Below are 72,089 nucleotides of genomic sequence, written 5' to 3' on the forward strand. Positions count from 1 at the left end.
AAGCAGTTGCATACTCAAAAAACATTACGCTGAAGACTAGGTTTTCAACCTATTACAAAGCCATCATGCCATCCGGATCAAGCTACTTTGTTAAGAGGATTAATTGGAGTGATAAGATATTCCAATTCGGCAACCACGATAAATTCTGGCGAGAGTTGGAGGTTTTGGGGAAACTGAGCAATTCAAATGTGATGACTCCTTTAGCCTATGTTTTGTCTGTTGACAATGCTTATCTGTTTTATGAATTTTCTCCAAAGGGAACCCTTTTTGACGTTCTTCATGGTAGCCTGGAAAATGCTTTGGATTGGGCGAGCAGATACAGCATAGCAGTTGGGGTCGCTCAGGGTCTTTCTTTTCTGCAAGGTTGCACCCCCGGCCCGATACTGCTACTTGATCTATCAAGCAGAAACATCATGCTGAAGTCCCTCAAGGAACCTCAAATTGGAGATATTGAGCTATGCAAGGTGATCGATCCCTCAAAGAGCACTGGAAGCCTTTCTATGGTTGCTGGTTCTGTTGGCTATATTCCTCCAGGTCAGGAACTCTTTTCCTCATATTTGAGGTTTCCAAAATCACCTAATAGTCACGAGCCTGTTATTTTTTGCATGTTTCAATCCTTTGTGAAGTCATCTCAACTGTATAATATATTGGTTTGTTTCTGTTTAGCGACATCATCTTCTTCTCCTTGGCCATGCATGCCTTCCTTCAATTGAATTCCTTTCTGAATTTGATTAATGCCGTCAACTGTTAGTGTCTAAACATCTCATGTTATTTGTTGGTGGTTGGCAGAGTATGCTTACACGATGAGAGTAACAATGGCCGGGAACGTTTACAGTTTTGGGGTCATTCTCCTGGAACTGCTGACCGGAAAACCAGCTGTTAGTGAGGGAACTGAGTTGGCCAAGTGGGCCTTAAGCAACTCAGTCAGGCAAGACAAGTGGGATCACATCCTTGACCCTAATATCAGCAGAACATCACTTGCCATCAGAAGTCAGATGCTTCAAGTCCTGAAGGTTGCTCTTGGTTGTGTAAATGTATCACCTGAAGCAAGGCCAAAGATGAAGAATGTGCTAAGGATGCTCCTAAACGCAAGATAAAAGCATACCCTCATGAGATAAAATCATCTTGGAAATTGAGGTTCTATACTTTCTTAGTAGAGAATTGGTAAAAGGGAAAATCTTCTTTCTCCATGGAAGAACTGGAAGCATTCTTTTGATCAATCCGAATGTAGTAGTTACAAATTTTATTTATCTACTTCTTCCCCCTCCCTCCCTCCCTCTGGCAGCATTATGATATCTTTATCATGTATAATAGAGATAGATATATACAAAGTTGGCTCTGAGTGACTAATCTGTCTACTTACTTCTGTTCGTCTTACAACCCTGCATTAATGAGGCCTGAAGCAAAGCTCCTGCTTAAGTTTTAACCATATCTTTCACAACTGCATCCAAATATACATCTGGATTTAAGGAACTTTTAAGGATTCGTTAGTTTTCACAATCATTTTTATCGTATCTCATCTAATCATTACAACTTTTTTAAATTTTCACACAAAATAAAATAAACAATTCAATTTTTTCAAATCTTAAAACAAAAATAAATATTAAAAAAATATATTCTAACAATATTTTATTGAATTTTTAACTTTTATCTTAGCTCATTTCATCTCATCTGAGAAAACAAACGATTTCATTCTAAGATGAATTTTGTCTGTTCCTTGGAATGACACGGTTTCTCTCCGGTTACTGGTTTGAGAAATGGTAATTTCATAACAAAATTTACATGTGCTTTTATAAGAAATCTAGAGGCTGATATCTATCTTTTACAATGTATACTTTTGAAGTATAGTGATTTGCTCTTATGAACCACCTCATTTACTTCTTCATTAAACCACCAAATTAGCATTTAATAACATATCTTGTTTAGTTTTTAAACTCATATATTTTGACTACTATAATCAATGAATTTCTAATTTTTTTTTTAAATTTTAAAGGAAGTTAAAGATTCAAGAAGTTATGACTCTTAAAATATGTTAACTCAAGCAAAATATGTGAAGTATATCATCGCCAACATAGAACAGGAATAAGAAGGATAAAAATCATGATAGTCAACCAAACTATAGAGATCAAGTTGTTAATATTGATATATATATTTGTTTTAAAGATTCCACTTATTATGACTTGAATTATGCGCCCGCTATAAGAAAACTGCTTAATTGTGGCCAACTATTTCTTGCCAAAATGAGTTTATTTTCGTCGTGAATAATCATTTTTGTTGCAAATAATCCATCACAAATACTCATTTTTTTTTTAGCATGCTAACTTAATTACATATGGTATTTTTTTTATTTAAAATATTTTACCATTCTTACTAAATTTTTAAACAAGACAAATTTGAGTAAGCAATTCATAATGAAGCTTGCTTTGTTTAGTTTTTTTTTTTTTTTTTTTAAACACAAGTCAATCTTAGCATATCGCCAAATTACATTTTTATACTCATTTATTTGTCAAATGAATTCGAGCTTATCCATGAACAACTTAACTTGGACAAAATAGATTATTTCTATTGTAACTTCATTTTAAAGTTTTTATGCATAAATTTTAAAATCTTGTAACGTCTTTATACAAGTTTTATATACATATATTAATGATTATATTCATAAAACATTCAAATATGTATCATATTAAAAAGATGATTTCCTAGTATTTTCCCAAATTTTTAACATATTCTCATTGTAAAGTTAAAAAATAATATTATTGAAAAACTAAATAGAAGATTATTCAAGTTTATATAAATCTATGCATACACAGGCAAGTTTTATACTAATTGTTTCGTATAAATGAATTGAACTAAAGTCGAGTTTTGCTGAGTTGATATGAGTTCATGTCTACCACATGACTACATGAACAGTGATGGTACACCCACAAACAAAAGTCACCGAAATTCTTCATGGATTGTGCAAGAATTTTTTAAAATCTCTTAAATATTTTTAAAAAATAAATAAAAATTATAAACTCATTAAAAAATACTTCTTTAACTAAAAAATTAGGAGTATCAAAAGATTTTGTTGGTTTAGTTTCCCGTCAAGATACAAAAAGACACTATTGGGAAAGCAGTCTACCATGGCTACTAAAGACCGTGCCGGGATAGTTCTCCCTGGGGGCTCCTAAAACCATGTCAGGCAACTACCCGTTATTGCTTACAAAGACCTTGTTTTAGGCACCTAAAGATCCTAATGAACTACTAACTTGCATGAGAACTTGAAGAAAGGCACTTGTAAACTAGTACCTCGTCAAGGCACTAAAAGACCCTATTGGGCTAGATTCGCTAGGGTCTTTAGCAGCCTTGGTGGGACTCTAGCCTGGTAGGGTGTTTTAAGCGCCTTGGCAGGGGTACTTACCATTGTTTTTAGTAACGTTCCATTTAATCTTGTTGATATGGATAAAAACAATAGGTGTTGTAATATAATTTTGACTGTTAGATTAATCTAAGGCAATGAGTTTTGTGTTATAAAATAAAATAGGGTGGTGAGATGTCCTGAATAAATAAATAAAAACTCGTTATAATGAATTATAACAATATTAAAAATGAAAAAAAAAAAAAACTGGGTTTGAAAACAGAATAAACAAGATTAAGAAGACGAAAGTCTGTCAACTGTGTGAGCATCCCAGGCGGTCAAGATGGAATGGGTGGAAATGATCCTCTTGCAGGCAGCCTACACTCGAAATGGCATTGTGATGGGATAACCGAGGCAGTTGATGTGAGGAGAATAGTAATGACACACACATAATATATTATATAACAACGTTATAAAATGATAATATTTTTGTAAAATAATATTATTTTTATAAAATGTTTTATAAAAATATTTACTATTTAAAATATAATTATATAAAGTGTTATAAAAATTATTATATGTAAGTCATTTTCTGTGAAGAGAAACAAGCAGCTGCTGACAGAGAATGGCATAAAATACGGAATGCACACAAACGAGTGGAACAATCATTCCTCAAAGAGTGCAGCTAGGGTTCTGTCAGATCGCTGGGTGTGCGCAATTTTTTAAAAATTTTTAATTCATATTTTATTAATATTTTTAAATATTTTAATATATATATATCATACCAAAATATTAATAGTCATTTTTTTAATCAATAAATAAAAGAAAAAAAATATAAAAAAAAATTAAATATATGAACAATTAAAATGAAGATAAAATGAGAGGCAGAGTAGCATTTTTCTTCCACGCACATAGGGAATTGGGATAGCTAAATGGGCCAATACAAGCTGCATTGACCTAATGCTCAACGATTGTAGTTGTCCCAGTATCGTCTGAGAATTATGTGAATAGAAGTGAACTAATTTAAATTATAATATTTTATTAAATTTTAAAAAAAAAGTTGAATAAAAATATTATAAAGTTAAAATATTGTTAAAATATTATATTATTTTTATTTCAAAATTTGAAAAAGTAGTATCATTTTTTATATTTTATTTGGAAGTTAGAAAAAATTGTAATGATTAAGTAATGATTAGATTTAAAATTTAAAACTGCTGTTTGAGTGATGTTTGAAAAGAAAATTTGAGATGAGATGAGATTTTCTCACTTTCCAAACATATTAAGGAAGATTGTAACAATCAAGCTCAAGACAGAAGTTCATAATTCTAGCCTCAAATCAAGCTGCGTGAATAATTCTCTGTTATGTTAAAAATCAGAACTGATTGTACAGCTATCAGCCGAGATTCTTGCCTTGTAGTTTTTGTGATTATTTCCTAAAATAGTTCTGTAATGATCTTGTATATATACGCATACTAATCAGTTAATAAAATTAAGGTGGAATATTTTCATTCATATTGTGCAATGTATTCTCTTATATGGTATTAGTAGAGCCAGCCTCAAATGAGATAAAATCCTTTCCAACTCTCCAATGTCTTCCTCCTCAAAACAACCCCAAATTCATCTCAATAATCACCCAATTTCATCCACCGAAAACATCCTTGTTGCTCTCAATATCACTGCTCAAATCAATGATAAATTGACTCCTTCTACTTTTCCTCAATGGCGTGCTCAATTTGAAGCCTTACTCATAGGCTATGATCTGCTCAATTATGTCACTGGCATTTCCCAATGCCCCTCTTCGAGTGACCTGTCTATCTCTGCCTTGCACAAAACCCATTGGGTTAGGCAAGATAAACTCATACTTAGTGCAATCCTTGCCTCCACATCTTCCACCATCACCCCACTCATCGCCACCGTAAAAACGTCCCATGAGGCATGGAAAAAATTGAATACTCTATATGCTAGCAAATCATGAACACACGCTATGCAATTAAAAAAGAAACTCACCTTAATCCAGCGTGGAAATGGTTCCATCTCCGATTATTTGCATGCTGTGAAGGCTTTGGCAGATGAGATTGCCATTATAGATCACCCCATTTCTGATGATGACCTAACATTTTATGTCTTGAATGGTTTAGGTTTTGAGTTTCGAGAGATTGCAGTGCCGATTCGAGCGCGAGAAAGGTCTCTTGCTTTTGAGGAGCTTCACAATCTCCTCATTGGCCATGAAAGCTACTTGCACTGTCTTGAAGCAACAACTCAGCAGCTGGTTGCCGTTGCAAACTACACAACCAGAAAGTCTGGTTCTTCGAGAGGCCAACAGAGGAACTTTCACAATCATTTTGGGCAGCAACACCAGTCTAGGCAAAGCCAAGCCTGAAATGGAACTCGTGATGGACGCCGCTCGAATAGGTCTAGTCGCAATAATAATCAATGACCACACAAGCCCAAATGCCAATTCTATGATGAGTTGAGTCATACAGATAAAAATTACCCTCAATTGTAGCCCAATCAAATCACAGCAAACAATGCAACCACTTCAACAACAAAAGAGCAAAAATGGCTTCTCAATTCTGTTGCCTCACATAATATTATTGGTGATCTACAAAATCTATCTATTCATTCCGAATATGACGGCACTGATGAAGTGGTTCTGGGTGATGGTTCAGGTTTAGATGTTTCACTTGTTGGTTCTTTAGCTATACACTCACCCAAACGGAAATTTATTTTGCGTGATACTCTTTGTGTTCCAACTCTTAAAAAAAATTTGATTTCGGTTCACCATTTTACAACTCAAAATAATGTCTATGTTGAATTTCATCCCTTCTATTTTCTTGTGAAGGAACCGACCACGGGGGTGATCCTACTAAAAGGCTCATGCGAGAACTGTGTCTACATCTTTCCGGAATCATTGGTGGAAAATAATTCAAAAATGGTTGCTAATGTGCATGAACGGACATCGCTTGATGGGTGACACAAGCGTCTTGGACATCCCTCCTACAAAGTTGTTCAAAAGTTACCACCTTCTCTCTTCCTACCACAACAAATAAAATGTCCATGTTATGTAGCTCTTCTTCTATTAATAAAGCCCATAAACAACCGTTTCGTACCATTAGTATTCCAAGTAATGGTCCACTTGAAATTATTTATACGGATGTTTGGGAACCCGCACATTCTACCAGTCTTGATGGTTCCCGTTATTATCTTATCTTTGTGGATCACTACACGAAATAAATGTGGTTTTACCCCATGGCTACAAAATCGTGTTTGTCAACTATTTCTCCCCAATTCAAACAATTTGTTGAAAACTGTTTTCAAGCCAAAATAAAAATACTTTACTCTAACAATGGAGGCGAATTCATCACTCTCAAACCTTTTTTGACTCTTCATGGCATTAGTCACTATACAACTGCCCCTCACACACCACAACAAAATGGTGTTTCCGAACGTCGTCATCGCCATCTTGTTGAAACCGGTCCTACCTTAGTTTTTGATGCCTCACTACCTCTCTCCTATTGGGCCCACGCTTTTCGAATAGCCACGTATCTTATCAATCACCAATCAACTCCTCTTCTCAACAATAAATCTCCATTTGAGACCATTTTTGGACAAAAACCAAATTATCTAAAACTTAAAAAGTTTGGGTCTCTCTATTATCCACTAACAAGGCCTTACAACACCCACAAGATGTAGCCCAAATCCACTCCTTGTCTCATTATTGGCTATTCACAAACTCAAAATGCTTATCTTTGTTTGGACCTCAAGACACAAAAAACATATACATCTCAGCATGTGTTGTTTGACGAAGCCCAAAATCCACTTCAGCCCGTGACAGCCTAAATATCAAACCAGCCTGAAACTCATACTCATGCCTTGCATCTGTGCGCTAATAGTTTCACCTCTTTCCTTTCTCAACATGTGTGTGCGCCCCTGCAAGCACCTCCAACTCTGCAACCTCATGATTCGGCACCATCACCTGGGCTTCTGGAAGATGTTCACGCTTATCTCGCAGCGCCTCCAGGTAATCCCTTTGTCTCTTCTCTTCCTTTATGTTCATCTGATGGCTTAAATGATTCTCTTCCACATTCAGATGCATTATTGTCTCGTTACCATGCTTTACTTCCAAATCATTCTTCATCAATCACTCAGAATCAACCACACACAATCATCACTTCCACTCAAGGCCAGCCCCAACCACCACTCACTTCAGGTGTTGAAACTAAAAACCCTCGCATTCACAAAATGGTCACCTGGTCCATGAATAATATATTCAAGCCCAAACAACTCCATTCGGTTTCCAAACATCCCACTCCTCAAGCAATTGAACCAACTTGTGTGAGTCAAGTAGTGAATCACCCTCAGTGGCATGATGCTATGTCTAATAAGCTTACTGCTCTGATGAGACATGAAACTTGGAAATTAGTTCCTACCCCCAGACTGCAAACCCGTGGGCTGTAAATGGGTGTTTAGAGTGAAAATAAATTTTGATGGTTCGGTGGATAAATTTAAAGCCAAACTTGCGGCAAAAGGCTACAATCAAAGACCTGGACTCGATTACAAAGAAACTTTTAGTCCAGTCGTTAAACCAACCACCATTAGATGTGTTTTGACTATAGTTGTGATGAATGGGTGGGAATTGAGGCAAATGGACATTAACAATGTTTTTTTGCATAACACTCTCATTGGAACAGTGTATATGATGCAACTTCCAGGGTTCAAAGATCTGAATAAGCCCAATCATGTGTGTCGGTTGCAAAAAGCAATTTATGGGCTTCGACAAGCTTCTCGGGCTTGGTACACAACCTTGAGAAATGCTCTTTTACAACTTGGATTTCAAAATTCTAAGGCTAATTCTTCTTTGTTTCTTTATAAATATGGCTCTATCACATGCTATTTTCTAGTCTACGTGGATGATCTTGTGATTACTGGTAGTGACATTCAGTTTGTGGAATCCATTATTCAGCAATTGGGTGAGAAGTTCTCACTAAAAGACATGGGCACTCTAAGCTTTTTTTGGGAGTGGAAGTCATTCCCACTCGAGCTGGGCTCTTTTTATCCCAACATCAATACATTCAGGACCTGCTGTCGACCACGAATATGCTTGGAGCCAAGGATGTGTCCACCCCTTTATCCATAACTAATTCTTTGAAGTTGAATGAGGGTACATCATCAGTTGACAGCACTGAATTTTGACGTGTCATAGGCAGCCTTCAATATCTCTCCCTTACACGTCCAGGCATCTCGTTTACTGTTAATAAGCTCTCTCAATTCATGCATAAGCCTACCACAACCCATTGGACAACCACCAAGAGGCTCATTCGCTACTTGAAACATACAATCTTTCATGGTATTCAGCTCAATAAAAATGCGAATTCAATTTTAACAACTTTTTCTGATGCAGATTGGGCAGGAAATATTGACGATCGGACCTCTATCTCGGATTACTTCAGTTTCATTGGCTCAAATCCCATTTCTTGGAGCTCAAAGAAACAACGAGCTGTCGCACGATCCTTAACGGAAGTTGAATATCGTGCTCTTACCAATGCAGCCTCTAAAACAATGTGGCTGAATTCCTTACTCCATGAACTTGGATTTCCACTAAAGGTGCCACCATTGCTACTATGTGACAACCTTGGAGCCACACACTTAAGTTTTAATCCGGTCAATCATTCCAGAATGAAACATATTCAAATTGATCTGCACTTTGTAAGGGAACTTGTTCAAAGTGAGACCCTTCATGTTCGGCATGTTCATACTCAAGATCAACTTGCTAATCTGTTGACTAAGCCTTTGTCGAGACAATGGACAAAACTGTTACGCAACAAGATTGGTCTTACCGATGGAAGCTCAATCTTGCAGGGGGCGTATTAAGGAAGATTGCCACAATCAAGCTCAAGACAGAAGTTCATAATTCTAGCCTCAAATTAAGCCGTGTGAATAATTCTCTATTATGTTAAAAATTAGAACTGATTGTACAGCTATCAACCGAGATTCTTGCCTTGTAGTTTTTGAGATTATTTCCTAAAATAGTTTTGTAACGATCTTGTATATATACACATACTGATAAGTTAATAAAATTAAGGTGGAATATTTTCATTGATATTGTGCAGTGTATTCTCTTATAAAACAAACCCTAATTGCCTTAATTTGTATTTTAATTGCACTTTGAATCAAATTTTTGAATTGAGTAATCCTATATAAAATTTTAAGGTATACAAATTACGTGTATTTCTTTTGAACAAAAGTATGGCCCACTATTAAAAATTAGATTTTTTTTCGTGTGAATTTGAGTTTCGCTCACTTTTTTCAAAGAAAGTATATAAAACCTATACACTCTAAGATAGTACAAATTGTTTTCTTTTAAATTTTTATGAGTTTTTTTAGCAAGATGTCCGTATATATTATAGTTTTATTGTGATATTTACCTTTTGTTTTTTTAGTTAGAAATAAAACCTTGCTTTTAAATTTTTTAAACATATTTAAATCCTCTCTCTAAATACAAAAATCTATACTTACGATAAAACAACGAGTTTTGCATTTTTCTCATAGGAGTGTTGACGAAATTGTGCATCTTTTCAAATTTTTATGGAGTTATTTGATTATGTTAAAAACTTATTCCTTGAACATGTTCATCAATTTATATATCTGATGTGACATTCACTGACCTCGAACCTTAAAATTCGTTCAAATACCTAACTGGACATGTAGAATTGCACTTGTTACTAACACTGGCCCTATAAAACTGATGAACATACTCAAATGTCAGTCTATTTTTTAGTGCAATTCTGTGTGTCGATATTGGCCCATGGATAGATCCATAGTATCACTTGGGTGGCGAGCACCTTACTTCTAGTGGTGCCGGCCTGGGTACAAAGATTTTGGAGTGGTTTTGATTTAGATATGAGTTAAGAAGGTTTGTAAATAATAGAATAAAAGTTAAACGATTTATTATATTTTATGTAAGAATTTAGAAAAACTGTTTTGGAATTTGAAAAAGTCGAATTATTTATTATATTTTGTATGAGAATTTGAAAAAATTATAATAATGAGATGAATTGAGATGAGTTGAGCTGTGTTTTAAATTCAAACAAAGCTACCTCATGTTGTGCTTGCTTGAGTGGCAAGCACTTTTGCTTCTAGTTGTGATCGCTCGGAGGACAAACTTATTCTCTCTCTATGTTACTCGCAAATGTGACAAGCATCATGCTCTTTCGTGATGCTTGTTAAGGTGATTAGCACTTTGTCTCTCATGATGCTTGTTGAGATGGCGAGCACTTTAACTTCCGTTGTGCTCGTTTGAGTCTCAAGTACTTTGCTTCCCTTAAAAAATCAAGCACGCGTGATTCTAAGCTAATTCTAAATAAATAAACACTTTTTTTAAGATAAACAACAATAAGATAAAATAATTAACAAGATAAATACTTGGACAGAATGCACCAAATCCTTGAATGGAGAGCTGCCTATAGAAATAATTTACACGACTGCTTATGAGTACAATTTGTCTTACATATAATCGGGATATCCATACGCGGGAAGATACACTAACCTCTTTTTTTGATCTCCTTTTGGCACATGTGTGCCTTTGCAATTGAGTTGAACCAAAGAGCTATGGAAACTTACCACTAACTTAAATATTCAAGAAAACGTGAGTGGAGGGATTACCAACATATTTTTTTTTTGAGCTTTTGAGTAACCATAATCAAACAAGAAAGAAAGAAAGAAAGAAAAAAAAAAGAATAAAAGGGTATCTTGCAACAACATGAATGACAATAGTTACGAAAGGAGACATCCATGCCCACTAGGTCTTTCTTTTCATTTTTTTTTTTCCTCTTATGTCATCACGTTTCTTCCTTTTCGTGGAGGTCAAAAAAAATGGAGGCTCTTTTTATCACCATCCTCAAATCGTCAGTGCATATGTCATTGAAGTGAAATCAACAAGTGTCAGTCATGTACCCTTCTCAATTATAAATCGATATAAATAGTGTTGAAGTTGGCGATGCTGAGAGCCGCCTGTTTTTAATCCTTTAGCACTCGGCTGGTTTCTTATTTTAAAACAATCCTTCAATGAAAAACGTTTATAGAGATTTAAAATTTAAATAAAAGAGTAATTTTATATATAGTCGTAGAGAGGTAAATACTATATAATTGTTTTGAAAAAGAGTGAGGTCTACTATTAAAAAATTATTATTTTTATGTAGATCCCATATTTACTCATTTTTTAGAAGGAATTACACAGCGCTTAAAAAATAAAAAATCTTGGAATCTAATGTATGAATAGATCTTTTTTTTTCCCCTTAAATTTCAAAGTCCTTCAATTTTTTTTCTTCTTAAAGTTAAGAAGTGTGCTTTTTAAACACTAAGACCCTATTTGGTTACACATATGAGAGGAGATAAGATAAAAAATCTGTAGATAATAGTGAGATAATTTATGAATAATAATAAAATAGTTTGAATTATGATTTTTATCGGAGTTTTGGAAAATGAGAGAAAATTTTGAATAAAAAAATTATAGAATTAAAAGAATGTTAGAATATAATTTTTTAATATAATTTTTGTTTTGATATTTGAAAAGTTGAATTATTTTTTGTATTTTGTATAGAAGTTTGATAAAATTATAATAATTAGATGAAAAAGTTGAAAAGTTGAAATTAAAAAATATTTGTATTGGAATGATTTTTGAATTTTAAGATGAGATGAGATGATTTTAAAAGTTTGTGAAACCAAACCAGACCTAAATATTTATTATTTTTATATCCCTCATCATCTCTTTAATCTATTTTTTTCTCTATAGAAAATGAAAAAAAATATATTGCAATTTTTATTTGACCAATATTTAAGTTTGCTAAAGTTATTTGTTATACACTGACTTGTAAAATTTGAATTTTTAAATTTATATACCAAATCAAATGATGCCACATGCATATATAGTATGTGGTATAAAGTCTTTCAAATTGAATTATATATATTTATATATATATATATATATATATATAAAGGCAAATTCCTCTCCTGGAAATGGGAGATGAGATGAGATGGTTTTAAAAGTTTGTGAAACCAAACAAGACTTAAATATTTATTATTTTTATATCCCCTCATCATCTCTTTAATCTATTTTTTTCTCTACAGAGAATGAAAAAAATATATTGCAATTTTTTATTTGACCAATTATTTAAGTTTGCTAAAGTTATTTGTTATACACTGACTTGTAAAATTTGAATTTTTAAATTTATATACCAAATCAAATGATGCCACATGCATATATAGTGTGTGGTATAAAGTCTTTCAAATTGAATTATTCATATATATATATATATATATATAGGCAAATATCCTCTCCTGAAAAATGGGCTGAACCCCCAAACATATAAGCCCATGAACCCAAGATCACCGACCCATCTAGCAAAGAACCATGGTTATAACCAGTAGACATGTTGGCATAGAACTCCAATCCAATCATCGTTAATAACAAGTTGATAAGATTATTGCAAACAATTCTCGGCGAGATAAGGGCTCAAATTGCTCGCCTACGATAATACTCCAGTATGGCACAACAGTTGGTTCAAAGTGCTACAACCCATGACTTAATCTGGATTGGAGGGATTAAGTCGTTAAGCAAGCCATATCACTTAAATGCTCTCTCTATATATACAAGAGGGAAGCACACACCCGAGGTAACTTCTAAATTATTCCTTTCCTAAAGATAAAATACAATATGTGCGTTATCCTGACTTAGGTATTGAAGGTGTCCCACATCACCCTGAGCCATTCTTTGGTTTTCCTGGTGCAAGTCCTTGGACGCTGTTGGCAGGAGTGTGAAACATGTTTATAATAGTTGGTGCCGCTATGGGATCGATTGAAGAAAATTCAACGTACTTTTCGTATGCCTGCAACAACATGCTCCCAAGCAACTCGAGATCAGGAGGTCACCTAAGCAAATATGGAAGGGAGGTTCGTGGAAATGGAGGAAAGATTGAGAAAGATGACCCTGGAGATGGAGGCTTTCCAATGTGAGAACGAAGTCCTAAAATGAATAATGCTGGTTTGGAAGAAGACGCTGCTCCAAGCCATAACGAACGGGCCGAATCGGAGTTGTAGAGCACATGCAGACCCCCCTTCAACGAAGATGCAACATGACTTAAGTCATTAAGCAAGACATATCACGATGAGAAGAAGAAGATGCACCACGACTTACGCAATCTTCTGGAAAAGTACAAGGAGTTGGCCAGGAGAATAGGTGCATCGTCGTCTGTCGACCAGCTGCTCACCAGCATAGACTTGTCTTATAGCGTAGAAATAATGGCGATGTTATTCCCATTGAAGTTTAAAATGTCATAGGTCAAACTATACAACGGATCTAAGAACCCAGTCCAACACTTGGAGAAGTTTAAGACCCACTTGACACTCCACGACTTTCCTAGGAAGATCGCATGCCGGCCCTTTCCTTTGTCAAAAGAGCAATGAGGGGGCGGTTTGGAGTGCTATAGTTGAGCTCCATAAACAGTTTCGAGGAACTGGGTAGATAATTCATGACGCAATTCCCGCTACACATCTCCTCACATTAAATGAAGAGAAGATGAAAGCCTGAAAGTGCACCTCACCAAGTTCAACAAAGAGTGCACAACAACGGATGACCGAGATGATAAAATCACGTTAGTAGCACTATTGGGAGGAATCTGGCCCAAAATTTGTTCATGACAGAGTTGGCGAGGAGACCCAAACCACATTATGAAAGTTTATGGAACATGTTGATGACTTCGTCAACATTGAAGATACCCTTCAGACTCTAGTTGCCCTAAGGAAATTAGAGGTAGAGTAGGTCGAAGGTTGATTGAAGGAAATCAATGACAGGAAAGGCCGAGAAAAGAAGAAAAAGGCAAGAAAGGGTCAATACAACAGAAGGAGAGAGGGAAACGCACCTGCAAGAAATCTGAGCACTAAGGTGACGTATTTCGACATGAACGTGCAAATTAGAGATGAAGAACTGACCAAAGGCGACAATAGTCATGCCCAAAGGACCTATTAGTATTGCATGTACCACAACATTGAAGGACACGGACAAAGGACTCTCACTTCTTGAAGTAAAGGATTGAGGAAATGTAAGACAATGGGAAACGAGAGCAATTGGTCGCCCATAATTCCTCACCGCCAAGGCGAGTTGACGAAAGGAGGCAAGAAATAGAGAAAAGGCTCCATAGGAGTGAGAGTCCTAAACGAAGAAGGACCATGCGAGAGATCCCCACAAGAGCCCCCCACCAAAGCCCGAACAAGAACAACGCCCCCTTGGTGAACTCTGCATGATGCAGGGGGATTCACTAAAGGTGGTTTGACATCCTTCGAGAGGAAGGCATATATATAGAGGGCAAGGTATGAAGAATCTTTAGCATCGGGAGATCGGCTTAATAGGCAAGAGCCCAACAAACAGTCACCATCTCTTTTAACAATGACGACAGCGAATGATTAATCTACCCGCACGATGACGCGCTAGTAGTGACAATGTTGGTAGCCAACTTCATCACCCGAACAATATTGATTGACAACAGAAATGTAGCCGATGTCCTTTTTGGGACGCCTTTGCGAAGATGTGAGTCAACCAAGGCCAGTTACGCCTATCCCACTCCGTTGAAAGGGTTTGCAGAAGAAACAATGCAACTAGTAGGCTCCATCACCCGATCAGTGTCTGCAAGGCAAGCCCACACATGGTTACCACCATGACCAATCTCTTGGTGGTCAAGACCCGATCCTCCTATAATGCCAACATTGAGCGACCAACCTTGAACACCTTGAAGGCTATTACCTCATCATACTATTTGAAGATGAAGTTCCCTATAGAGGTAGGCGTTGGAGAAGTGCGCGGGGGATAAGTGTTAGCAAGAGAATGCTACGTGTAGGAACTCAGGAAAGAGGAAAAGGATGTGAAGGTAACCGAATCATCCAAGCTTGGCAAACGGCCACCATCCCCGCCACCCGAGCTTATCGAGTGTGTGGTTGAGATCTGAGATGAGTGAAATCTGAAGTAGGGCGAGGTTGATGAACCTCTTGAACTAGTCGCCTTGGACAAAGCCTGCCCAGAAGCAACAATGAGAATTTGCACCAAAATGAAATCCAAAGTAAGACAAAAGTTGAAGGAGTTGCTTGCCAGGCATAAGGACATATTTGCTTGGAGCCACAAGGACATGCTCGGAATTGACATGAAGGTAATCGAAAATTGTCTATGTATGGACTCGGAGGTGAAAAAAGTTCGACAAAAAAAGAAGTTTTAGTACTAAAAAGTACGTCACAATAGCGGAGGAGGTCAAGCGCCTCTTGGCCGCAGGGTTCAGCCGGGAAGACCACTACCATGAATGGCTCTCCAGAGTTGTCCAAGTCAAGAAGACGAACAACAAATGGAGGATGTGTGTTGACTTCACGGACCTATGCAGAGCATGCCCAAAGGATAGCTTCCCCTCCCCCGTATCAATCTAGTTGTAGATTCGATATCAAGCCACCAGATGTTGAGTTTCATGAACGCCTACTCCGAGTGCAACCAAATCTGGATGAGCCAAGGCGACCAAGAAAATATTGCCTTCATAACAGATCGAGGGTTGTATTGATACCAAGTAATGCACTTCGGATTAAAAAATATCAGAGGTTGGTGAACCGATGTTCAAGGAACAAATTGGTTGAAGTATGGAAGTAGATGTTGATGATCTGCTGGTTAAAAGTAAGGAACCCGAACAACACATACCAGACTTCCGAAATGCCTTTGATGTACTGCAATGATATAAAATGAAGCTCAACCCAACAAAGTATGCCTTCAAACTGGAATCGGGCAAGTTCTTAGGCTTTATGGTGCTAGAGAGAGGAATTGAAGCTAACTTAGAGAAGATCCAAGTGATCATGGACATGAAGTCACCCAAGATCCTGAACGTGGTGTAGAAGTTGACGAGGAGAATAGTGGCGCTCAACAGATTCGTGTCTAGGTCTACGGACAAGTGTCTATCATTCTTCCGAGTTATGCAGAAGATCCATGACTGGGATGATGATTGCGAAAGGGCATTCGTCCAACTAAGGAGTATATCAAATCCTCCACTCCTAAGCCAAACTAGACAAGGGGAAATCATGTACTTAAACCTGTCAGTTATGCAGAAAGTTGTGTCGGCCGCCTTGGCTCGAGAAGAGGAAAAGGTGAAGAGACCAATCTACTACATGAGTCGAGCCTTGAGGGGAGCTAAAACTAGGTTCCCTAGAATGGAGATGTTGGCATTTGAACTAGTGGTAAGCACCGCTCAAAAAGATACTATAGCAGCCAAACACGTCTGGCCGCCTAGTGCATTGGTTGATCGAGTTAACTAAGTTTGATATCAATTATCTTCTCCAGGCCACAGTAAGGGGAAAAATATTAGCAGACTTCATAGCTGAGTTCACCAACTTACACAAAGAAGTACAAAGAGCCCCTGTTGGGGAGCCTTAACAAGTCTACGTCGAAGGCTCTTCTTGTCGCACTGGCAGGGGAGTAGGCGTATACATAGTAGCAAGCGACAACTAAGAAACTTATTATGGATGGGCCTCGAGTTTAGAACTACCAATAACGAACCAGAATACTAGACCGTGTTGGTAGAACTCTCCATGGTAAAGGCCATGGGCACGAAAGAGGTCAATATAAAGGCAGACTTTAAGTGGTGGTCAACCAAGTAATAAGGGAATACTTGGCTGAGGGGGAAAACTTAAGAAGTATTTGTAGCAAATGTGGGAAAGGTGCAATAACTTCCTGTATTTTTGTATTAGCTGAATCTTCTGAAAAAACAATTGGAAGGCCGAAAAATTGGCACGGGCCGCATCGGCCATGGACAACATAGCTCTACCTTGGAAAGTGACCACTAGGACAATAGGAACCCCAACTGTCAGGCTTAAGGTCTTGGAGGTAAGATCAAGAATCTCAGAATGGTCACTCGACGTGATCAAATTCCTATCCACCTAGGAGCTTCTCAAAGAGAAAAGGGAGGCGAGAAAGATGAAAAATAGAGCGGCCCAATTCACCTTGATAAATGGGGTGTTGTATAAGTGAGGCTTCTCCATGCCTCTTATGAGGTGCATCTCACCTGAAAAATTACAATAAGTCATGGCAAAAATACATGAAGGAGTGTGCGAGAATTACTTAGGCAGAAGAGCCTTAGGGGAAAAATTCAAGAGAGAAAGATATTGTTGGCCACGCGCCCTTAAGGATGGAATTTGTCAACTACACATGCTTGCGCAACATTTACCGCCTGAAGAATTAACGTTGATAACGTCACCATGGCCTTTCACACAATGGAGGGTCGATCTCGTCAAACTCATGCCGTTGAGCAAGGCACGAGTAAAATTCTTCGTCTTCACCGTGGATTATTTCACAAAGTGAGTGGAAATAGAGGCCCTAGCGACCATCACGAAAAATAGCATCACCAGATTCCTATGGAAGGCTATCATATGCCAATTCGGGATACCGCGAAGCATCATCTCAGACAAAGGCTAGTAGTTCCATTCAAACCACTATCAAAATTGGTGCACCGAACTAGGAAACAAGTTCAAGTGTTCTTCTCTGGGACACCCTCAAGTCAACAAGCAAGTTGACGCAACCAAGAAGACGTTAATGAGTATCCTAAATAAGAAATAGGCAGTCAAAAGGGGAGCTTGGGCTGAGGAACTCCTAGGAGTTTTATGGGATATAGAACAACCTCCAAAACCCCAACCGGAGAAATGCCCTTTGCCCTGACTTATGGAAGAGAGGCAGTGATACCAATAGAAGTGGAGATGCCAAGCTATAGGGTCCAACACTTCGATGAAGGGTAGAACAACCAAGGGTTAGAAGAGAACCTTGACCTATTAGACAAAATGAGAGATGAGGCAGAAGTCAGGATGACAGCTAGTAAGAGAAAGGCAGATCAATACTTTAACAGAAAAGTGAGGCCCAAATCATTTAAGGTAGGAGACTTTGTTCTAAAAGAAATAGGAACAACCACACCAGAATAAGGAAAGCTTGGCCTGTGATGGGAAAGGCCATACATGGTAACAACCTGCCACAGGTCGAGATTGTACCGCCTTAAATACCCTGACGGGAAATAGTTGCCTCATCCATGGAATGCTGAACACCTTAGGAAATATTTAGTATAAAACACCTATATAATCGTACCAGTGAAATAAAGAGACCACTTTCCCAAACATTATATTTCGCATTCCTACCAACGGTGTCCTAGTACCTGCACCAGGAAAACTAAAAAAAGGCTCGAGGTGATGTGGGACACCTCTGATACTTAAGTTAGGATAACGCACATATGATATTTTATCTCTATAAAAATAATAACTTAGAAGTTACTCCGGGTGTGTGCTTCCCTCTTGTATATATAGAGCAAGCATTTAAATGATATGGCTTGCTTAACGGCTTAATCCCTTTAATCCAGGTTAGGTTGTGAATTGTTAGCACTTTGAACTTGCTGCCATGCTAGGCCAGAGTATTATCCTAGGCAAGCAATCCAAGCATTTATCTCGTTGAGAATGGTTTGCAATAATCTTATCAACTTGTTATTAATGATTGTTGGACTGGAGTTCTAAGCCAACATGTCTACTGGTATATAACCTTGATTCTTTGCTAAATGAGTCAGTGATCTTGAGTTCATGGGATTTTATAGCGTGGGGCCCCATTCCCAGAAGAGTATATTTTAGGGATGGGTAGTAGGTCCCCACACCCCGCTGCCCCGCCCCCGTCCGCCTTGCCTCCCCATGGTGGGGCAGGCAACCCCACTCCGCTCATGTGGGGGTGGGCCCCTGCATCTAGGGCCCCTAGAGGGGGTGGGTGGCGGGGAGGGCCCAACCCCGCCCCACCCCCACTTACATATATATATATATATTATATAAACATAAATATATATTTATATTTTAAAAATTGTGTATATATAAATATATGTTACAATTTGTTAGACTTGTTCACAAAATATGCATTGTCAAATTTAAAAACTATATAGTTTAAAAGTTAATACACTATAATTTACAAAAAATATGCATTAGCAAATTTAAAAATTGCATAGTTTTTAAATTATAATCATATTTATAAAATTTAAATTTATAATTTGGGTCTAAAAATGTATTTTTACTTACTTTTCTACTTAGAAATAATTTTTAAACCAAGTAAAATGTAGTGTTTTTTTAAGTAGATGGAGGCGGAGCTAATTGGGATTCGCCTTGCACCCCGCCCCAGCATCCCAGGGGCGAGGGATGGGGGACGAGGCTGAAAACCCCACCCCCCCGCCCCCGCCCCATGCAAGGCGAGGTGCGGAGAAGGAGTGGCCCTACCTCGTCGAGGACAGCTAGGGGATGGGTAGCACCCCTAGTATATTTGCCTTCTAGTTGCCTTGCAAATTCCCATCACATGTCTTCGAAAATTGTTCATACATTACTTAGGTCGTGGTCGCTCCATTTCTTGTGTTGATAGGCGATCTCTATCATAAGTTATTATATTTTAAAGTCAGTATGTAGAACACACCATCTAGATCATTTAAATGGTAAAATTTGACTCGTAAGGTTCAAATTTTAAAATTTATCTTCAAAATCAAATTATATCATATAAGCACTTTACCCGTTGTGCTTTACTCACTAGCTTGAAAATATAATTTTTACTTTATCATATATGTCACACGGATGCTAACAACACTTATTACACTTAACTTTACACTTAACTATAAGGTAGCTACAATATTTATATAGTTTGGTTTTGTCATTGGAATTTTGGTCATAATTCCCGCTTTCTTGAGGTCTCTTAAAGCAATCCCAATGGCTCTTGTAAAATATATTTTTCTTTAAAATTTAAAGAAAGACGGCCAAAAGTCCATTCCATTGGATCATCTATTCTATTTCTATTTTACATTTAGTTACAGTAAATCCTGTACATGTAGAGGTTACTGTTCATTCCTCTAAACAATTTTTTATTATTTCTCTCTCGAGTTCCTCTTTGGAACGGTCAGTTCGTTCCTGGGGTTTTAACAGCCCCTAATAAAAATCGTCCATGTCAGTAATCCAATACTCCATATCACAAGACTCATCACATCAAATAAAAATCCAAAATCACGAATAAAAGCAGTCTTGTCTCCATGTGACTTCTGTAAATATTTTGAACAACAATAGCAGTAGCAACAATAGAAGAAGATGACGTTGAAGAACAGAATCCCTTTTATTCGTACTTTCCCTCCTCTTGCTTTTCACAGCGCTGGCCGGCATCTCCGTGCTAGCCTTCATAGCTTTTACAGCTCGTAGGTAAAGTAATGCCCTATTCAAATAGAGAAATTTCTCTCTTTTTCTCCCAATCCAGTCCAGAAAAAATAGAAAGATCATAAATACTCGTAAAAAATTCCTTGAACCAGAATATTGGATGAATCACATTCATTCACTTGGAGAATAAAAGAAAACCCCATTAGTGTACGAATCTCCCAACAATCCCAAACCCATCTTCACTATTGACTTCTCCATATATTATCACTATTTCTTCTAATTTAACAAATTAAAAATAAAACTAACCCAGAAAAAGAAAGCCTAATGAAAATTCCAAAAAAAATTATAGATTTCACACATCGCTTTGAAGCTCATTTCTCTCACAAAAATCAAGCACGATCTCCAAAATATTAAAAAAAATAACAATAGAAAACCAAAGGTTTTGGCACCGTAAAATCGCACTACGTCATGAAATTGCCATCACCTTCTTTGTCTCTCTCGACTCTGGCATTTTTCTTATTTCTTCCTCTCTCTCTAGCATCACATTTTCTACATTCATAAACACTCAGGAACGGTCTGTTGGTGGTTTAAATGGGTGAGAAGAGAGAGGTGAGGGATATGGGCGAACGGGGATCATCTGGATTGTTTTTTTTTTTTCCCTTCCATGGGTCTTTGTGATTGTGTGCTGCGAGGTCTCATTGTTAGTCTCATGGGTGGGATATGTGGCAAAAAATCATTGAAGGTTGTTTTTAGCCTCTTAACAATGTGACCGGTTAGAAGATTTTGCCTTTTCTCTCATTTCATCATCTTTCCTTTTTACCTTATTTTCATTTTAATCATATTATCACTTTGGCACAAGCTGCACTACCTTATCTCTAATCTACTCTCTAGCACTCCGTTTATAGTCCCTTTGACTCTTGTGGATGCAAAAATTTTGATATTGTTAATAATAAAGGCAGGTATTTTTTTTTCATCATTTTTTTAAGTAATTTAAAATATTACATTATACATAAAGAAATATTGCAAATATCAAAATATATGATGTATAAAGAAATATTTGAAATATATGATGTGTAGAGAATATAATATTTGAAATAAATAAAAAATATTAAGAAATATAATATTTAAATGATATAAAAATAAATAGGCTGATATATGACATATTATAAAAGTTATTATGTAAAATAGAAAAAGTAAATTTTGGTAATATATTTTAAATGATAAGATAAAAAAGCCATTGGGAGTGCTCTTACATTCAAAGTTTACAATGCCATACTAGACGGGAGGGAAGTCAAAGTCTTAGTGATATGGGTCTAGTTGTCGGGCCCTGATGGAGGGAAGAATTTATTCTACTATTAGTAGTAAAAAAGTATTGTTAAATACAGTTTTTAAGTATAGAAGTCATGCACACTTCTTTTGAAAAAAAGTAAAGTTCTTCATTAAAAAAATATTTTTTTATGTGGATCCTAGATTTACTTACTTTTTTCAAAAAGAGTGTACGAAACTTGCATACTCTATAATTATAAATATAATTTCTCTTGGTAAAAACTTAACCTGCCAAAAAAGACATGGTATGATCTCTAAATTAGGATTGTATAAATAAATTATAGAAGTATATTTTTGTTTTTCACAAACATTTCAATATATAATTTCTCACTTCGTAAAGATTTGTTTTTTTTTTCCTAATATTGTCGTTGAAGAATGTGATTGTTTGATAATTCCTAGACTTCAAAATATCTTGTTTTGCACGCCAAGGACTCTCTATATGTAGATTAATCCTACGTAAATTTTCAATTGCGTAGAAAAATAAAAATATATAACTTCCTGTGTGTCTCTCTCTCTCTATATTCATTTATAAAGTAATCATCTTAGACTTTTTAATTAGAAGCATGAAATCACTATGGCGACTTTAACAACCTCTTAGCATGACAAAAAAAACAACAAATTGGATATGGATGTGACTTACAATCCAATAAATTTTAAAATCGGCATATTTTATAGAATAATGCTACTCAGCCCTATGCATCTTACGCGATCGAGCCCATATTTTATTGCTTAACGTGAGATGAACGGATGAATAGGGCTAGCTCCCATGATTTGTTTCTCTACGAACTAGGGCTGATCAGTTCGATTGCATATTTTACCTTGAAGATTCTCAATGTCGTTTTTGTAACAAATTGTCCTTAAAAATCGCAGGTAACTGTGAAGAGGTAAAATACATGAGATTCAAAATGGTTCTCAAGGCCTAGCCTATTAAAGGGCCATCACTAGGAGACAAAAGAAGAGAGAGGGAGAGAGGGGGTGAGGTGTCAAGATAAAGTAGGAAAGTGAGAGATGGTCAAACATGCAAAGCATATATCCCTTATCACTACCGAGGCGCATGCATGAAGAGAGTTAGATACAAGCAAGCAACCAGATGACTTGAAAGGGGGGGGGGGGCTTCTTGGACTTCTTCTTCAACCTCTGGATAGAGAGCTCCAGAGAGAGCATCTTCTTGAGCAAGTAGATCTCCAGCTTCTATTGTACAGTGAGAAATGAAAGGCTATGAGAAATTGTAAACAAGCATATTATAGTAGAATCTCCCCTCCCTAAAATCTCGTAAACGTAGGCATAATGCCAAACCACATAAATATGTTTATCCATCTCTTCTTATTTTCTCTGAATTTAAATACTATTCACCGTTATAGACGTACGCACGGGCACCGTACACTCCCACCGAAACACCTTCGGGGGCTCCACACCTCACCGATCAAGGCCCAACCCACTTTAGCGCATTCATAAATGAATCTTTCTCCCCTGCTAGGCTGCGCCATTTTCGAGCATTAACAATGTATGTCACATGGATGCTAACATCACTTACTACACTTAAGGTATAAGGTAGCTACAATATTTACGTAGTTTGGTTTTGTCTTTGGAATTTTGGTCATAATTCCCGTTTTCTTGAGGTCTCTTATATTCAAAGTTTACAATGCCATACTAGTCGGGAGGGAAGTCAAAGTATTAGTGATATGGGCCTAGTTACTGGTAGGGGGTAAATTGGTTCTGTCTGGGGGGTGATGGATCGAAATTTTTGGTCCATCATTTTTTACGGACCGGACCGGGCCGTTCAGTCCTGTCCCGAACATCCCTAGGGACAGGACTGAACGACCCAATTATGTTTTTATTCTTTATTCTTATTTTTTTTAAAATAAATCAATAAAAAATTATTTAAAATACTAAATTAAAATTTAGTGAATTATTAATATGGATTATGTAACTAACTCAATAAAAAATTATTTTATATGATCTATGATAATAAATTAGATGAAAATTACATTCCTAACTTATATAATTACTATATATTAGTTAATTGATATTATACATTAATTAATTGATAGAATATTAATTAATTAATAACATGTTAAAATTTTATATTTTTAATGGTGATAAGTTAGATGAAAGTAACATAATTAATTATACAATTATTATATAAATAATATATATAATATATACATATTTTAAATTTGGTCGATCTGGTCCAGTCCGAGGTGAGAAACCTTTAGACTGAAAAGTCTTAGTTCTCTATTTCAGGGATCGAGACCGACCGGTCTTTGTCCCGAGTCAGTCCGGTCCAGTTGGTTTCTCTGATTCGGACTGATCAACTTTCACCCCTAGTTACTGGACCCTTATGGAGAGAAGGATTTATTCTATTATTAGTAGTAAAAGAGTAATGTTAAATATAGTTTTAGAGTGTAGAAGTCCTGCACACTTTTTTTGAAAAAAAGTGAGGTTCACTATAAAAAAAAAAAAGAAAAATCATATGGATCACATATTTACATACTTTTTAAAAAAGAATGCACGAGACTGGCATACTCTATAATTATACATATCATTTCTTTTGATAAAAACTTAACGTGTCAAAATAAGACATGTTATGATCTCTAAATTAGGATTTTATAAATAAATTATAGAAGTATATTTTTTTTTCACAAAACATTTCAATATATGATTTTTCACTTCGTAAAGATTTGTTTTTTTCCTAATATTGTAGTTGGAGAATGTTATTGGATATGGATGTGACTTACAATCCAATAAAATTTTAAAACGGCATATTATATAGAATAATGTTATTTTGTTATCTCATTTTGTTCTATTATTTTCACTGTTTATATATTTATTTTTATTTTTTATTTTTTATTTTTTATTTTTTATTTTTTATTTTTTATTTATTGATTAAGAAAGTGACCATCAGTGTATTAATATTTTATTTATTTTTTAAAAATACTTAAATATGTTAGAAAAATATTAAAAAAATAGAAAAAATAAAATACATAAATTTTACTTAAACGGCACACCAGCTGTCCCTATTGAGCGGCTGCTTAACATTACTCTATTTTCGTTCACTCTAGATTTTAGAGTCGATAAAAATTTGAAAAAAAAAACTCCACTTGAGTACAATAATTTAGATCTCGAACAAGAATTTCTTCCCCCCCCCCCCCCCCCCCCCCCCCCCCCCCCCCAAAACACTGTAAGCAGATCAAACATGACGTTGCACAAAGAAATTGAAACAGAAATTTCAGCATAGGACAGAAAAAAGGGAAAGCAAGCGAGTTCTAGCATAGGACAGAAAAAAGGGAAAGCAAGCGAGTTCTGTCAACTAGCTTGCAGCAAAGTACGACCGACACAACTATGGTATTAATAACAAGTGCAAAATTTTCAATGTTGTTTTGCTGGAGACCCCACGAACAGGTGTAGCATAAATCTTGATCTATTCTGTTTAAAAAGTAAAAGCTTCATAATTCACATAACACAGAGCTTCAGAACTTGAGCAGTAGTCTGGTTGGACAGCCCTGGCGGTGGCGTGGCTTCCCGGTATCTCTCTCCCCTACCCTTTCACTTTCCCCATATATGTCATTGCAGAGAACTGGGTTTCTTATAAAATATTAAAAAGCCAAGTCAAATTTGCATATGCATCTCTGGATTAGACAGACTAGAAAAAGAGGTTTTAAATAACAAAAACTGCTGGAACTCAGATGTGACCAACCAACCGTGGTGATTTCTGGGGACAAGGAGTGGGCGAAAAATAACGGCTCTGATTGATGGGTTTAGTGGACTGGTCGACCTAGACCCCAACAAAGGAACGGTGAGGATTGATTTCTGGGTTTGACCAAAATGTGGTCCCACTTTGTTAGAAGGCGAGAAGGTTGCTGATATATTGACTAGCTGAGCTTCATTGTCCCTTTTCATTCCTTTCTCCTATTTCTTTCTTTCTCGCTCTCTCTCAGAATCATGGAGCAGCCAATTCACAGGACGTGAAGAGCATCCAGACAATCTTGAATTAGGTGTGTGTTTCACTCTATCTATTTCTTTTCCTTTTGAGTTACTTCTCTTTCTAGGGTTCATTGAAGAAGCATAACTTTTTTATACATGGTAAAATCTTGAGGTTCCAAATTTAGCTGACTCTTTGTTTGTAATTACGAGTATTTACTACATATTGAGATCTTTGATTTCCCTTCACTTCAACGTATTCTAAAAGTTTTTTTTTTTTATATGAATTTTTTTTCTTTGTTTTCCCTTTGGAATTTTGATAACATATTAGAAAAGAGATTTGGAAGGTAGTTTGGCTCAACTGATTTCAGCTTTCGCCATTTGGGAATTAGGTTTTGGATCTTAATCAGCCTATAGATGGAAGAAAGAGGAAAGCTTCCTTCGTTTAAAGTCTACTAAAAAGATGTACTTTGATCTATTCAAGGAGATTTCGGATGTAAGTTATAATTATCAGAATGGAAAAACGTTAGATGCATCGAGAAACATTAAATTTTGTGATGAGGTTGACTTTCAGTGGGAAAAGGGGAACTTGTATTTGTTTGGGATTCTGGGTCAATAATGATGATTTCATCACTGAATTTGTGCATGAAGGTTAGATCCTTGTTATCCTATCATTAATACGGAGGAAGCATAAATATTTTGAAACAAAGGGGTAGTTAGGGAAATTCTTATCTAAAGTAATTGAGATTTGGGGTCTTAACAGCATGATTCCTGTGTTGTTATAGTGTCTTGTTTGAACGATATGATAGCAGCAAGCAACAGTGCTTCTCTTTTGAATTTGATCACTGCAATATTCATAAAAAAAAAAAAAAAAAAAAGAGAAAATGATCACTACAGTTAAGCTCTTTTGTACATTTCCAGTTTTGATTGGCGTTGGATCTTGATACGTGCAATTAGAATCGGGCATGGATCACAAAGAAAACACGTGGACGAAGTCTTTTTCCTCTGGAAATGAATTACTGAAGAATATCTCCACAGGTCAACCATCTTTTCCCAACTTCGATTCCCAGCAATCTCAGGAGAAATGGGAGGATCCCTCCATGTTAGATTACAGCACCAGGATTGAACCACCTATCAAAGAGTTCAAGCAACATTCTGAAACCCAATCTTCACTTCCTTGCAACCCCAATAATCAAGTTAAGCTTCCAGTCCAAGAAGATGGTCAGATGAATGGATCACTCCAATCAAGTAAAATCCAAGACTGGGACCCAAGAGCAATGCTAAACAATCTCTCCTTCCTGGAACAAAAGATCCATCAGCTTCAGGATTTAGTGCACTTGATTGTTGGTAGAAGAGGCCAAGTATTTGAGCGGCCAGATGAACTTGCTGCTCAGCAACAGCAGCTCATCACTGCTGATCTTACTTCAATTATTGTTCAATTGATCTCTACTGCAGGAAGCCTTCTCCCATCTGTGAAGCATAATACCCTTTCCAGTACCACTACTGTCGGACAGCTAGGTGGGGTTTACTTGCCTTCCATGGTGGACCTGAATGGTGGCTTTCAGGTGCAGGACAATGGTGAAAGCAAAGTTTCTGATCAGTCAAACCCGATTGATTTAGCTGGTAATATTGGGAATGAACAAATTTATCATATTGAAGAACATGAATCAAAAGATGAAGAAGATGCCGATGAAGGAGAGAACCTTCCACCTGGTTCCTATGAGATCTTACAGTTAGAAAAAGAAGAAATCCTTGCACCTCACACCCACTTCTGTACGATATGTGGGAAGGGATTCAAGCGGGATGCAAATCTACGAATGCACATGAGAGGTCACGGGGATGAGTACAAAACCCCAGCAGCCCTTGCAAAACCTAACAAGGAGTCTAGCTCTGAACCAATTCTTCTCAAGAGGTATTCCTGCCCATATGCCGGCTGCAAGCGGAACAAGGATCACAAAAAGTTTCAACCTCTCAAGACTATTTTATGTGTCAAAAACCATTATAAACGAACACATTGTGACAAAAGCTATACTTGCAGCAGATGCAATGCCAAGAAATTTTCAGTTATTGCAGATCTCAAGACTCATGAAAAGCATTGCGGTAAGGATAAGTGGCTTTGCTCCTGTGGTACAACATTTTCAAGAAAAGATAAGCTTTTTGGACACATTGCTCTTTTCCAAGGCCACACTCCTGCCATTTCCATTGATGAAATTAAAGGCCAATCTGGACCCCCTGATCGAGGGGAAGGCAATGAATCAATAAATAAGGTCAGAAGTATAAATTTCAATTTCAGTTCGGGTGCTCCTAGTGGGAGTGAAGTACAAAACGCTGTGGATGTGAAGGCAGGTATTGAGGATCCGGCCAGTTATTTCTCGCCATTGAACTTTGACACATGTAATTTTGGTGGGTTTCATGAGTTCCCTCGACCCCCATTTGAAGATTCAGAGAGTTCATTCTCCTTTTTTACACCCGGGTCTTCTTCTAATTACACTGTACCTGGGTCTTGTAATTACACTAAAAAAACTGGGGGGGAGTCAAGTTCTAATAATCTTGAGTGATGATGATGAAGAAGTTTTAACCTGTAATATTTGTAAGGTGAAGTGTGACCCCATGAACCGTTTAATTTCTTTAGATTAATATATCCATTTTCTTTAACAGCTTGTGTCTTTTGTATATATGGAGGCCATTGCTTTTTACAGGTTGCAACTACTTCGTGTATTCTGAGGCTATTGGCTTGTTAGGAATTCTCAAACTAATACAAGTCTGGCTGTGTTAGAAGATGGAAAAATGAGATTGAGGTTCTGCACTCCTTAAAGACAAATGGCCACAGAGAGCGATGAACTCATCAAGACAGCTGCCAGCCATTCCTTAGAGGTGGTCTTCTTGTTGGCTGTTTTTCCTACTTAAGTGTAGTGGTTAACTGCATATATGCATGCGTGTGCGTGTCGTGTTTGTCCTTACCCAATCATATGCCCAAGCGCACACCTAACTAAGAACACGCTTTGAAGTAAGAGCTCTGCTACAGTCACCGAAAAAGTGATCTCAAGATGTGTCCCGAATGTGTATTTTATTTTTTCATGTTTTTTTCCTTTTTTTTTTTTATATATTTTTTTAATCATTATAAACATTTAAAAAAATAAAAAATTTATAACATTATTAAAAAATACTTCTTTAATCATTAAGTAAAAAAAAAAAAGGAAATTCGGACACAATTTCGGGATTCAAAGCATTTCTCTTGAAGTAATAGCACATGGAATATAAACATTAATAAATGCTCGCTCCTCTCCAAGTCTCTTACACACCAAGGACCAATTTTCCAAAATATAAGACATAGTTGTACCCATTTTTGAGTCACAAACCTGCAGAAGTTATAATTTCATCACTCTCCAATGGAATATTATTCTTCAGACAGCTTTTGTTTATCCGTTTACTTTTGTTTTTGAGAAATGTTTTAATTACAGAAGATTTTATAAAAGTAACTTCATAAATTAAGATGGTTTGATGTGGTGTAAAGCTTCTTTTATTATAAATAAGATCTAACGTATCATATGAAATTATGTTCATTTGAGAGTTTACTTTTAAGATATCTCTTTGTGGCTGTAGCACTTCTCTTTGTTTTTCCACCCGCTTTGGTAGTGCTTGACACATTTTAAGACTCTTTCAAACCTTCACATTTAAAGACTCTTTCAAACCTTCAAATTTTCAGCAATCAACCGTAAGTGCATGTTTAGGATTGTGATGAGTAATTTAGCTTTTAGCTTAAGGCTTATAGTTGTAGAGCTAAGTAATAAGTGTTACTGTTAAAAAGTTATTTTACTGATCGGGAACATATGTCTAAAGCAATTTCAAATGTATTACATTTGTTTAGAAATAAATTTAAAAAGTTTTTTTTTAAGTAGAAATGACATAAAATTTGATCTTTTAAAGATCATGACCATATTTTTAGTACAAATCAAATTTTATAATAAAAAACAACAAAATTAATTCTAATAGAATTTTCAGTAAATATAATAAATAAAAAAAAATCATTTCAACGATGCATAGTGAAATAGCAATACAATTATGCATAAGATAATGATAAAGTTGTAATTATTTAAAAGTTATATGAATATTTTTACTAATTGACAGTATTTTAAAAAAGTGTAACTATGTTCCGTAATATCCAGAAAAGTACGTGCTTATAATTTTCTTGATATTAAAAAGCATTCCCTAAATCTTATTGCCTTTCATCTCACAGGGAAGATTAAACTCCTAAAGCTTTATAAGACGTGGATAGCTAAGCTAGATGCCATATGCTTGAAGAATATCCACTACAAGACAGACGCATGACTGTTAGGCAATCGAAGCAGAGACTCACTGGAAAGGTCGTGGACCAAGACCCTCTAGAGTAGGTCTAAACAAGGGAAAGAACTTTTAAAACATGTCGTCCATGAGCTCTTACTTTGGTTATCCAATATCTGTATATGTCCAAAATCCATATGCAACCAAGCTTCTAGCCTTATACTGACTATAATAACACCATATCTCCTGGAAATAGGACAAGAGGAGCCTAGACGGCGGGAAGCCACAGATTTCCCCTCAAGTCGGGTTGAGCCATAGTTCCGAACCAAATCGAAAGAATCCAATAATTTCTTAGACAACTAATACTAATAGTCTAAGTCGAATCTATGTTCAGATTTTAATCTATGATCTAATACATGTCAAACCATATGAGAGTAACCCAAAAGCCATTCAGCCATCACTCTTGATGGTTTTCCTCCCCTTAATAAGTCGACCTAACACGCGGAATATTTGATTGAGTTGAAGTAAAATGAGAAGTATGGATTCAAACCTAAAGCTTTTACTTTGAGACTATGTTATGTCATCACTTACTCGAAAAGTTTAAGCTTGATGGAAAAATATAAATTTAATCAGTTAATTACATTTAAAACAAAAATAAACTCTTTCATCACATAGTTCACATGCCTGAAAGAAAAATATTTATCTATTAACAGTTATCTCAGTACGTGCGAATCAAATTAACAAAAATCTTTGTAAAGACTGGCATAAATGCAATAAAACCATTTATGATCTCTAAAAAAACATATCATGATTGGTATTAGGTATTGTAGTACAGTCCAATTTGTTAATGTAATCATGGGGTACCGTAATGTTTAAGGAAAGTCACATCTAAACCTACACTTCAAAATAATTTAATCAATAATATAATTGAAGCCTTATTAAAATTATTATAAAGAGTAATAACTTCTCTTCAAAATAATATAGGATCTCATATACTGCCTACACTCATTACTTGGTATCGGGTACCACAATCTCCTCATTAAATTTCTAATGTCGTTGTTGGCCATTTCCATCATAGATCACACGACTTAAGTTTCATACTTTTGGTTGGAGTGGGCTTTGATATCATTTGTAACGCTCTTAGAAAGACCTAAGCTGCATTTATATTTATATTTCAAAAAGACTAGTCAACAATATAATTAGAATTCCATTAAAATTATTATAAAGAACAAGAATTCATCTCTTCCAAATAATGTGGGATTACACCACCTATATTGACCACTCAGTATGGGGTATCTTAGGTCATCTCGTGATGGCTAAGCCATGGACTCCAACGTGACAGTGGATGAGTGGTTGGAAGCAACCATGTAGTCCTGCGATAACAACGGAATCGAAGAAGAAGAGCATCAAATTCCTTAAAGCACAATCTTCAAGCTTAAAATAAACTTAATACCAGCTAGGCCACAATAATAATAATAATAATAATAATAATCAAGAAAAAAACATTGAAAAATAAATACCCTTTCATTTATTTACCAAAAAAGTGAAAAAAAAAACAACAAACAAAAAATTTAAAAAAGGAAAATTCTATACACCACACTATCATCCCACATTCATCCCACTATGTAAGATATGTCACATTTATTACTATTGGATAATTTCAATTTTTTAGATGATTCTTTATGATCATTTAATAGGGATAAACGTATCACATCATACATAGTGGAATGAAAGTGTGATGAGAATAATGAGGCACCGATAGAAGTGGTCAGGGGTGACATACGCTGACTTGTCAGTCGCCTTGAATCATCACCAACACATGGATGTTAGGAAGTGTGCGGGGGAGGCTACAACCACCAATTACCTGGGAAAAGGAAGGTGGGCGCCACCAAGACAGGCTGAGGGGACACTAACTCCTCAAGTTCCTACAAAAGGGCTACAAGGAAGCGTGCAGAAGAGGTAACGATGACTCATACATTGAGGAAAGAAAGGCGGGCGCCGCTATAGCAGGCTGAGAAGCAACCAAAGTGACGGTTGTGGGAATGCGTGCCAAAAGAGCAACCATGACTCTTCCTGCAAAGGGAGAGAGAGGGACTCGTCGACCCTGACTGAGAAGGCGCCGAAACATGAGTCAGAGCTCAACAATGCATTCATTATTTCCCTTAGGGTATCATGCCTCTTGATGGATTGACTTGCATGAGGCATGATGGGACAACTTCTTGGGATGAAAGCAATAGAACTTTAAACTACCTAGTATAAAAGCTTAATCAATGTATGATCAAACTCACAGATTTTTAAGGCAAAGTAAACACTTCCTAAAAAAGAAAACTGACTTAAGCATCGGAGGGTCCCTTGACCACCCTCGAGCTCCCTTCTTTATTTGTATGTTTGCATGTCCCTCGGTCAATGTTATGCTGAAAATATTTGCAAGTGTACAAAATCGTAACAAGTAGTAAAGTGTTTTAACGAAAATGGATGTCGAACCCACATAGATTAATTTTTGTTATTGAGTATTGAAATTTACTAAATTAATTACTATTTAGAAAACCGAAAAAATGGAAAAATTCTACTTTCTAAATTAAATTGAAATACTTAACAAAATTAAATTTAAGAATAAAAGAGCATAAAAATCTAAGATTGTAAATATAATAAGAACAGATTTAAAGCGTTTGATTTCATCTATCAAATCCCACACAATGTATTCTTCATTGTTATAGAATTTCAATTATCTCAAGTTGATGATAAAAATCCCTTAACTATTCAATATCTTCTCTCGAATAATATTAAAAATATCTCCAACTAATAACCCATCATATCTCTGTATGAATCTAACTGATTGAAGACTCATTAAGTTATTTGAATTTTTCTTCAAAATCACATTAGATAAAATATCTCTACTTTTGCTCAACTAACGGTGTTTAATCCTAGAGCTCTTAATCACAAATCACCTCTCGGTCTCATTGGGATTCAATAGATCGAACAACAATTAGTTAGAAAATTGCAAGCATTACGAACAAGGCATAAATACTTAATCATGGAAATATTGAAAATAAAATAACTTAGAATATAAATTGTGTGTTCAAGGCTAGACTACATCAAAACTCTAGAAAATAAAATTAGTTCATAATGAAACTGAAAAGAGAAAGAATAGAACTAGTGTTCTTCATTGGAGTCGATTGATGAAGCATGCGGCTTTTGCTTCTGCTCTCCAGATCCGCCTCCTTGAAAGAAACTTAAAGAATAAAAACCACAACTAAGAAACTGGACTTTGAACTTTTGGATTCTAAAACTCAGACTCTCTCCTCAATTTCGTGCCAATGATATGCTTATATGCAGAAAAGAAACCCTAACATTTTCATGATTCCCACCTAAAAAATGGCATAACTTTGAGAACTTATATTGATAGCCTCTTACGCGCTTCAGGATTTAGAATTTAGAAATCTTAATTAGAGACAAATTTATATAAGATAGTTTTCCAACCCATCAAGAATCACATCAATCGTATATGTGAGTAGAAAGTTATGATCGAAACACTAAAGTATGTCCAGACTGTCTCCTAGCGCATTTCGAACTTGGACTTGTTGTTGATTCATTATGTGATTTCTTTCTCTTTTTCTTGATCCAAATTACTCTCAAACCCTTTTCTAGTTGTTGCCCACGATATCGTTTAGGTTAGTCTTTTAAGTTGGTCGTTTAAACTAGTCGCCCAATCTAATTGCTCGGAGTCTTGTCGCCAAGTCTGGTCGTCATTGGGTCTCCTCGCCTAAATCTCCTTGGCTCTCTTAAGATCTTGTCGGTCTGGATCCATAGTCTCTCATTTTGTACCAAAATGCTCTCCTTTCACACTAAATCTTCTCATTCCTTCAAAGCCAAGAAAATAAAGAAAATATATAGAAATAAAATAAAATCAATAGAATTGAAGGATAACTGACACTTTTTATAAATAAAAGAGTAATAAGAATTATATAAAAATCACACTAATCAGTCAACCTCCCAACTGTTCGAGGAGTCCTCCTAGTACGTACGAAACACGCCCAAAAGTGTGCTTTGTACACTGGAGACACTTTAGGGCAGCTTGGGTCTTGTGAGCTCATCAGTTACCTTGGACACACCACATATGGAGAAAGAAGAGTTGGTGAAAAGGTTGATGGCACAAGTAGAAGCACTGCAGAAAGAACATGAGGCTTTACGAGAAGGCCCCCATAGACCAACGGAAGAATCGGAGCCAAGTCGCAACCAGGAAGAAGAGTCGCATAAAGTCATAATGGAGGATGACGAGGGAGATAAAAAAGAATGTAGCAGGAACTCCAAGAGCTCCAAGATAAGTGTGATACCTCGTATTTTAGTGTATTTTTTTATTGAATGATTTTTTTAATTAATTTAAATATTGATTCTCTTGTTTTAAATTTACTAGATTTCTCGTTGGATTTATTTTATAATTTTTAAGTTGTGAAATTTACTTTGATGTGCTTTCTTGGTATTAATTATTGTTTTGCATTTAAATTGCTCGTTACTTTAAATTAGTTTAATGTTGGACTTTAAAATTATTGTATTGTTAAATTTTTATTATTATTTTATTTTAACTAGTCAGTACGTTTAAATTATTTTATTTAACTCGTTGTTTTGAAATTATTTTCGTTAGATCACTTTTGTGACCCAAGATATAAGGATTGAACCTCATTTCTTTCACTCACTTTTTCTTTTTCCTTTTTTCTTTTCCTCTTTTTCTTTTCCTCTTTTTTTCTTTTTCCCCTCATTTTCTTTTCTCCTCTCTCTCTCTCTTCTCTCCCCCGCGCGAGCCTCTCCTTCTCCCGTCCGTGCGTCGTCCACCGTGCGCCGCCCTTGTGCATCACCGCCCCTCCCGTTTGCTTCCCCTCTGGCCGGCGACCTCACCCTCTGATTTCCAGCCCCTTTCGTGCTGCCGTGAACCCCCACACACCGCATCAAGCCACGACACCTCTTGTGTTTGTGCGCCGCCATCGCACGACCACCGACCACCATCTTTTCACCATATCACCTCGACCTCCCAACAACCTAAATCACCCATCCTCAGCTCCAATCCACCACCGGTGAAGTCTATCCAACCCCATTTCCGTTTTGAGCTTTTTGCACTCCAACCACCGCCTATGCCGCCACCCACAGCCAACCACCACCACCATTAGCTTCACTGACATCCCTAAGCCCTTCCCTAGTAATCTCGAGTCTTAGTTTGTCCATGTTCAAAAGTGAGTTTTTGAGACCCACGGCCTAGTGCATTTTGCACTGTTCCATTGCTGTGTCACCACTTATAGCACCTCCGTGATCCTTCAAAAATTATATTATAGCATTGTAAGTATTTTCTCAAAGAATTTTTGAGATTTAAATGTATTTTTGCGCTAACTCATATTTACTGTGAATTGGTTGATTGTGCCGGACTGAGTCCGAGGAGTAAGGGGGTCGGTTGCATTGGATGATGGAGTTGTTTGTGTGATTGGTTTATGCTGTGAGATATGTTAGTTGTTTCGGGTTTAAATATGGGTGTTTTGAGTTTGACATTGGTTATGGTGGATATTGAAAATTTTAGAAAGTGATGATATAATTTGAGATTATGAGAGTTTTAAATTTTGAGGAATTAAAATAGGTTATTTTAGAAGTTTAGGCTTAAATATTGAAATACGTGATTGATTGAAAACTTACGGAAATTACGTGATTATTCTTATAGGTAACGATTAATATTTGTTCGGCATTGTTGAGGAAATTCTGAAAAACTAAGAAGTCCAGGTAAACGGGGTGCCTATGCTAGATTTGCATAAAAATAAAATGGGCTGAGATTAATTTTTGAAAATATGCATGTTTTGTTATGAAAAGAGATTTGAACTACCTCAGTTATTTGCTCTGCATTACTTATGAGATTCTGTTTAAGAATAAAGTATTTTCTGGCATGACTGGTGTAGACATGAGCTATTTTGCATTTTGCTTCTGAAATGTGCAAAAGAGAGCGAATATGAAAGTTTGTGCATAAAATTATGTTTTGTGATCTGATTTTGTTTTGTTCTGAAGATGTTCTGTACTTTGATATGATGTGATTTCTGAAAACTTTTGGCATGACATTCTGAATCGGGATGTGGTTTGTGGATGGTGTTCTATTTGACCTACCACGAGTGCTAATAGTGGCTTCTGTTTGGGTTGGTACCAACTGTTCTGTTTCTGGTGCACCCACTTTGGAAACAAAGTGATTTTTCTAGTGGTCTTTCCTGTGTGCACACTAGGGGCTCCGAGAATAAATAAGGGGAAGATTCACATTCTGTTTCTGCTCGATTAGCTACCGGGGTTTGTACAACCCTACCACGGGGGTTAAACATGGCCTCTGATGTGATGTGATGTTATGGTATTGTAACAACTCAATGGAAGGCCCAAACCACATGACCTATACTCCAAAAGGACTAGTCAATGATGCAATTGGAGTCACATTGGAATCTTATAAAGAGCAAGAACTTCTCATTCTCAAGCAATGTGAGATCTCATATACCACCTACCCTTATCCATATCATATGAGGTATCACAATCTACCCCCCTTAAATTTCCGACATCCTCATCGGGCCTGTCCATTGTAGGTGGCACTGCTCAAGTCCCATATTTCTAGTTGGGATAGGCTCTGATACTATTTGTAACGCCCCAATGGAAGGTCCAAACCACATGACCTATACTCTAAAAGGACTAGTCAATGATGTAATTGGAGTCACATTGGAACCTTATAAAGAGCAATAACTTCTCATTCCCAAGCAATGTGGGATCCCATACACCACCTACCCTTATCCATATCATATGGGGTATCACAATAAGTATCAAGAAATGGCAAGAAGAGTAGGAACATCATCCTTGATGGACCAAATGCTCGCCAACACTGGCCTACCTTACAGTGCGAGTGTGATGGCAATGCCACTACCGCCAAAGTTCAGGGTCCCCAGATTGACCTGTATAATGAAACTAAAGATCTGTTGGAGCATTTGGACACCTTTAGGGCACACATGACCCTGCACGGGTGCCCAGGAAAAGTCGCACATTGAACCTTCCCTTTGACCTTGAAAGAGGCAGCACGTGCCTGGTTTGCATCGTTGGCACCAAACTCGGTTCCCCATTTCGAGGACTTTTCGCTGCTCTTCCTCATACAATTCCTGGCCAGTCGTAAGAGGTGACGACCAGCAGCTTATCTCCTGATAGTTAAGCAGCGAGAGAATGAGAGCCTAAAGTCTTATTTGTACCGATTCAACAAGGAGTGTATGACAACAGATGAGCTGGATGAGAAGATCACACTTGCGGTCCTTTAGGGAGGAATTTGGCCTCGAAGTCCGTTCATGGCATAGTTGGCACGTAGAACACCTAATACGATGAGACAGTTTAAGGTCTAGATCGATGGGTTCATTAATGCGGAAGATACTTTTTGAGCCTTAACTGCCCCAAGAAGAACAGAGCTGGAACGGGCTGACAAGAAGGCCAAGGCTCCGACGCAAGCCAAGATAGTAGAGAAAGGCAGACGAAGTAGGCAAGAAAGTGGGTGTGAGAGGCCCTTACCAACAAAATGTGTTGGCCCTCACCACAGCCGCTCGACGCTGACAATAGAGGATGCCAAGGACCTCCCAACCCGAGAGGTAAGAGTGCGAGATGGAGAATGTAAACAGGCAGGACTACTACCCATAACACCGTAGAATGTAAGACTTTAGGAGGAAGAAGGGATGAACCCCGGTGGGCAAACAAGCAGGACCGACGAGGCAATTAAGAGTGTGGTCGAAGCCGAAGTGACCGGAGAAGAAGGAATAGCGAGAGCCTGAGAAGGTAGGAGAGGCGGGAAGTTCGGCAAGACCAATCTATAACACCCCTAAGTCAAGGACCTCCATTAGGAGAAATTTGAACCATTGTAGGAGGGTTCGCTGGAGGAGGGCCGACATCTTCTGGAAGAAAAGCGCATGCGAGGAAAGCACGCTTTTAGGAGATATATGTAGAAGAGCATCAACTCGGGAGAGAGAGTGGCAAGACCCCAGTCATCTCCTTTGGAAAGGCCGATGAGGAAGGGATCCTTCAACCACATGATGATGCACTGATTGTGTCACATTGTTGGTCACCAACTTTACCCTCTTGAGGATCCTCGTCGATAATGGCAGTTCTGCAAACATCCTCTTTTGGGATGCCTTTTGCCTCATGGGTGTTGATCCTGCTCGCCTGCGGCCAACACTTGTTCCATTGAAGGGATTCACAGGAGATGTTGTCTAGCCTATGGGGGTCATCACCTTGCCAGTATTGGTGAGAGAATACCCCCACATTTCTTCAATCATGGCGGATTTTATAGTGGTGAAGTCGCCTTCATCTTACAACTTCATCCTGGGGCACCCTGTACTGAACAGATTAAGGGTTGTAACGTCGACCTACCATTTAAAGATGAAATTCCCAATAGCCACAGGCATTGGAGAGGTCAGAGGAGAACATGTGATGGCTAGGAGTGCTACATGCAGAAGTTGAAGCCCACTCAGATGGGCATTCATGTAATAGAGCCAACGGTCGAAGGAGAGGTCGCCATCCCAAGTCCCCCCATATCACTCCAGCAGGAAGAGGACCAGGAACGAGTAGGTATTGATGCAAGCAGAACCAGGTGAGCTACTCAAACTAATCAACTTGTTCGACAATCGGTAAGGAACCACAGTCAGGATAGGGGGAAACCTGGGATTGAAAATGTGATAAGCTATGAGACAACTGCTGACAGAACATCGAGACGTGTTTGCATGGAGCCATGAAGATATGCCTGGAATAGATCCTAACATCATCCAACACAGTTTATGTGTGGATCTTGAGGAGAGGGCAGTCAGGCAAAGGCGTCGGAGTTTCAACATCGAAAAATGCGATGCCATCGCTGATGAGATAGATCGGCTCCTGTCCGAGTGTTTATCCAGGGAGTACATTACCCAGAGTGACTGTCTAATGTAGTACTTGTGAGTAAGGGAAGCAGGAAATGGAGGATGTGTGTCAATTTCACCAATTTAAACAAAGCTTGCCCCAAGGACAGCTTCCCCCTGCTGCGAATAGATCTTATAGTTGACTCCACGACAAGGCACCAGATGCTTAGTTTTATGGACGCTTATTCCAGGTATAATCAAATTTGACTGAACCTGAATGACAAGGAGAAGACGTCATTCATTACTGATAAGGGCCTGTATTGCTACAAAGTTATGCCATTCAGCTTTAAAAACCGCAAGGGTGACCTACCAACTACTGGTGAATCGGATGTTCAAGGAGTGGATTGGTCGCAATATGGAGGTATATGTGGATGACTCGCTTGTCAAAAGTAAGACCCCCTCGCAGCATCTGACCGACCTATGGGAGGCCTTTGCAGTATTGCGACAGTAAAAAATGAAGCTCAACCCAGACAAGTGTGCCTTTGGCGTTAGCTCGGGAAAACTCCTCAGCTTCCTGGTGTCGGAAAGAGGGATCGAGGTGAACCCCGCAAAGGTGGAAGCTATCCTGACTATGGCCACGCCACGAAGTATTCATGATGGACAGGGGTTGGCCGATAGAATAACCGCACTAAACAGATTTGTGTCCAGGTTGATGGACAAGTGCCTTCCTTTTTTTAATTGAAGAGTTGAAAGATCTATGGGAAAATGGCATCCAAACATTTGATGCATACATGTTCACGTCTTTTCAGATGCATACTGTAGTATTATGGACGATAAATGATTTTCTAGCATATGGTAATCTTTCGTGTTAGAGTACTAAAGGAAAGTTGGCGTGTCCCATGTGTAACAAGGAGACTACAAGTGAGTGGCTAAAATATTCGCAGAAGATGTGTTTTATGGGTCATCGATAGTATTTATTAGCAAATCTTGAATGGCGAAGGGAAGGCGCTAAATTTGATGGGAGAGTGGAGTACAAAATTGCACCAAAGGAGTTTTCTGTGGATGATATAGTGGAACAATTGATGGAACTTGGCGCGAACAATTTTTTCAAAGGTCGAGGAAAGAAGAAAAGGAAACGAGGCACAACGGAATTGAATTGGATAATGCAGAGTATTTTTTTTTTTTTACTTGCTATATTGGTTGTCATGCATATTGCGACATAGTTTAGATATAATGCATATAGAGAAGAATATTTGTGATAATATATTGGTGACATTGATGAGCATTAGCAAAAAGATGAAGGATACGATTAAGACGAGGAAAGATCTTGGGAGAATGAGAATTAAACAGAATCTTCATTTGTGGGTGGAAGGCAATAGGGTGGTTATGCCGCATGCTTGTTTTACGATGACAATGGATGAGATGATGGACTTTTGCAAATGGTCGCAAGGTGTGAAGTTTCCAGGCGGTTATGCTTCAAATCTTAGTAGATGTGTGAGCCCTAATGAATGAAAAATAAGTGGATTGAAAAGTCATGATTGTCACGTATTCTTGCAAAAATATTTACCGGTAGGAATTCATGGGAAGTTGACTTCTAATGTACGTGTCGCCATTACTGAACTATGCATGTTTTTCAAAGATTTGTATTGTAGAGCAGTAAATCGAGATGTGTTGCAGAAGATGGAAGACGACATTGCAATAATACTATGTAAATTCGAGCAGATATTTCTACCATAATTTTTTGAACTTATGGTCTATTTAACAATGCATGTACCTCGAGAGGCACTGTTAGGTGGATCGGTGCAGTTTCGTTGAATGTATTTAGTAGAGAGATATTTAGGTAGACTAAAGTGCACTGTTGAGAATAAAGCTAGAGCTGAGGGGTTAATAGCAGAGGCTTATATATACGATGGATGTTTGACATTTTGCTCTTTATATTTCTGTGGGGTTGAGACACGTTTTAATCATGAAGAGCGGAATGCTGATCGTGAAGAGCGAAATGCTGATTTTTCTGCCCCTTGCCCTCGTGAGCTCTTTGTATTTTCTCAGAATGTAAGGCCAATGGGTGCACAAATGGGGTACGACCTAATCGATGGAGAGTTAGAAAAAGCTCGGTGGCATGTGCCGAATAATTGTCGTGAGATTGATGACTATCTCAGGTATGCCGATCAATATTTAGAATAATTCTAATTAATATACTATATCGAAGGTGAATCAAGTATTCTATTTTGTTTACTTTTATACAGTGAGCATATGAACAAACTTACGACAGAAGGTGTAGAGGATATAGAGGTGAGGCACGAAGAAGAATTTCCAACATGGTTTGAACAACGTGTATGCATTTAAATGTCCCGTATAGTAGAATATTTGATAACCATTTTTATTTACAGTAAATAATTTTATGACTATTTCACTTGTTAGATTTTGGAAGAACGTGCTCATGATTCAGAATCAATTTCTGTGGAATTGCATGCATTGGCCCGTGGTCCTTCAAACAGAGCACTTCGATACACTTCATGCATGGTTCGAGATTATAAGTTCCATACTATGGACCATGAATGTAATCTAATGATGTAAAACTATGGTGTGTTGGTCGAAGGAAGTCATAAAATAGATGATATTGACTACTATGATGTCATACGTGATATTATTGGACTGAAATACCTTGGCGGGAATGTGACATATGTATTTAAATGTGATTGGTGAGATCTAGGTGGTGGTCGGGTATCGATACATAGGTATAGTCACTTTATGAGTGTCAATACTGCATGTAAATGGTACGAAGATGATTCGTTCGTATTGGCTTGTCAAGCAACCCAAGTCTATTACTTGATTGATCCAATGAAAGGGGCCGGTGAAGCTAGTGGAGAGATAACTTGGCGAGTCGTACATAAGTTTATTCCTCGGAATATTTATGATGCAGGATTGGTGGTGGATCACGATCGTAATGGAGATGAAGATGACACTTTGATTATAGAGGCTTACCAGGAAGATGGAGATGATATTAATTTATTTGTTAACCTTGGTGCACTTGAACTGATCCCCTTATGTAGAGATGATGTGTCACCCGTACATCTCGACCCATCCGTATTAAATTATCATTCAGTTGAAGATTCTAACGAATCAGAAGAATCAAAACAAGAAGAAGAGATAGAAGAAGAAGTCGATGAAGAGAACAAAGAAGAAGATGAGGATAAGGAAGGAGATTACGAAATTGTTATTGGAGGAGATTCTGAAATAAACATGGAAAATATATCTGGAGATGAAGAATAAAAGTATTAAATGTTTTATTTGCATAGATTAGGCTATTACATTTTTACTATTTTTTTCGAAGCTAGTTTATTGAAAATAATAATGCTTTTCAAGGATGCCACCAAAATAACAACAAAGAAATGTACCTTCTCCGCCAAGTCCTGAACCGGTTGAGGACTCTCCAGCTGAGGACTCCACTCCTGATCAAGTTGATATACAAGAGGCAGACAACCAGTCTACATCTACTAGTAAGAAAATTTTATACTAAGATTAATTATATTTGACTACTTGGGAAGACTGATTTTAATAATTTTAAATATATTAGTTGATGCCATGTCACGTTGCAGTCGTGGCTTAACACGTGGCTTGGCCTTGGAAAAAAATAGAAGGTAAGGGAAAATCAAGGTCAACATCCCCAATAACTTCATTGGGGGTGTGGATGATAGTGCGGCATCGCTTTCCTCCTATGTTGGAACATTAGTCCGAGATTATGTGCCATTTTATGTGCGGTCTTGGTAAGATGTTTAGAATGAGGTTAAAGATCACATTCGGAGTCGTGTACTTGTGAGTTTCTATACCTTAATTTTTTTAACTAGTTATTATAATATAATATTTTTTATGCAATTTACTTCTTAGGATGAATTCGACCTTAATTTTGGCCGTATCGAGAAAGTACGAATTGTGAATGAGTTGATGGCTACATTATTTTGGCATCACAAGGGACGATGCCATGACCACTTCAAGAAATTTGAGACATTAGAAGAGGCTGCTAAGTCCCCTTTTCAAAAAATGAAGTTAAACAATTGGAGAAAGTGTTATGATCTTTTCATAAGCCCATATTATCAAGTATTCTAGATTTTACCCCAATAACTTATTTACATCTATATTGATTTCATAGATTATATTTAACATTGTTAATTTTTCCTACAGCACTTAAGTTCTATCAATGCACAGAATAGAACGTCTTTGACAATCCACCATCGCGCCAGTTCAAGGTCATTCCAACACCTTGCTGATAAAATGGTAATTACTTATTAAAATTCAGTCATTTTTATTATATTCATTATTTAGGTACTAACATGATTTTTTTTTTAAATTACTACTGTGACTTTGTTAGAAACGCTATGATCCTAAAAATTTCTTTCTCATTCATGTTTATGCTGCTACTCACATCGATGAGCACAACGAGTGGATTGATCTTGTCGCCAAATATAATTATGTAATTGAGGTCATTTTCTGTGTATAGATTATGGTAACATATGAATGGATATTATGTTTTCTTACCATTTTTTTAAATATGTTACTTATTGTATGTTTTCTTCCTAATTATTGTAGGAAAAAAAATGATTGAGCTATAGTCAGTCGCTGAGGAACCTTCTCCTAGTGATATCGACATATTTACGTAAATCCTCGGGACCAAGTCTGGTTTGGTAAGAGGTTTGAGACGTTCTTTCAAGCGTGGCGGTTCAACCTCGACGACATCGAGTTTAGAAGTTAATAATCTTATCAAGGATTTTGACACCACACGCCAAGAAATGGAGTAGATAAAGTCGAGACAACAGGAGTTGGAGGCTCTCTTATTGTGACAGTCCGATTTAGAGACGCGTTTGCAGGAGTGACAAAGAGACCAGGAGGAAAAAATATGCCAAGAAGTTCAAGAACAAGTACAGAGGGAGCTGCACGTCCAGATGGAACATGTTATGTCACTGTAGCAGGATTGCGATGGGCGAGGAAAGAAGAAGAAATAAATCATATCATTGTTCAAAACTTTTATCCTTTAATTTTGTAACTCTTTATATGATACTATTTGTAATGTATTATGATACAATTTGTATGAGAATTAATTTTATGAAATTATTAGTTCTGATTAGAACGTTCTAATGTAAACAAAGAACGTCCGAATATGGCTTTACGTTCAAATCAACATTCGAACATAATTACACAGACGTGCGATAAGTAAAATACGTTCGAACGAAAAACTATTATGTTCGAATGTATATACCCAAACATCCGAACTCACTCTGTTACAATCGAACGAAATTTCTTAACATTCGAACGTATATATTAATCATCCGAGATTTTAATTTGTTACATTTGAACAATTACCCAATAACGTACGAATGAAACATTCAAACGTCAAATAACAAAAGTTCGAACATGCGTACGTTCGAATGAAAAATAAAACGTTTGAATGAAAAATATCGAACGTAGATATTTATCGTTCGAATGCTAATCGGTCGGGTAAACATTCGAACATTATTTTACTATATTCTTTAATTTTTGAGACGCGATTCTTTTAAAGATAAAAATAAACCTAATTAAAATTATTAAGATATAATTAACTTCACCATCTTAAATTATCCTTGCCTCAAAGGTTCCAAATATTTAGTAGCCAGGCAGATGCATGCAACACTTCTGTCCTCGTCTAAAATCAACTTGAATCATGCTAATGCTACCCCGCATTAAGGAAAATAACACACGGTTTTTGAACCAAATAAATAAATTACTTGAGCGTAAAACACACGCCTACGAAAACTATTTTTCATGGAATCCGTTAGATCTATTTTATAATAAAAATAATTTTACAATCTGACATATCACATCAAATTACATTAGTTTGTAGGTTTAGAACTTTGATTCTTCTTAATTAATTTATTGAAAACTTGAAGTACTGGGGATCAACAACCTTTTTCACACCACTAATTTGCTTTCGGACCGAAACGATGACGTTAAGGCTTCGTTTAAATAGTAAAAATATTTCATCTCATCTCATTTTATCTTATTTTATTATTACAATTCTTTTAAATTTTCACACAAAATATAATAAATAATTTGACTTTTTCAAATTTTAAAATAATAATAATATTAAAAAATAATATTCTAATAATATCATTGGGACTGCTTCAATAATGGACTTTAGACATCATTCTTAACAGATACAATCAAAGTCATAAATTGATTTTTAAATAATTGGACTAATTTAGACTTCATTCTTGACCCTTATCGATCTGTAGTACTCGATCGGGTGCAGTTTCATAAGTTTTAAATGAACATTAACAAAACTTATTAAATTAATAAGTTTTATTTAGCAATCTTTTAATGATACACTTAACTAAATTCGTTATCATCTGATGATATTGCATATAAAAAAATTGGATTCCTAGACTTGCATGTTTCTTTATATTTTGGCGCTGTATATGGTATTAAATGAATCCAAAAGATTTTATAAATATAATTCAATAATTGATTTGTATTTAATTGATTTTAGCATGCATGGTCGACGTTATTGCCAAGAAGATGCCGAGAAGTTTCCACCCACTTCTCTATAATTATTTATTTGCGATAACAATACTGTATAATTGGACCTCTTGATAAATAGTACTCGCGCAGAGTGAGAGTCTGAGAGCACGAATTCTTCCATGGCCTTTCCTAAGCTTCCTCTTCTTCATCCTCTTCATCTCCTTCCATCGGTCCATGGAATCATGATGCATTCTTGAGCTTTAGAGGTAAAGATGTTGGCCACAACTATATTTCTCATCTAAATCGTGCTCTGCGTCAAAGTGGATTATTAAATTTGGATTCTGATCTATGGTATCCCGCGACATAAGAGAAAAATTGAAAACTAATGGACAAAGAATATGACAAATTGGACCAACCGAATGGGTGAATTATTATTTATTAGTAATGTAGTTTCCTTTCATTTTGATCAGGACTTTATTATTTAAACTACTTATGTTCTTGTTTTGCTCAGCAATAGCTAAGTACTTCACGACGAGTATGCTTTAATTTATTTATTTTTCTTATGTCGGGAAACCTCTCTGAGACAGTGCCCTTTGAATGGAGTGGTTGACGTCATTGTCGAGAAATTTCTACCCACTTCTCTATAAATATTATTTATTTAAGATAACTGTAAATGTAAAAGTTTAGTTAGAACTAAGTGACTAAGTTGATAAGTTTGGATAAAATTAGGCGACTAAAATGATAGAGTTTATCCTATCATTAAGTTTGTAACTTTGGATGAATGTAAATTATTTATTGACTTTATCTATAACAATATTAAGTTTATCTAGGAGGTATTAGAGGTTGTTTAAATAAGTCATAAGTGTGAAAATCGAGTTCCAAGGAATTTGCACTTATCCAGAGTAGAAGTTAATCTGAAATATGTTACTGTAGAGAATATTTATCGCGAAATGTCAACATTCCGTCAACGACAGATTCGCTCCGTCAGCAAAGTCCTATTGATACTAAAACTTTTTTCAGATTATTTATTTAAAGGATCCTATTGGTTAGGATCTATATAAATTCAGATCTGGATATTTTCTAGAGCACTTTCCAGTACATATTTTGGTGAGAAAATTTCTTGGAGAATTTTCATATTGTTTCTCTCAAAAAGTGTGATCGTGTTCCATGTTGGAGAATTGATTGGTCGAGTTTCAGTCACTAGAGTTCCAGGAGAAAAGTCAATGTTTGAATATCATCATAGGTTTTGGCTGCTACTGCAGTAGAAGACAAATGTGTCATTTGTCTGGTCAAGTAAGAGTGTCAATTGATCACAACGGTTTTGTAATTGAGCTTTACTTGTAATTGATTTTCAAATAATAAAATTGATTTTTGTAGCTTTGGCTGCCCTGTAGGATTTTACTTTTAAATTAAGATTTTACCGTAAGGTCTCCCTTCAATACTAATCTTGGTGTTATGTAATTTATTTACTTTATATTATTGCTTAATTATTAAATAATTGCATGATTAACGACTAACTAATTTATTGAGTGAGTTGATAGATATTTTCGTTGCTTTATAATACATGAGTACTTGGTTAATTTCAATAACACTACTCTATAATTAGACCTCTTGGTAAATAGTACTCGTGCATATAGTGAGAATTTGAGAGCACGAATTCTTCCATGGCCTTTCAATTAGAAGCTTCTTCCTCTTCTTTATCCTCTTCATCTCCTTCGATCCGTCCATGAAATCATGATGTATTCTTGAGCTTTAGAGGTAAAGATGTTCGCCACAATTTTATTTCTCATCTAAATCGTACTTTGTGTCAAAGTGGATTATTAAATTTGGATTCTCTATAGTATCCCGCGACATTAGAGAAAAATTGAAAACTAACGGACAAACAATATGACAAATTGGACCAACCGAATGGGTGAATTATTATTTATTAATGTAGTTTCCATCACGACGATCGAGTATGGTTTAATATTTTAACCCTTTGAATGGAGTGGTCGATGACATTATTGCCGAGAAGTTTCTTGCCACTTCTCTATAATTATTTATTTTCCATGCATAACACTACTCTATAATTGGACCTCTTGGTAAATAGTAATTGCGCATACTGAGAGTTTGAGAGCATGATGACTTCTTCCAGGAGCTTTCAATTAGGAGATTCTTCCTCCTCTTCATCTCCTTCCATTCGTCCCTGGAATCATGATGTATTTTTAAGCTTTAGAGGTGAAGATGTTCGCCGTAACTTTATTTCTCATCTAAATCATGCTTTGTGTCAAAATGGAATCAAGACTTACATAGACAACAATCTTGAAAGAGGGGAGGAAATTTCACCAGCACTTTTCAAAGCTATTGAAGGGTCAATAATTTCTATCACTGTACTCTCTAAAAATTATGCAGAATCTAGGTGATGCTTAGACGAGTTATTGAAGATTCTTGATTGCATGGAAACAATGAAACAAATTGTTCTACCAATTTTTTACCATATAGATCCATCGGAAGTACGGCATCAAAAAGGGATTTTTGGAAAATCCTTTGATAAACTTGGAGATAACGCAAAGATGCTGAAATGGAAGGTAGCTTTGAAAACAGTAGCCGATTTGTCTGGTTTCCCATTAGCAAACAACTTCCGGTAAACTTTGCCTATATATACTTTGTCATCATGTTTATGCGTATATGATATATATATTTGAGATATTTATGGGGAAAATTGAGACAAATCCAGGATTTGACATGGGGGAACAGGTGAAGATAAAAAACCATACAAAATGACAACTATTTGATATTTGTGATTATTTTTGGCATTGAATAATTATATGCAAAACATGGTCAAATTTTAGAAATCCTTTTGATTATGGGATTATTCTGAATATTTTATGTTTATGATTATTTTTGGAATTGAACTTTTTATGCAAAACATAGTAAAATTAATTTAGGAATCCTTTCTGATTCAGGGATTTACTATCAACTATCACTGCCACATTAGTTTCAAATAAAGTTTATTGAAGAAATAGAAGAACATGGAATGAATATATATATATATTCTTTTTTTTTTTTTTTTTTGCCCTTTGTGACGTACTCTTTTGATGAATTGCAAGCAAAAGCTAAGGAATAGATGAATATATATGGAATTTCGTCCATCAATTAACTGTTGAATATATGAGAATTGGAAAAAAAATTAAGAAAAGGGTGGGAATTGTTTATTATTTGGGTCATATAAAGAATAAGATTTGGACTGTTGACAGGGAAAAAAAAAAAGCTTTAAATAAGTAGTGGTTTTTAGCTTCAATTTGTTTCAAGATATATATAAAGACTCACAAATACTCTTAAATTATACGTTTCAGATTTAAGGGAGGGACGGATCGACAATGGGAAAAAGTATTAGTAAAAAAATATGTTATAATTAAATACATACAAAAGAATGAAAATGTAAGTTGACAATGGCACAAGGTCACAACAAATGTACAATCTAATATTAAAATATTCAGATTTAAGGAAGGAAAAATAATATATACTTTAACTCAAATCATATTTATATGTCATTTATATGTGAAATATCTAACTTTTTAAATTTTTTTCTCTTTTTTATTGATAGAGATGACGAGTCAGAATTTATCCAAAAAATCATTCGGTGGGTGAACCCAAAAATAGTAAACCGAACACCTTTAAGCATTGCCAAGCATCCAATTGGGATAGAGCCTCGTGTATGAGACATTTATCAGCATTTAAGTATCGAAAGGAATGATATTATACGTGTGGTAGGGATATTCGGAACCGGTGGAATTGGGAAGACAACTATTTCAAATGATATTTATAACCAGATTTCTTATCAATTTGAAGGAAGTTGTTTCTTGAGAAATATTAGAGAAACTTCAAAACAAGTGGAAGGTCTGATTCAACTACAAAATACACTTCTTTTTGAGATCTTACGAACAAAATTGAATATTAATAATGTTGATAGAGGAGTTGGTGTAATTTGGCATAGACTTCAATCTAAAAGGATTTTACTAATTTTTGATGATGTGGATGACATGGTCCAACTAGAAAAATTAGCTGGAAATCGTGCTTGGTTTGGTTTAGGAAGTAGAGTCATCATAACAACAAGAGATCAGCATTTACTAACTTTAAAGTTGATTCAAAATACGAGGTGATGACTTTGGATGACAATGAAGCTCTTCAGCTGTTTAGCTTGTATGCTTTCGAGGAAAAAGAACCGTTGAAGGATTATGTAGACCTCTCTAAACAAGTAACAAACTATGCTCAGGGTCTTCCACTAGCTTTAAGAGTGCTTGGTTCAGATCTAAAAGACCAAAGTATACATCAATGGAAAAGTGCATTGGATAAGTATAAAAAAATCCCAACTGAAACATTCAGAGAGTACTTCAAATAAGTTATGATAGTTTGGAAGATAGTGAGAAAGACATGTTCCTTGATATTGCATTTTTCTTCAAAGGAGAACCTTTGGATAAGGTCATGGAAATATTTGATAGTTGCGGTTATTTTCCGGTTCATGGGATCCAGAGGCTTAAAGACAAGTGTCTTATTACTATTAAAGAGTGGAGTGATGAATGTGTTTGGATGCATGACTTGCTACAAGATATGGTTCGAGAAATCGTTCGAGAAAAATCATCCAAAGATCCTAGCAAACGCAGCAGATTGTGGTTTCACGAGGATGTTCGTCAAGTGTTAGAAGAAGGTATAGTAAGAGTCACAAAAGAAGTTCTTGGGTTTTACATTTATTTCTTTTTTATAAAATAGAAATGTAGCGGAAAATATTGACTTTTGAAGTAATACCTCGCCTAGTGGAAAAAATCCTTTAAATGATCAATGATGAATTTGTAGTTATAAATAGAATTCGTTTATTTATTAAGATGAATCACTAAAAGAACCATATCTAAATGTCATTTTTCATTTCAAATATCCGAATATTTTTCTAAATTAGTGTCTACAGTCTCTTGTAGCTAGCGTTTGTTTTATGAAAAGTTAAAAGAGTAATGTATGTAAGTTGGGAAAGAAAATACAGTCTTTTATATTTTAACGTGTGAATATTTAGTATTGGAAAATAGCATGTAAAGATAATGAGAGAGTAGTATTTTTTATGAAATAATATATCGTCAAATTGAAAATTATTAATTTTAGCAAATTGTAATTTATGAACGACTTTATGCACTAATTTTGCTAACACTCTTTATATATGCATTCTCTTAAATCAGGGCCAAACGAAATTGAAGGCATGCTATTAGATTTACCCGAAGGTGATGAGAAAATAAGCATGCATCCGGAAGCATTTTGACATATGAAAAGACTTAGGGTCTTTATAAATCGTAATGCACGTTTTTCTCACGGACCTAATTATCACTCCGACAAGTTAAGAGTCCTTGATTGGTATAACTATCCTTTACCATATTTGCCACATAATTTTCAAGAGAAGAATCTCATTGTCTTTAGAATGCGTTAGGCATTATCAAGGAATTAGGGGATGGATTCAATCCCAAGGTACATATAATTATATTCATCAATAATTTTTTTTTCTTTTAAGTTATTTAGTAAACTCCATTCAACTTTTTTTTTTCTTTTACAGAATTTGACAACCATGGCTTTCAAGCATTGTAATTACTTAACAGAAATTCCAAATCTTTCAAGTACCCCTAATTTGAAGGAATTGACTGTCAAATATTGTTACAGACTAGTTAAGGTCTATGATTCCGTTGGATCCCTAGAAAAGCTTTCTAATCTAAGTTTTGGGAGATGCACTAAACTCCAAATTCTTCCAAGAAGCCTTAAGTTGAGATTTTTACGTAAGCTTAATCTTCGTAACTGCTCAAGCCTTCGTGATCTTCCTGAAATCGAATGTAAAATGAAATCTTTACATAGATTGGTTATATATGGCTCTGTAGTAGAAGAACTACCTTTATCCTTCGGAAACCTCATTGGACTTAAGGAATTAAATCTAGGGTATTGCAATATTGTAAAGAAGATGAGGGAGGATGGACAATCCTTTGATCTGCCTAATGATTCTACAACAATGGAAGCCAAGACATCAAATTCAAGCAATGGGAGCACTGCATTACAACTACCAAATCTTCAAATTAGTTGTTCCCATTCAGAATCAAATTTCTTTCCACTATATAGTTTCTTTACCATGTTTAATTCCTCGGCCAGTTTGCATTTGTTAAATCTATCGGGGCTTGATATTGTTAGCCTTCCCACGAGCATCAAAGGATTCACTACACTAGTTGATCTTTACTTGTGCTATTGTGAGAAACTTGAAGAAATACTGGAGCTTCCACCAAATATTTGGATGCAAGTCACTAGAAAGATTTGGAGAAGTATCAAGGATATTGGAATTCAATGGAAGCCACATCAGATCGCTAGGATCAATTGGATTGACCGGCTGCAACAAAATGCATGTGAATATATGGAATGATAAAGTGAAAAATCCTTTATTGTGGAAGGTATGTATGTGTCATCTCATTTTTAATAGCATGCATGACTCAAATTGAATTGATGATGATAATGATGATAGTATTGGTTTAACAGGGACTCTATGATTATGATGCTACTTTGTTTCCTAAAAATCATATTCCAAACTGGTTCAATGATGTTCATGAGTTTTTAAAAGATAATGAAATGTTGAAGGGGCTTGATGATGATGTCCAACCGAGGGTAAAAGAAGAGTGTGTAATAGATATTGAGGGGCCGCACTATTTGGAGAATATAAGCGGAATTGTATTATATGTCGTAATATTTTTTAAAGATACTGCGACGGCATGTAAGAGAATTTGTCGTGCTGCTAAGATAACCAGTAATGGCTCAAATGATGTATGCCGTATTCAAGAAGGGGTACAATTGGTTAATAAAAAATGTCATGGAAAGGTAAATAAGGCTGGATATGCTGTTTGGGTGAATTTACAATCTTTTGACCTCAAGGTTTTGGACAATTTGCGAGTTCAATTTTATCCAGAAACTCTTCGTCATGCTAGGATGGTGCCGTTTTATGAAAGTTACAGAGCCAAAGTGGTATACAAGAATAAAAGGAGAGCAAATTAAAAAAAAAAAGAAGAAGAAGAGATGAAGCCGATGTTGCAAAAACTCCCGAGCAACAGAAATTCAATTAATGATAACCCCAAGTAAGTAAGTCGCCCTGTTCATAATGTGCTTTGGTTGGGATATATATCTTTCATGTGTGTTTTTGGGAAAAGTAATTTTATTTGAAAGTGTTTACACTACATACCATCCATATAACATAATTTGATTTATAAGATCAAATTTTAATTTTGTTCCTTCTCTCTACGTATTATTTTTTTTTCCGTCATTTTCTAATGCCAAAAAAAGTTATTATATTCTTGAGCCAGTCTGTAAACACACAATTCACATCACTTAAATGGTAAGATTTAATTTGCAATATTCAAACTTTAAAATTTAAGTTTTGATAGTGTGCTCTATGCGCCGATTTGGTAATGGAATTTTTCAAAAAGTAAAAAAGCCACAACAATATGGACTTTATCATAGAACTATACTCATTTACTGACTTCTTCTGTAGATTTTAATAATCTCTATTCTTTTCTCGGATTATTTTTTTGGATTTTTTTGGATTTTAATACAGTGCACAACTATACTCATGTTCTTTTCTCGGTAGATTTGGAGTTAGAATTTCGACTTGTTTGAGATGGATGAATGACATGTACGTTTAAAAGAGCTGAATCTTAAGACCACTACACTATTACTACTGTCATCCATCCATCTCTCTCTCTCTCTCTCTCTCTCTCTCTCTCTCTCAGTCTGAAGCTTTTTTTTTTTTTTTTGATAACTTAGAGATCCTTCATTTTAATGGAGAGGCAGGTCTAATTCTTTATGAGAAATACAAGGATATCATAGAAGTTTGATTCTTAGCTAGTCTAATTCTTGATGATGTGGTTCACTTGCCCCAAAACAGTTCTTTATGGTCGGTTCAGGTTTAAAAGTAGAATCATCATAACAACAAGAGATCAACATTTGTTAATTACTTGTGACATTGATTTAATGTATGACATGAAGGGATTGGAGTGCGACCAAGCTCTTCAACTACTTAGTTGGCATGTCTTCAAAAGAGAAATGGATTAACGATTATGTGGAACTCATTAAACATATAGTACGTTATGCTATGGGTCTTCCACTAATGTCTCCAAAGAATGCTTGTTATCCTCCTCCTCCCATGTCTTCAGCTTGCCAAATCTCTCACTCTTCATACTGCTTCTCCATAATTAAATCAAGTAACAGAACAACAAACAAAAACCACTACCTCAGTTCTAAACCTTTCTGTTTCCAAGAGTATATTGTGCTTATTTCATCCAAGCAAGTTCTCAAGTGACAACTGATCATATTTAATTGTAGATAGTATGTCGGATGCATTGAAGCAGGGCCATGATGATAGCATGCCGGATGCATTGAGGCAGGGCAACTCTCATACAGAAAGATGCTTTTTGAGGTAATACTTGGATTACTTTTCTCCATAAAACCAATTTTTACACGCAAAAATTAACATTCCATTTATAAGATATTACAAATAAAATGCTTGTTGCAACAGGCAAAAGGGTAATGAAATCCAAGAACTTACTGGAGGAATTGAATAAGTTAATAGAAGACAAGGGAGACTTAAGAGAGGTTTTGGAGGGCCTACTTGGTAACATCCTGTGTTCCACTCAGGTGCTCATTTAGTAACTCTTTCATGCGCATGCACAATTGTGTAGGAGGAACTAACTCTCTTCCATCTTCAAAATACTATACAGGAGGCAGCAATTGTTCCACCATATGTTGCTCTTGCCATAAGACCAAATCCTGGATTCTGGGAATTTGTTAAGGTGAACTCAGAGGACTTGTCAGTAGACGCTATTGCTGCTTCTGAATACTTGAGTGTTAGGCCACTTAATGGGATGAGGTTCGACGTGGAAGACATTGCATACTGCATACAGGCAACGTGGTGCAGCGTGAAGACGGGCCCATTAGTAGTTAGTTGTTTTCGGCATATTTATTCCGTTAGTCGTGTACTCTGTTTTCTGCATGTTATTTTCGTGTGATCTGTTTTCTATTGTTACGTGTCTTTGTGTTTGTGATGGGTTTCGGTTACTAGCTACTAGCAGTTGCATGTTGTCATTTATTTCAGCATTCTTGTACGTGGCCTTGCTTATTTAAGCAGCCAAAGAATTATCAATGAGGGGATCAAAAAAAGAAAAGCATTTGTTATCCAAACCGCGCGGTACTTTCTTACCCAAAGAGAAATAATTCACTTATTGTTTGAATATCTGTGTTGGGACCTATCATTGAGATTCAAAGAAGGGATCTTCGATGAAAACTGGTAATTAAGTGTGACTTGGGAGAGAAACTGACACCAAAAACGAGCATATAGCAGATTGAGAAGGGAACATAATTTTGCAATGACTTGAAAATATGTAGTTCTCTTGAAAACATGGATATGTATAGCCCTGAAATTTATGTATTTTTAACAAAAAAATGTGTGTAGGCTTTGAGTTTTTTCACTCTGAACTTGGTACTTAATCTTGTTGCTAAAAAAAATTGCTATATGAGATATGATGTGCAGGGCGAATGATGAAAATGCATTGGTGAAAGATTTTGGAGTCCTTGATTTTGGATTCCAATTTTGCAGGATCTTATAATAAATGCAACTTTGGATACAGTTGCTAAGCTTCAAAGTGCCCTGATTGTAGCTGATGTATCTGTCTCTGCAATCCCCAGCCATGGACCGAGACACCGTAACATGCTTCTTTGCGCCCCAAGACAAAATATTAGGACCCATAAAAATTGCAAAACCTATAGTTGATCGTTGGTCATCCCGTGAACCCGCCCACTGCATCACAATAACCACGAAGAGCTGAGATTGAACTGTTTACAAAATGAATACCTAGATTGTACGTCCCTTTGAGATACCAAAAAATTCGTTTTACTACAACAAGATGTGGTTCACAAGGTGATTGCATGAATTGACAAACAAATTGCAAAACATAGGATATATCTGGTCGGGTCAGCGTGAGGTACTAGAGAGACCCCACCATTTGCCGCTACAAGGTGGCATCTAGAAGAGTTGCGCCATCAAAAGCAGAGGGTTGAATGTCAGATGCAAGTGGAGTAGAGACAGGCTTGACTCCATCAAGGCCGAACTTATGTAGAAGGGATAATACATAGTTGGTCTAGCTGAGAGTAAGACTATCGTTGTCCCTTGTAACTTGAATACCAAGAAAATAGAGTAAAACTCCTAGATCCTTCATGTGAAAAACTTTGGACATATGAGAAAAAAATTTGTTAATGGTGGAAACAGGGGAACTAACTTTAATTATGTCGTCCACATAAATCAAAAGGAGAATAACATCAGGACCTTGCCGATGAAAAAACATTAAGGATGTGTCATTAGGGCAACTTTGAAAACCCATATGTTGAATATAAGAACTAAACTTCATGTACCATGCCCAAGGAGCTTGCTTTAGGTCTTAGAGAGCTTTGTGAAGATGACAAACATAATCTGGATGCAAGGGATCCTCGAAGCCAAGTGGTTGTGTGAGGAATCCTCATTCCAAGGTTGTCATCTAGCTACGAAGTCCTAAGTTGTATTTGTCTTTCACAATGACATTATTGAGTTGTATGTTTAATGCTTAAGAACAATGCTAACTTTAATAATGACGTATACATTACGAAAACATGGTTAACTAAAGTGAAAGACACTTATGTTTACCTGTATTCGTTTGGGCATTTTATCTAACACTTACAGGGACACGTGTACGTTTGAAGTTTAGTTAGTGAAATACACAGTAATAAAATAAAAATTACAATAAAAAAAGAATTTGAACAAAGCCAGATTGGACGAGGCACATAAATCTAGCTCTCTTTAAAGATATTCAAGCACTCTGCAATAAATTAAACAAAGTTCTAAATAAACTAGTGCAGCAGATCTCCTCTTGACTTGTCTCCTCCAAAATATAATAGCCCAATTGATCTTCGTATGGCTAGAACTAAGGCTCGAAAAAACGGTTCGATTAAGTCTAATTTAGCCGATGCAAATTGAATTAGTCAGAAACCAAACTGATTTTAGTGAACTTTTTGAATCATTCACTGAACTATTTTAGTTGACCGATTCAGAGTGATTCTAGCCAGTTTTAGACTGACTCCAATTGATTAAAAACTGCATTTATTTTTAAGTTATCTAACAACTATTTTTTTTAATTTCTTGTACAAAAATACGATAAAACTAAACATATATTAACTTCATCATCATTGTATTCAGTAGGAATCACGGAAAATTAAAAGATAAAACATGATGTAGTTCTTTATTTTCTTTAGTTGAACAAAACAATTTAGAGATGAATGAGTATTTTGTATTAAATTTATGTTTGTGCATAAAATACTATATTTTCCATGTACTTATAACTTAATGATGTTTATCTTCTTCGTGTATGAGGTAAAAAAATGTTGACAATTGAAGTTAAACATATAAATGATATGTTTATTATATTTTTATTAAACCTAGTTAATAAATTTATACTTTATACTCTTTTATACATGTTTTAAATACTTGAATTGCATTATGTATGATTTTGATGACAATGCAACATGTTTTATCTACAAAAGAAAAAAAAATTGTCTCAAAATACTATTATAAATGGACAAATCAACTATTTAGGATGCGGCCCCTGTATCGAAACACTAAATATTTAAGAGACTAATACTAAATATAATCATAAGATGCGCAAGTTTCGAGCACTTTCTTTAAAAAAATTTGAGGTTTGCCATGGAAAAGTTGGTTTTTTATATGTTTAGAATGAGCACATAAAAAAAGTTGGTACCAATCCGAACAGAGGCCACAGTTTTACACCCATGGTAAAGTCAAAACGGAACAGAAACAGAATGTAATGCTAGAGGTTTCAGAAATCACATCATATCATATCATAATACATAATATTTACAGAATAGAATAGAATCAAATCACAAAAATATAATTTATGCACTAATTTTCATATTCGCTCTCTTTTGTATAGTTCAAAAACAAAATGTCAAAATAAGCTCATGTCTTACCAGTCATGCCAGAAAATACTTTAATCGTATACAGAATTTCATGAGTAATGCAGAACAAATAACTGGAGTTGTTTCACAATTCTTTTCATAAGAAAACATGCATATTTTCTAAAAATCAACCTTAGCACATTTTATTTTTATGCAAAGTCTAGCATAGGAACCCCGTTTATCTAAATTTCTTAGTTTTTCAGAATATCTTCACAACAATGTCAAACGAATATCAATCGTCACCTATAGAAAATTTATGTAACTTGAATAAATCTCCAATTGAATAGTTATTTTGTAAGTACACCTGAAATACTTATTTTAATACCTCAGAACCTAAAATTTCTCTTAACTCTAAAATATCACTATTTTCTAAATTTCATTAATGTCAATTAACTCCTCCGACTAATACATTAATTCTAAAATATTTCTATAAAAATATAATTCTTGTACTATAATAAAACGAGAATAGGCCCAATTAAAACGTTTTACAAATTATCAGCAAACTGGTTGAGGCCCACGCTACAATTTACGTCCAAAAATAATAGAAAAACTCTACTTACAACCGGTTGGGGGAATGCCCGCCTGACCGGATGCAAAAAAAAATTCTTTTTTTTTTTAACTTCTCTCGTTTCCCTCTCTCTCTATCAATGTTTTTGTTCACTCATTCTCCCCTTCCGCCTCCCCTCTTTTTCGATCAGTGAGTTGTTGGGCATGCCTCCGTTCGTCAGATCCGGCCACGCCATCTTCCTAGAAGCTCCTCCCCGACAACAGAAAATGCCGGCAAGCCCAATCATGGCCACCAACGACTGTAATAGTCCCTAGGTAGCACAGTGTGTCTTGATCTGGGCATGGCTCCATTTGTGGGTAGCCCAGTCATGGCCCCCCTCTCTTTCATTGCTTCTCTAACTTAAATGGAATTGCTTTGTTCATATTTGTTACAACGGACTGGGATTGGGGCTGGGTCAATCAAGATCCATTTTGGCAGCAAGCGCCTAAACCAATTTTTGCCTTTCTGAAGCAAAACCTATTTTTGTCTCATTGGCATCAATTACTAACAGACTTTCAGTGAACTCTCAAAGAAGTGAAAGTAGAGTGGTGAGGTGATTGGAGGCTTGGAGCTTACGGGAAGGACGAGGGCTCATGTCCGTTTACTCTTTGTTTTTTTTATTTAACATATCGGCTGACGTGGTATAATGCCACTTCAGTTGATTATCCGATAGTTCTCCACCGCGATTGTACTTAGCAGTTCTGAAAATAATAATACAGTTTTGGCTTATAACTCAAAGGGCATAAAAGTAATTTTATCAAAATTATTTCCACATCATGCCAAGCTTTATTGTTTATGGGAGAAAACTACAATACATTTTTCCTAGTTTGAAATAAGCTCTACTGTGCAGGGAGAGGAAGTATTTACCAAGAGGACTTCGTGTGACAACTGTTTGGGTGTGGTGAATGACGGTGTTCACAACGGCAAGCTGAGCACTGGTAATAGAAAGAGATGGTGATGAGCGAAAGAGAGATCGGACGAAGGGAGAGAGAGTAAGTAGAGAGAGGGAGAAATGGAGAGGGTGCTGGTGACTTACTGTGAGAAGGATGACAAGACCAAGTGTAACACCCCGTTCCCGAAAAGACATTTTAGAATTTTCGAGGAGCCAGTGTGCTACTACTAAATTTGAACTTAAAACTTTTTTTCTTTTTAACAATGCACCAGATGCAAAAAATTTCCATAAAATAATAAACTTCAATAAATACTGAAAATCCAAAATAAGGTCTGCGGAAGCACTTATGAAAAATAAGGAAGTCTCATGTGCTTATCAAAATAATTTATTTGAAACTTAGAACCATAAAAATAATCATAACATAATCTGTCTAGGCCTCTGTCTCGCCTCCCTGGGTCAAGTTCTGTCCTGCAGTCTCGTCTTCATAAATGTCATCACCTGGGGTGGTTTAAAAAAAACATAAAAACAAACTAAAATGAGTCGAATACTCAATAAGCAACACATCATACAGTAAACATAATAAACATAAAGTTTCTTAAGAAAGCGTGCATATTCATAAATACATTCATAAATAACATGACATAAATATTAACTTATCTTTCACTTGTCATAGGCCGTTACCCACTGTTGACCCCCGTGAGTTAGGGTTAGCGAATCTAAATAGATTCCGATTCCACCCGTGGCCGCGGGTTGTGGAATCCATACATAAGGAAGACAATACTGGGTGCACTACCAGCATGCACGACCTGGCAATGCAATATGCCCATAACATAGGTACCGTTTTCATATCATAACATAGGCCGTTACATATTTTATCAAATCATACTTGCATACTTGACATTTCATAGATTTCAAAAGAAATCACATACATATCATATCATAGATTTCAAAAGAAATCACATACATACTTGTCATATCGTATCATAGATTTCAAACGAATCGCATTCTTTCATAAACGTCATGATACATGTTTCATCGCATAAAATCATGATTTTTCATAAATATTTTACGAAATAACTCTCTCATAAAATCATGCATTTCCTAAATAATTTTATGAATAATCTTTCACATAAAATCATGACTTCTTCATAAATAATTTCATGAATAGTCTTTCACATAAAATCATGACTTCTTCATAATTTTATCATATTTTGGGTACGTAAAAAGGAGCTTCCAATAAAGGGCATACATGCATAATATCTTTTATAAAAAGACAAACAGCTCATTGTACATACGCGTAAGGATATGATCATGCTACTTACCTTGCAATGCTAATCCACTATTTTCGGCATGAAATCGGTCGCCTATAAAAATAAACACGTATTTTGCATAAATTTCTAATTAAACAAGTGATTCTATTTAAAAACCTAACTACTAAAATAGTCTATATTTTCTAAACCTAAACACTTCCTGACACTAAAATATCCTTACCCGTTAGTCTTAAATAAACAAGGATATTTTTGGAAAACAACATGCTGTACATGGGCATTTTGGGAAAATAAAAAATAGAGGGGCATTTTTGTAATTTAACTAACAAAAAAAAAGATTGATTTACGGTTTGCATGGATTCGGGTTGGTTTTACGCGTGAAAGGAAATGCATGCAATCAGGTTGGGGGGTGCGATGCTCATTGAGAGAGGAAGCTGATGAGCGGCGGCAATGGGTGGCTGGGGAAGGACCGGAGACGTGACTGGGTTCTCTGGGCAGTGGTGGTATGACGCCGAGAGGAGGAGAGCGGGAGTTGACGCCGACAGGAGGAGAGCGGGAGTTCAGTCAAGCCGCAAACAAACCGAGAGAAAGAGGGGGACGACGACGGTCGTGGCTTACCGGGACGGAGTGGGTGCCACTGGGTTGTGCTGGCCTGCGGTTTCTGTGTCGTCGGAGAAGGGGTTCGGCGCCTCTTGAGGTGGCTACCGTGGAGAAGGTGACTGCATGCTCTGTTTCGGACGTGCAAAAACAGTGTGCGTCCGTGGCAGCTACGGCGTGCCTTGGCGGCTAAGGGTGGTCCGATGTATTCTATGGTGGCCAGTGGTGGCGTCGGCGTGTTCTGTGGCTGAGGGTGGCTGGGCTGTGGCTCACGGTCGGAGAGCTCAGTGCTCTGTTTTTGGGGGCTTAAACAGGGGAGGATGGCAGCGGGTTGATGGCTTTTCCGAGGGCAGGCCGTGCAGTGGTTCTGCTAGCTGGGCTACGAGGTGGCCAGAGGGAGGAGCTGCGTCGTGGTTATGGAAGGAGGCCAAGTTTTTATGCTCTTTTGTGGGGCTGGGGTAGTGCTAACGCACGATTTCCGTCGTGCAGGTGGCTCTCGATTTCTTGTTTCCTGGACGTGGCCTGGAGGCCGTGCATGAAGTGGGGGCAGCGACAAGGGGCTTAGGGAGTGCGGCTTGCAGCTTGGGTTGGCTTGAGGAAATCATAGTGCGGCGTGGGGAAGAAGGCATGGGTTTGGTTTCTGCTTGAGGCTGGTTGTTCACGCTGGAAAAAGACGCTCGGACTGGACACAATAAGCCTCTATATATAGACCAATGAAAACCCTAGATAAAGATAAAGGAAGAGACGTGCATGTGCATGCGGGTGGATTAGGTTTGGTGCGTGTTTCAAATTCAAAGAAGAAAAAAAAATCCGGTAGAGAGGAGTTGTATTATGAAGAGGATTCATGGGTTTGGAGGGAAAATAATAATAATAATAATAATAGAGATTTAACTCTAGGTTTATAAAAAGAATCATCTGATAATTTGCTTTAACTCATAAAATTTTTTCTGTAATTTATTTCTAAATAAAAGATCGGGCCGTTACACCAAGGGTGCCACAGGCGGCGGTTTTAGTGGAGGTAGAGGCGAGGTGTAGGGCTAGCGACGTCGTTGGCTATGGTGACTTGAGGAGGTGCAGTGGATCATATGTGCTCTGTTTCGGGCTGTCTAAAACAGGGTACAATGACTGATGGCTTGTGGTGGTGGTGTACCGTGTATGGGTGGCTACGACTTCGTGTGGGCTGGGCACGGTGGTGATCTGAGGGAGGAGCAACGACGTGGTTGGCTTGGCTTCGGGGTGGCGAGTCTGCTAGACGTATCGGAGGTTATGGTTTGCGTTGCACTGCGGTGGAGAAATTTATTCTTGTCTCCGAGTGAATGGAGACCGGACTGTGGTGGAGCTGGGACGGTATTGGTCGTTCATGGTGGTCTCGTGGTTGACACTAGGAGAAGTGGCCGTTGGATAGTGGGCTATGGTGGTTGGCTTATAGAGGTGCTAGCTGAGGAAGGATGAACCTGCATGAGGTTGGTGAAGCTAAGGTGCGAAAGATGGCGTTCGGTGCAATTTATTTTGTTTGGCCTGGGGTACTAGCTGGTTAACAACATGAAGAAAATGTTTCATTGAAAAATCTAGCAGTGGCAACCCTAGCTATAAGAGGGAACACCAGTATGTCGTATACGTGTTGTATATATATTGTGATAGTTGCCGTAAATGTGAGGGATAGAGATGTGCATAAAGTGGTGAACGTGGACTGTTGCCGTTTATGGGGAAAAATTAAGGTGGTAGTCATGAAAGTATCTGTTTCACTGAAAGAAAATCAATCCAGGCGGTGGAAAGTTTGCTCCGTGCTTGTTTCCAGGACACGTAGGGATGTGCATGGCAATTATCATGCCGTGCATGCTGAGTGTTTTGGTGGCTTCATCTGCTTAAAAGAAATTTACTTAGAAGGTGCAGCGTGATTTACATCCATGGATCTAAATATATATAAGACAATGGTGTAAGAAATTTTTATCACAAAAGGGACTCTAAAATTTTAACTCTAGTATGCTTGAAATTGGACACGTTAATGAGTTTGGACTTGATAAATAAATTGGTCTATAATCCTCATGTCTAAAATAAATCTCTCGTCCAACAATACATTCGACATTTAGAAAAGTTTTATTGGGCCAAGTTCTAATTATTCTGGCCCCTTGGTCCGTGAATTTTTATTTGAGCCTTTTCTAATCATTGAGTCCAATAAAATTCATACTCTGTCAAAATAAATTTTTGAGTCCATAAGATGTTCCGAAATTACTCATTAAAACTCAAATGAACTTTTAATACATAAGCTCAAAAATATTTATTAGACTCGGGCTGGGCTTAGGTGTTACACAATGGATAGAAGCGAGTCATATGATTGTATAGGTAGCCATGGATTGATTGTTCGAGATAATCCGTCCTCTACAGTGACCAATGTTTACAAAAATTTCTAGAATGAATTCCTACAAACAACTACCTCCAGTACATATACCGTGAGGCACCCCTAATCGACAGCAACAAAATAAGGCCATGGGCCATCTTCTACCAAGGGAGGGGTTAGGAACCGGTTCTTGTGTAAAGAGCCTCCTTCCACCCTCTAAAAAACAGCTCCACGTCTGAATTTCATAGAGAAAAAAATACAACCAGCCTCACTCAATTAAAATCCACCCCCAATCCCCTCGTATTAGAGTTTTCCCCTCTCTCCCTCTCTCTCACCGAAGCGTCTACTCTCTGTCTCTCTCTCCATCTATATTTTTTGGTTAGGGAAACCGTATGCATTTTTCTTGAGAAACGTTCAGCAAGAAACTCTGAGCTATATGCATTTTTATTGAGAAATGTTCAGCACGCAATTCAATTGAGAAACCGTATGCATCTAGTAAAATCTGAGCAACTGGCATTTCATTCTCAAAGATCTATAATCATATCCACAAGGGCTAAGGCAGACGAGAGTAACTGCAAACGATACAACCCCAGGCAGCAAGCGATTCATAATGAAAAAAATTCATAAGCACTGTTGCTATTCAACATACAGGGACTGGGGGAGATAGAGTGCACGGGGAGCTTCAGCTTGAGAGAGAGAGAGAGAGAGAGAGAGAGAGAGAGAGAGAGAGAGAGAGAGCTGTCGGAGACAGAGCGGAGAAAGAGGCAGAGAGGAGAACACCCAGAACGCGGGGGGTGCATTTTAATGGAGTGAGACTAATTGTATTTTTTTTTTTCTCCATGAAAATCCGACGTGGCAGCTGCTTATTGGAAGGTGTAAAGAGGTACACCTGAGTCGGTTTGAAGTTAATCTCTTCTACAAACACACATAAGGTGATGGGCCACTAGTAAAAACTTAGTAACTCAAATAGAATAAAAGAAAACAATTTAGCTGGAGGCCCATCAAACTCGGCCTAAGTTAATTGGGTTTGTTACAAATTGATTGTTGGTATCAAGCTGTGATCTAGGGGTTTCAAATTTAGGGATTTGGGGATCTTGGGACCTCCTCCGAAACAACTTCTCCATTGGTGTCGAAACTAGGTGTTTGATGGAGGGAGAGATTTGGAATTCGAAGTGCACGAGAGATTTGGGATTCGATGATGAGAAGTGATCGAGAGAGAGTTAGATCTTAGGGATTTATGGATTTCATAACTTTGGAGCCTGTTTGAGAATACAAATATTCGTAGATATTCTCAAACTACTTTATTACTATTCATAAACTATTCGTTACTATTTCATTAGTATTTACAAACTATTTCACTATTATTCATAGATGATCTAAGATATTTTTAGCATCCAAATGGAGTTAGATGAAGGGTATGGGATGCTCAGGTCTAGGGCTGAACAAAAATCTAAAAATCTAACTCCAAATTCAACTCCGCTTTGACTTTGCTTCGACTCAGTCAAAAGGGATTCGTAGTTGGATTCTTTTTTTAATTTTTCATTCAGAGTTGGAGGTGTCGCTGGATCGACTCCGATTCCGATCTGATCTGACTCTGAATTTATGCTTTCACTCCAACTCTGACTTTGCCTTCTGACTCTTACTCTGATATTGTTTATGTGTTATAAAAATATATATCTATCTCTATATTTCTCAAATATAGTAGTATAGTTATATAATATATAATATTATAACTAGAACTTATATAGTTTAAATTCAATCATATACTAGTATGAGCTAATTATTATAAAATAATATATTTATACTATAATAAAATAAACTAATAATGCTTTAAAAAATTAATAATAGTTTAATATAAGTAAACATCATAGTATTACAATATATAATCAACTATATAAATAAGTTAGACACTATTATTGAAATAAGTCTAGTATAATAAGTTAATAACACATAATACTATAAGATAATAACATGCAATTAGACACTAGAAATAATACGTAATACTATAATATGATAACATGTAATTGGAACTATAGTACTATAAATCTAGTATAAAAATAAGTTAGATATTAGTATAGAAGAAATCAGTACTGAATAATTTAATTTTAGTTTTTAATTTTTGAAAAAATTAAAATTTGAAAGCCCACAAAACACTCTTTTAAAAAAATAGGCTAAATATGAAGCTAAAAAAAAAATCTAAAAAAAGCTCAAATCCGACTTTGACTTGTATAGACTCCACTCCGACTCCGCTCTGACAAGTGGATTGGAGTCTACACTCGCCAAAGTTGGAGTCAGAGTTCGAATCTAAACTCCGACAAAGTCGGAGTCAGATTTCCCTGTTGAATTTAGGAAAATCCGACTCGAATGTGCTCACCCCTAGGTCTCATAAGGGTAGTTTAATCATTTTTCATAGTTTAAGTTTAGTTGCTACGTGCATAGGACACGTGGTGTACAGATGGAATAACAACGACAAATACGTCATCGTTTTGTCTCTAGGTGGATAGAAGTTCTAACATAAGGGTCTTGTTCACAATATTGCTCAGCATAGAGATACCAAAAAAAAAAAAAAAAAACACAAGGTGCTAAAACCTTGGGCAAAGCACAAGGGGTTTCTCGTCAAAATTTGCTAATGTTTTTATTAATAAGATTTTGTGATCGAGAAAGGAAAAGATTGATAATGCATTTTAGAGAAAAGATATTTATAACTGTGAATTATGCAACCGTCGCGTATTCGTTTAAAAAATAAAAAATAAAACATGAGACCTACATAAAAAAATTAAATTTTTAATAATAGACCCCACTTTTTTCAAAGCTATTACGCGATATTTACGTACTTCATGATTGTATGTAGAATTACTTTTATAAGAATATCTTGATTTTCTTTTTGAAGCTACTCATCATTTGATCCAAAACATCCGGGTTTAGCTCCTTTATTTGAAAAAGAGAAATACTTTAACTATAAAGAGATTTCACAAATTGACGTGATTTGATATGATATGTTAGATTGTAAAATAACTTTATTGTAAAGTAAAGCTAACGTTTCATATGAAGCTATGTCAATTTATAAGTTTACTTTTGTGAAATTTTTTGTACACTTCTCTCTAAAAAAGTGACTTATTTTCTTACCACATAATATTCCCGATGCCATCCAGTTTCTCCTTAAGGAAATAATAAGGGATATCATAATAGATCACAACAGTCATAACAATATTGAATCTAGACTATTATGCCTCCTTATTTTGTCCCCTCATTTTGACCGCTCGTATATTTAATATTTTTTTAATTTTTTTATTAATGACTAAGGAAGTGATTATTAGTGTATTGATATTTTTTTTTAATTTTTTAAAATGTTTAAATATGTTTAAAAATATTTAAAATAAAAAACAAAAATAAAAAAAAATACATTTTTGCACTGGACAACACACCGAGTAGGCATATAGAAACGGCAAGTAGCACCACTCATTGAATCTATGGCTGCACCCGAATGAGACTATAAACAGTGATGTCAGTTTCACATTATTTACAACAAATAACAAGTAATTAAGAGAGAGATTTGCGTGAGGGGTATTTTGATCTAACAACTACAACGAAACCCATGCTCATAGACTCTAAACTCTCATTTTTATCATGGTTAATAATTCTTCATTTATAAGAAAAGAGAAATAGGAGATTTTGTAAAAATATTTAAGAAAAGCTGACCGTTGGACTAGTTTATATCACCTACTTTTTCTCATTACCATGTGCCACCATAACAATATTCACAGCGTTCTAACCTTCTATTTTTTTTTTTCTTTTTTTTAAGTTTTCAAGAAATTAGATTTAGTAAAAACACAAACTATCTCGTCTTATACCATCTCAAAATTTTTCAATATTTTCTTTCCAAAAATACTCAAACACACTTTTCAATTTCAAATCTGTATCTTTTTTTTTTTTAATTACTTAATTATTATAACTTTTCCAAAATTTCAAAAAAAAAAAAAAAACTTAGTCAAATTCCGAAACAAAATTATATTAAAAGATCATATTCAAATAATATTTCAACTTTATAATATTTTTATTTAATTTTTTCTCTTATTTTCCAAAATTCGATAAAACATCTCAACTTAAACAATTTCACTACTATTCACAGAATTATCTTCTCATCTCATTCTCCAAATATCTCTATCCATTATATATAGCTAAATTATATAACTTGATAAGTCTCGTTTGGTGGAATTGAAGCTGCACTTTGGGTGTAAATGAGGAATATTTTGATGCAGACACAACCTGTTCTGTTCTAGGGCCTGGTTTGGATAGTGAAATCATTTCAACTCATCTTATCTCATCTAATCATTACAAATTTTTCAAATTTTCAAACAAAATGCAATAAAAAATTCAACGTTTTTAAATTCCAAAACAAAAATAATATTAAAAAAATAATATTTTATTCAACTTTCAAATTTATCTCATATCATCTAAACTCAACTCACTATCCAAACCAAGCCTAAGTAGGCATCCTCTGGAAAGGAACCGTGAAACTTCCGCTTCAAACATGTCATAGAAAACAGGAGGGCAGCTAAAGATCATAATAACCTAATTTAACCTCAAAAGATAAGGAATTAACTTCATCATTTTATCGCGGGGGTAGGGGAAAGACGGGGGTTTAACAGTGGTAATACAAGGCTAATGAAAGTGTTTATTAGTAGAAAAATGGTGAGGAACTTTCAACCTCAAAACCAACTTTAGGTAAAGAACCTTCTACAGACCCTATATAATGGAGGGGTGCCTCGGTCAGCAAAACTGAAACATGAGCTCGATCAATCCTTCTTGTCACGGGCAACCCTTGCACGATATCTGAGCTCTGCCTTTTTCCATCTTACCATAAGGAAACATAAGGAAAAGAGTGTGTTTACCTGCAAAAGAAAAGAGAGTGCAGCTCAGAAAAAAGCAGCAGATAACATAGGGGGAACCATCAAAAAACCGATTGACACTTGCCAAGATTATGATTGCGATGACAAGAAGAGGCCCAGACCATACTACTGAGAGAAAAACACCACTCCGATCAAAATAATTCTGGCTGGAGAAGCTCTTCCAGTTTTCACCTAGGAATCTATTGAGATTCTCGGCAAGATATACACCAGCCACTGCACGAAATCATGCCTTTTAGATCATCTGATCATGTTTCCAAAGATATTTAAAACAAGCAGTTTGTAAATGGTAATATAAAAACTATTGTTACGTGTGCGCATGTGCGGGTGTAATGGTGTATACAAGGTGAACATGGAAAGAACAGCTATGTGTCAATGCGTGAACAGCCACGTCTAATGGGCCTTGAGAACTTTCAATTATCTTCTTGACTTTCCACTCACTTGAAACATGTAAACCCAATAGCAACCAATGAGGCTGACTTAATGCAAGCTGTTCTTACTTGGATAGCAAATCCAAATTTTAACTGATGTGTACATGAAATCAATGTTAGGTTGCTTTCAGTAGAAAAATTATGAGCTTCAATCCTAGTCATAGCTGTCGTTACAAAAACTATAACATACAAACCCATACAAGTCCAAAAGGCAAAGTACCAAGACAGAAGTACAACATTACTATTTATTAACTACTCAAAGATGGCTTAATATGTTGACAGACCAACTTTAACAGGCCAGACATTTACAGGTGTCTTGCTTTCCAGAGAAGAGACGTTTAGAAAAAATTCTTCATGCATCATTTTATTGGAAATAGCCCAAAGGACTAAAACCTATGACGATAAGATGGATAAACAAATATCAATATTGTGAACAAGGAAATGCAAGGACTAATCCAGCGAATTAGAGGGAAATAATTGCAGGGCACACCATAACAAACAAAGCAAAGATCAATTGTCAAATTAAATCTATGAGTGTGATGACCAGGTTGTCGGATACTAATCATATTACTACAAGTAAATGTCAAATTAACCTATGAAATCAGTGACCAGATTGTGGCATAGTAATCACATTATTAGGAGAAAATATAATTTCCATCATTTCTGTAAACACAGACAGACAAAACTTTGCCCAAACATTCAGTGGAATGCACATTCCGTAACTCTTACGGTGCTTCATATGTTTCCATAATAGATACAAAAAAACACCTACGGCAACTATTAGGGTTCAACTTTACATAATCAAGATGATAAAATGCCATAATTTGAAAATTCACAAGGCTGAGGAAACACCTCGACAACACCACCCCTAAATGTTGGTAAAAGTCACATTTTAGGATTTGTAATTAGAGAAAACCTGTTGAATTCTTCAATTGGGGGATCATGGAAATATACTCCAATTCTTCAATTAACAAGGTGCGTTCATAAACTATCTGTGATATAATAGTTTAATGAATCATAGAGATTGAGTTGGGCACATGAAGAGTTACCAAACAATTCAAAGAACTCAGGATTGCTGCCAATACATCCCTAGAACATTTTGCTGTAGTTGGGGTAAAAAGGCTACAATGGTTTGATTTTGAATGAAGATTAAAAGCCATACAAAGACAAGCGCATGACAACATTATCTCAACCGATAAAAGAAAATGAATTAGGTGGAGATTTGTGGACAAATAACTGAATTTGTTGAATTGCAGTTTCCTAAATCAGTGCAGATCTGAGACTTTTGGCCCTAGGACGTGAAGTAAAAGCAACAAGGACAGAAAGTCTAGCTCAACTCGACTACTAATTTTTCCCTCTCTAAGGTTGCATCCCACCACCTTGGTATATCATATTCCAATGGTGCATTTATCAAATCATTAAATGAAGATAAGTTCAAATTCCTATGAGTTCAAGAAAATGGATTATATCACTCGTCCACTGTGCACTCTTGAGTCACTTGTCATGCCTGAGAACAAATATTAGTGTGATCAAAATTTAACTTTGTCAAACGGCTGCTGCTTGAATATTTTGGTGCTATTTGACTTTGTTTAAATGCTGATTTAATATAGAAGGCAAGATAAAAAATAAATAAATAAATAAAAATAAATAAATAAAAAATCCCATAGTAGATCCTATAGGTCGTGTAAAAATAGGAAAACTTGACTCGATGGTGACAACTTCCAAATCAGAAATTTCAGACTCTAGAAACCCTAAGGGCAGGTCTGCGATGCCTCACAAAGAGCCTGGGGAATTTCCTTATTTTAAAATAGAAAATTGGAAGCTTCCAATAAGCCCTAAAAAGCCACAAATTCCTGAAGGACAGAATTGGTCTATATGCCAGTTTAGCCCTTCCAAAAAATTGTATATCCAAAAGTATTCACCCTCTCTTCTCCCAAGTCTGGCCACCCTTGCAGCCACGTTTAGCAACCCAAAGAAAGCACTAGCCACATCAAAGTTAAAACCCTAAAAAGACCAGTCAATTTGAAACCTCCCAAAATTACTTATAAAGCCTAGTTCACCTAGTGAGTAGCCAATGTGGGATTTAATGCCTGTGACTACCTTCATAACTTACCCACTCTATGTGGGATTATCCATATTCTCCAATGTGGGACTGGGGTTATACAAACCCCTCTCTTAAATTCATCACTTCCTCATCAAGGCCATATAATGCAGTGCTCCAGTATCATGACTGGCCTTACTAGGTAGCTTTGTATCTGCTCTATAATCCCAAAGAGACTAGTCAATTTGAAACTTTCCTAGAGTTACTTATAAAACCCAGTTTCCCCTAGTAAGTAGCAATGTGGGACTTAACAACCATGATTACCTAAGAAACTCCCCATTCTATGTGAATCATCTATTTTCCTAATGTGGGACTGGGGTGTTACACACTATTTCTACAGAAGTTTCATCAAGAAATTCAAGAAGTCATTGAAAGACTCCTTTCAAGTCTGCCGCAACACAGGTAGGAACCCATCAAGTTTTCCAGCACTTTTCCCCATGAATAAAAATATAGCTTTTGACTTCCCTTTAATGTGTTTGTCCAGATAAGAAGCTTCACAATTTGAAACCCTAGCCTGCAAGCATTTTATTCCCTTGCTTTCACCATTGCTCACTGGTTTATATCACTTTTGATCGAAATAAACCTTGAGTACCACCGAGGGTAGTGGCTCAATAGTCTTTGAGTTACTTCCAAGTGGTTTTGTGTGTACTAGGTCCTGGGTTCAAGTCTAAATATGGATTCACCTTAGACTGTTAGTATTAGCTGCTCGAGAATTCATTGAGTTCCCTAGTGGAGTCCGGGGTTAGGCTACTGCTCAAACCTGACTTGAGAGAGTGCCTGCGATTTCCCGCCGTCTAGGCCCTTCCTGTTCCGTTCCCAATGGGTAGGGTGCTACTATGGTCACACTCAGGTAGGGAAGCAACCTCTGCTCGCCCCCTCCTACCCTTTTCATTTAGCAGGAAAAAAAAAAAAAAAAAGGAAAGAAAATAAACCGTGAGTTCTCCAGCAGTGAAAACAGTGCACTAGCCTATGTTTTTCCACTACCCCAACACCTCAACAGCAAATCTTTCAAGTCCTAAAGGGTTCCTAGGGGCTGCACTCCATTATGAACTGAATTTATTTGAAGTATTCTCAGGCAATCACCCTGGAACTCGAAATTTTGAATCTTTTGCACATCTAAACTATTCCTCATGTCTATATATGTAAACACCGGTGGAAAGATTCTGCCACTTGAGTTTTCCCTATGATGCATGGCTAAAATCCTTTAGGTCTTATAGTGTAATATGAAGTCTCTATAATATATGCATATCAAAGGATTGATTAGATTAAGAGTACAAGGGATTAGAGGTCAAATTTTCGAGGAATTTAGAATGCTGTCCAAGGACGAAACAAAGGTGGTATAATACGTCATCCATGTGCCATGATGGATATTACTATATTTCAATTTCGTGCATGCTTCCGCTGTGTGATATAAAATGGAAATGTTGTAAATGCTTTGACACTTAACGGCAAGCAGAGGAAAAGGAAGAAAGAAAAAGAAGGAAGGAAAGGGAAATGAAGTGATTGTATGATGGATTGGAAATGTTTTCTTGGC

At 36.3% G+C, this 72,089-nt stretch overlaps 3 protein-coding genes across 7 annotated transcripts in view; 2 read left to right on the plus strand and 1 right to left on the minus strand.

The window, feature by feature from the left end:
* Nucleotides 1-1,331, plus strand: part of LOC121243031 (leucine-rich repeat receptor-like tyrosine-protein kinase PXC3) — a 3,647-nt gene extending 2,316 nt beyond the window's left edge. Inside the window, exons 1-2 of the mRNA XM_041141088.1 lie at nucleotides 1-534; nucleotides 790-1,331. The exon at nucleotides 1-534 is cut by the window's left edge and continues 2,316 nt beyond it. Coding sequence (XP_040997022.1) covers nucleotides 1-534; nucleotides 790-1,097 — 842 coding nt within the window. The 3' untranslated portion in view covers nucleotides 1,098-1,331. The remainder of the gene's footprint in view (nucleotides 535-789) is intronic.
* Nucleotides 1,332-25,163: 23,832 nt separating this feature from the next.
* LOC121242943 (protein SENSITIVE TO PROTON RHIZOTOXICITY 1) lies at nucleotides 25,164-28,453 on the plus strand. 5 transcript variants are annotated; one of them, XM_041140974.1, is made up of 3 exons: nucleotides 25,164-25,872; nucleotides 26,191-26,294; nucleotides 26,837-28,453. In XM_041140974.1, exon 3 carries the CDS (start codon nucleotides 26,899-26,901, stop codon nucleotides 28,354-28,356), a length of 1,458 nt encoding a protein of 485 aa, XP_040996908.1. In that variant the 5' UTR covers nucleotides 25,164-25,872; nucleotides 26,191-26,294; nucleotides 26,837-26,898; the 3' UTR covers nucleotides 28,357-28,453. The 5 variants fall into 5 exon arrangements, with proteins under 5 accessions (XP_040996908.1, XP_040996906.1, XP_040996909.1 ...); XM_041140972.1 differs by having other exon boundaries at nucleotides 25,165-25,872; nucleotides 26,720-28,453; XM_041140973.1 differs by lacking the exon at nucleotides 26,191-26,294 and having other exon boundaries at nucleotides 25,166-25,402; nucleotides 25,564-25,872; nucleotides 26,720-28,453.
* A 39,239-nt stretch (nucleotides 28,454-67,692) lies between these two features.
* The window catches only part of LOC121243552 (transmembrane protein 18), a 6,814-nt gene continuing 2,417 nt past the window's right edge, over nucleotides 67,693-72,089 (minus strand). The window contains exons 3-4 of the mRNA XM_041141683.1: nucleotides 68,091-68,239; nucleotides 67,693-68,008 (exon numbers count right to left, since the gene is read on the minus strand). Of these exons, the coding sequence (XP_040997617.1) occupies nucleotides 67,913-68,008; nucleotides 68,091-68,239 (245 nt within the window). The 3' untranslated portion in view covers nucleotides 67,693-67,912. The remainder of the gene's footprint in view (nucleotides 68,009-68,090; nucleotides 68,240-72,089) is intronic.

The sequence above is a fragment of the Juglans microcarpa x Juglans regia genome, chromosome 8D, assembly GCF_004785595.1.
Source record: "Juglans microcarpa x Juglans regia isolate MS1-56 chromosome 8D, Jm3101_v1.0, whole genome shotgun sequence".
In the NCBI taxonomy this organism is placed as follows: Eukaryota; Viridiplantae; Streptophyta; class Magnoliopsida; order Fagales; family Juglandaceae; genus Juglans; species Juglans microcarpa x Juglans regia.

Bases quoted from the DNA above. Each gene is read 5' to 3' on its own strand.
- LOC121242943 (XM_041140972.1), top strand. From the start codon at position 26,764: ATGGATCACAAAGAAAACACGTGGACGAAGTCTTTTTCCTCTGGAAAT.